General features: G+C 35.5%; 5 protein-coding genes, 1 long non-coding RNA gene and 2 other non-coding genes across 9 annotated transcripts; 4 read left to right on the plus strand and 4 right to left on the minus strand.

The window, feature by feature from the left end:
* The first annotated feature begins 6,430 nt into the window (after positions 1-6,430).
* LOC145116006 (DENN (AEX-3) domain-containing protein) lies at positions 6,431-12,887 on the plus strand. The gene is made up of 19 exons (XM_079052373.1): positions 6,431-6,603; positions 6,811-7,468; positions 7,598-7,801; positions 7,901-7,984; positions 8,397-8,456; positions 8,602-8,646; positions 9,079-9,278; positions 9,367-9,813; positions 9,898-9,991; positions 10,069-10,242; positions 10,328-10,417; positions 10,579-10,641; positions 10,753-10,827; positions 10,901-10,951; positions 11,028-11,108; positions 11,197-11,331; positions 11,415-11,522; positions 11,614-11,679; positions 12,689-12,887. The coding sequence occupies exons 2-19, from the start codon at positions 7,271-7,273 to the stop codon at positions 12,752-12,754; spliced, it is 2,241 nt and encodes a 746-aa protein (XP_078908499.1). The 5' UTR covers positions 6,431-6,603; positions 6,811-7,270; the 3' UTR covers positions 12,755-12,887.
* A 1,270-nt stretch (positions 12,888-14,157) lies between these two features.
* On the minus strand, positions 14,158-17,230 carry LOC145114358 (Transducin/WD40 repeat-like superfamily protein). The gene is made up of 8 exons (XM_079050349.1): positions 16,645-17,230; positions 16,220-16,432; positions 15,909-16,109; positions 15,700-15,807; positions 15,473-15,610; positions 15,151-15,402; positions 14,744-15,064; positions 14,158-14,644 (listed from the first exon to the last, which is right to left on the minus strand). Exons 1-8 carry the CDS (start codon positions 17,149-17,151, stop codon positions 14,477-14,479), a joined length of 1,908 nt encoding a protein of 635 aa, XP_078906475.1. The 5' UTR covers positions 17,152-17,230; the 3' UTR covers positions 14,158-14,476.
* Positions 17,231-28,792: 11,562 nt separating this feature from the next.
* LOC145115991 (uncharacterized) lies at positions 28,793-30,049 on the minus strand. The gene is made up of 3 exons (XR_013711814.1): positions 29,580-30,049; positions 29,280-29,317; positions 28,793-29,124 (listed from the first exon to the last, which is right to left on the minus strand). It is a non-coding gene; the product is annotated as an uncharacterized LOC145115991 (long non-coding RNA).
* Positions 30,050-38,075: 8,026 nt separating this feature from the next.
* On the plus strand, positions 38,076-41,335 carry AAS (Pyridoxal phosphate (PLP)-dependent transferases superfamily protein). The gene is made up of 13 exons (XM_079050354.1): positions 38,076-38,235; positions 38,343-38,469; positions 38,547-38,619; positions 38,702-38,932; positions 39,012-39,175; positions 39,261-39,401; positions 39,630-39,689; positions 39,759-39,923; positions 40,099-40,155; positions 40,265-40,329; positions 40,461-40,584; positions 40,827-40,964; positions 41,071-41,335. Coding segments are annotated over exons 1-13 (1,467 nt in total). The 5' UTR covers positions 38,076-38,233; the 3' UTR covers positions 41,191-41,335.
* A 113-nt stretch (positions 41,336-41,448) lies between these two features.
* Positions 41,449-41,521, minus strand: TRNAR-ACG (transfer RNA arginine (anticodon ACG)). The gene has a single exon. It is a non-coding gene; the product is annotated as a tRNA-Arg (tRNA).
* A 323-nt stretch (positions 41,522-41,844) lies between these two features.
* On the minus strand, positions 41,845-41,924 carry TRNAL-UAG (transfer RNA leucine (anticodon UAG)). Its single transcript has one exon. It is a non-coding gene; the product is annotated as a tRNA-Leu (tRNA).
* A 32-nt stretch (positions 41,925-41,956) lies between these two features.
* On the plus strand, positions 41,957-45,220 carry MED6 (RNA polymerase transcriptional regulation mediator-like protein). Of its 2 annotated transcripts, none has more exons than XM_079052199.1 (6): positions 41,957-42,070; positions 42,609-42,886; positions 42,962-43,136; positions 43,221-43,290; positions 43,378-43,487; positions 44,694-45,220. In XM_079052199.1, the coding sequence occupies exons 2-6, from the start codon at positions 42,639-42,641 to the stop codon at positions 44,856-44,858; spliced, it is 768 nt and encodes a 255-aa protein (XP_078908325.1). In that variant the 5' UTR covers positions 41,957-42,070; positions 42,609-42,638; the 3' UTR covers positions 44,859-45,220. The 2 variants fall into 2 exon arrangements, with proteins under 2 accessions (XP_078908325.1, XP_078908326.1); XM_079052200.1 differs by having other exon boundaries at positions 43,381-43,487.
* Positions 45,221-49,430: 4,210 nt separating this feature from the next.
* On the plus strand, positions 49,431-50,682 carry LOC145114254 (uncharacterized). Its single transcript, XM_079050256.1, has 2 exons — positions 49,431-49,833; positions 49,898-50,682. Exons 1-2 carry the CDS (start codon positions 49,431-49,433, stop codon positions 50,680-50,682), a joined length of 1,188 nt encoding a protein of 395 aa, XP_078906382.1.
* Positions 50,683-72,089: the final 21,407 nt, after the last annotated feature.

Below are 72,089 nucleotides of genomic sequence, written 5' to 3' on the forward strand. Positions count from 1 at the left end.
GTTCTATGATGAGTCGGGCTTCGCTTCCTATTCACTTCTGGGGGTATGCCTTAGAGACAGCCGCCCACATCCTCAATCTTGTCCCTACAAAGAAGGTTGCCAAAACACCTCACGAAATGTGGACAGGGAAAGTTCCCTCGTTAGAACACATTAAAGTCTGGGGTTGTGAAGCTTTCGTAAGACGAGAGACTCACGACAAGCTAGCAGCTAGAAGTGAGAAATGTGTTTTCATTGGTTACCCAAAGCAGTCTTTTGGATATTTGTTCTACAGGCCTAGTGAGAACGTGGTCTTTGTAGCACGAAGAGGAGTCTTTCTTGAAAGAGAGCTCATATTCAAAGAGGACAGTGGGAGCACTATTGACCTTGAAGAAATTCAAGAGTCAGCCAATGAAGGAACCTTAGATGACACTAGCACTCAACCAGAGGAAACAGTTCCTGTTGAACCAATCGATAACTCATTACCTCTTAGAAGATCCAATAGGGTGAGTGTGCCACCTGAGTTGTATGGTTTTCATATTACTTCAGATGGTGACACATTCATAAGTGACAGAACACTGGTAAACTTAGATGAACCAGTCACTTATAAGGAAGCAATGGCAGGCCCAGAGGCTTCCAAGTGGAAAGAGGCAATGGACAGCGAGATTAAGTCCATGTATGACAACCAAGTTTGGAATTTGGTTGATAGTGCACCAGGTCGTAAGACAGTTGGGTGCAAATGGATCTTCAAGAAGAAGACAGACATGGATGGAAATGTGCACACATTCAAGGCTCGACTGGTTGCAAAAGGTTTCACTCAAACCCCAGGGGTTGACTATGATGAGACCTTCTCACCAGTAGCTAAGATTAAATCTATTAGGATATTGCTCGCCATAGCTGCCTTTCATGATTATGAAATCTGGCAGATGGATGTCAAAACTGCTTTCCTTAATGGGAAGTTGGCTGAAGATGTTTACATGAGTCAGCCAGAGGGTTTTGTTGATGCAAAGTTCCCCAATAGAGTGTGCAAGCTTGAGAAATCCATTTATGGATTGAAACAAGCATCTCGCAGTTGGAATCTTTGCTTCCATGAGAAAGTCAAAGAGTTTGGTTTCTCTAGAAGTGAAGATGAGTTTTGTGTGTATATCAAGGCTAGTGGGAGTATAGTAACTTTTCTGGTGTTGTATGTCGATGACATATTACTCATTGGTAACGACGTTCCAACCTTGAAAGAGGTTAAGTCTTGGCTTGGAAAGTGTTTTGCCATGAAAGACCTTGGAGAAGCTGCCTATATTCTTGGGATTAGAATATTGAGAGATAGAAAGAAGAGACTAATTGGACTTAGTCAGAGCACATACTTGGATAAGGTACTAAAGAGGTTTAGTATGGAAAATTCCAAGAAGGGAGAGCTACCTATCCAGAGCAATACCAAATTGAGTAAGACTCAATGCCCGAGTACAGATGTTGAAATAGATGACATGAGTCGTGTACCTTATGCTTCCGCTGTCAGATCGATCATGTACGCTATGACATGTACTCGCCCTGATGTGGCATTTGCTTTGAGCATGGTCAGTCGCTATCAGGGAAACCCAGGTAGAGCTCATTGGATAGCAGTTAAGAATATACTCAAGTATTTGCGAAGGACAAAGGACTGGGTTCTTATGCTTGGTGGCAGTGATACCTTGAGAGTAGATGGTTACAGTGATGCCAGCTTTCAGACGGATAGAGATAACTTCCGTTCTCAATCAGGCTGGGTATTTTTACTGAATGGAGGAGCAGTTACTTGGAAAAGTTCCAAGCAAGATACGGTGGCTGATTCTACTTGTGAATCAGAGTACATAGCAGCGAGTGAAGCGTCGAAAGAAGCAGCTTGGTTGAGGAACTTCATCGGAGATCTCGGAGTTGTTCCAACCATCCAGGAGCCTATGGAACTGTTCTGCGATAATGAAGGAGCGGTTGCCTTGACAAAGGAACCGAGAGATCATGGTAAGACCAGACATATCGACAGAAAGTACCATTTCATCAGACATAGAGTAGAAGAAGGCCATCTTATAGTAAAGAGGGTGTCATCTGAAGATAACCCAGCAGATCCTCTCACAAAGGGTCTGAGTAGGGCTAAGCATATTCAGCATGCTCGGAGCATAAGACTGAAAGATGATATTAGTTTTAGTAGTTAGATTAGTTTTTGAAACTTGTAACAAAGTAAATGTAATTGACTTTCGGTGATTAAATAATAAAGTATTATTTATAAGTTTGGCTACTACCTTTTGTCAATTGTTTATTATTGTGTTTCATTTTTGCATGTTTTACTTCCTGAATAATGAGATTATTCAAACTCCACAGTCGCTCGTACTCTTGGAAGTAAGTAGTGAATTAAGACTGTCATGAATTGGATTGCAGATTGTCTAAGGATAGACATGGCAATAGAATTGCTGCAACGTTCATGAGTACTCAGAAATTGAGATTTGAGTATTGGATAAACCCTCGCTCAGAGTATTACTTCATGGAATTCATCACAAGTAATACTGAGACGATAATATCTTATAATCTTGAAACGAAGATATATGAGTTGTAATTTACAAGTCGGTTGTGCATTGGTGATACGAAAACGCATCAGTAACTTGGTGTTATAGAACGTATTGTCATGCATAATTTGATGAGTAAAAGATACAAGCATATGAGTCAACGTTTATTCGTTCCTTTTGCCCTAACAGGAAAAGCGATATCTGTGGGCCCCTCGATGATTTGGTGTTGACTTATGTGTTGGGCCCAGCCAGGACTAAATTGATGTGTTCGATTAGAAGTCCTTCATCATCACAAATCAGGAATCGGGAAACATAGATTCTGGACAAAGAGATTGATTACATTCCATGTCTTTTGTCTGGGGATATCAAGCAGAACGAAGGGTTATATGATCACTTATCTTAGGACACATAACTGACTGGGTCAGAGTTCGGCAGCAGCTTTTTGGAAGCTACAATTTGCTGGTCAAATTTAGAAGGCATACTAGCAATTATAGTTACAGACTTATCCAAGTGGGAGACTGTTGGATTAGGTGTCTAAGCCCATAACTATAATTGGTATGTACTTGAATTGATAGCAGCACAGTCCTTTTGGGTTGCCCTCAACCTAGCAACTAGACAAGGAAATTATGAAAGGAGAGATATTAATTTATAAGATTAATAAATTAATATATATATATATATATATATATATATATATATATAAATGATTTATTAATATGTTAATGGATTAATATATTAATTAGAAATCATTATGTTTAATTAATTGTTAGCCAGAAATTAATCAGAATTGATTTTGGGGTTAAAATAATTAATTATAAAGTGTAGGGACTAGTTTGCAATTAACTGATAGTTGAATGGAAGGATCCAGAACTCCCTTGGAAGGGGGTGGACGAAAACCCTAGAGAATTCATCCAAGGGGTCCAAGATAAGGCCTTGGGTCTTGCTTAGGCCCTAAGCAAAGGATAACTAGGGTTTTCCCTAAACCCTAGTTCCCTCAACTATTTAAGGAGCCTCCTGGCTCACATTTTGGATACTGATTTCTTTGGAAGAAACCCTAAGGCCGAAATTGCATACTCTCTCCATCCTCTCTCCTCCAAGTTTCCTTCTTGCTAGTTCTTGGGTGTGATTCCATTAGAGGCATTACATTTGTGGTGCTAAGCTTCCAAGAAGATCAAGAGGATTATCAATTGTTTGCTATAACAATTGAAAGGTATGTAAACCCTAAACCCTAGTTTGTTAATTTCGAAATTAGCCTCTCTCCTCTAGGGTTCTTATTTTGCAATTCAAAGTTGTATGTTCAATAGTTAAAACATAGATCCAAAGTAGGTTGCATGTGAACTTAGGAATTGTTTTCTGGTTTATTTGTTTTACCTAAAACCCATCAGAAGGATCATAAGCCGATTTTGTGCCTCTGCCTCTCTCTCTAATATTCCTCCATTGCTTGTGGTGTTTGTGATCTATTAGATGCATCACATTTGAGGTGCTAAGTTCTCAAAGGTTGAAGATCAAGCAAGCTACAATTGAAAGGTAATATTCTAACTTTGTATTAGATATAAATTTCGAATTTGGCATGCTATATTAGGGTTATAACTTTGGATGATTATTATTGCATGTATAATTAGAGAAAACCTAGATCCAAAGCTTTATGGTTGCATGTGCACCATAGGATTGTTGTAATGCTCAAAACCCATCACAAGACTAATTAAAAATGTTACAAAGTTTACATCACAATGAATCTTGGTTGAGAATTTGGACAACTTTTTCTATTATGACCAGGTTGGTGGCACAATCTACATTTTCGAGGTTCGCCAAGATGATGAATGTCCATCTCATTATGAAATTAATTTGAACGCTTCCGGCCTCAATGAAAAAAAGCTTTAAATCATTTGCTTTAATCTTCCAATCTGATTCAGACCAATAATCAACATGAGGAAGTGGGATAAAAGAAGACATATATTGTTGTCTATACGTCACAGTAGTGTACACAATATTTACAATACAAAGATGGTTATCCCATCTATAACTGCAAACTGCAATAGTATGCGAACAAGGAAATCTTTCCATTTGCCACTTACCACATATACATGTTTGTTGATAATAATGGACACCCTGAGCAATTCTACCTTTTCCATTTATTTGTAACTTTGTGAAAATTTTGTAGACACATTCATTGTAGTCAAACTTGGTTAATATATGGCTTTGTGCATGAGTTTCTTGTTTTTGAAATAGACGCCACATACATGATGGCAGAGGTGTATTACAATTCATTGCAACATCACTGTACTTTCTAAAAAGATGTACAGTTATATTGAAAGTAAGGTCAATACATGCCCTAATTGGTAACTGTCTTGTTCCTCGAAGTGCATTGTTCATACACTTAGAGATATTTGTTGTCAACATACCCCATCGACGATTTTCATCAAATAAAAAACACCATTGACGTCTTCTAATTTCCTTTAAAAAGTTCCAAGCTTTAAGATCGATTTATTTTTATTTCTTTCATATATGTAACATACTTTCTTTCTTGTGTGGTGCTGTCAATAGACCAACAAAGTTTTTTAAGACTCACATTCTTGTATTTTTGCATGAAATTACGTCTAATGTGTCGAAGACAGAACCGATGGTATGCAAATGGCTCTTTCTAATCCTATATATTTTCCATTGCATTAATTATTCATTTGTGTCTATCTGAAATAACACATAATTGTCTGTCTTGGACAACAAAATGTCTGAGTTGGTAAAAGAACCAACCCCAACTATGTGAAGTCTCTTCATCAAAGATAACATATGAAAAAGGTAATATACTCTTGTTAGCATCTTTTGTGACATCAACTTATATGCCATTTTTTCAACTCAAACATAAACATAACATAGATCTTTAAATTCTTCATACCCCATTTTACGCCTAATGATATTTGAATAACTAAAAGTTGAATGATCACCATTTACGATACCATTCTCACATTCAATATTACCACCCCAATATAAAACAATCATAAATGGATGATCTAGATTCATAATGCTAAATAATACGTACATGCTTATAGATGATTGAATGATAAGCAGAATTAAGAAGGAAAGAACATAAGTTTGAATTTGTGAGATAATTTCTTCAGGATGGAATGAGGTGAATAAAAGCGAGTATAAGAGTTGAAATTTATAATAACAAAAAGTGAATTGATTTGACAATTCACTCACTTACATTTTATTGAGTTTTCATAAATAGTGACAGCCTTTGCAGTGGAATCCTGAAAGTGACATAACTACGCTTATAATATTATATCAACAAAAATATCCCTTACAAATACATTCTAATATATTTAAGTTGTATTGTAATATCGTTTTTAATTGGTCTTGTAATTTCGTAACGTTGTAATATATTCAATATTGATATTTATTTGAAAATATTTGTAAGATCTATTTAATAAATAGTGTAAGTTGTTAAAAATAACACATAAGCTATAATCATATATTTTGGACTAAATTAACTTATGTATAATATATGACAAGGGTAAAAGTTAAATAGTCTAATAGTAAAAGATTTAAGTAAAAATAAATATAAAAGTTGAAGGGCTAATTCTATAATATCTAGGGGCCGAATGTGTAACATTTAGATAGAAAAATCAGAGGTAAAAAGATTTAAAAAAAAAAAACAAAAAAAAGGTCATCTCTCAAAATCAATCTATTTATACAACTTTTTTTTAAACCAACCAACTTCTACAAATACTTTTCAAAACAAACAAGCCTATTTTTACCAAAAAAAACTGAACTTGTGGCGTGTAGTACACTAAAACCTAGTTTTGTTACAAATAAAAGCATTTCTAAAAAGAAAATCGTTACATATATTTATATTTATATAAATATATTTATATGTGTATATATATGTACGTGTGTGTACATATATAGAATTTGATCTATTTTGTTCTTCACACATTCCTTGTTCAATTTTTGTCGCAACCATCCAATTTTATCAAGCGCATTTCTTGTTCATCGTCAATCCATTTGCATGTTAATCAATCCAAATTTCTCAACGTAACGAAAAAACCCTAGTAATTTCAAATAAGAAGTTCCACAAACACAGTTCATGTTCATGTCTATACAGGTACATAAGATTAATCCATTTGATTTTACATTTCCTTTCTCATAAAAAGTTGTCGCTTCATATGAATTCATTGCGTTTTCATACCTTATAGTTTCTTTTCCACCTTTTCCCTATATCTTTTAGTTTTAGGCGAATCGAGATATTGATTTGCTTTAAATGTATATTGCATATATTGTTTTTGACTCTTTTATTTGAATGCATATTCAGGATTGTGATTTGTGGAAGAAACCTCTCCCAACACGAGATAATACGTCTCTAATGATTCACGTTATTGGATGGGTTTAAGGTCGTGGTATTTGCATAAATCAAGGATCAAAAGAGGATTATACATCAACATCCTGATTTATATGTGAATTATCGTTAGAGAGTTTTTCATTAAGTTGGTTGAATTTGGTGATTGATATACAACATCTCCATGGATATGGAAAGTGTATGTCATTAATGATTGATATAATAGAAATAGTCTTAATTTATTGTTGAAAGATTGGAATCTGTTCCAAGGATTAAGTATATTATTAGCGTGGTAGATGTTTCTAGGCTAGTGAGATGGAAGGGAAGGAAAGGAGATGGTAATCTGCAAAAGTGTTTCCAACATCAACAAATAATATAATGTTTGTGAGGTAACAAATGCCAAATAGAGTAATCCGTGAAGCATAATATTCCAAGAATGACGACAGTAGGCAACCATAGACGCTGTAGAAGCGAAATAGTGACGTCATTAAATACTCAAAATCAAAGCAATGGCTTTCAACGATTGAAGAATCAAATGCAAAAAGCTTTAAACTGGGGTGGTGGCCAGGATTTCAACCAAGAGATTTTAGCTAATCAGAAACGCCAATGGAACCAGTTTCACTCAACATCCTCGGTAATATGTAAACCCCTAATTCATTTTAACATATTTTCCTTCTGATTGGTTCATTTATATTATATATATATACATGCATATCATACAACAACTTATGTGAAGATGATGATGATGATGATGATGATGTAGGATGCCACCACAAAGTACCAAGATCCATCCTCGCTTTTTGAACATTTTCTTATAGCGGGTATCCATCCAAATGCAAATCTGGAGCCTGTTGAGGATGCATTTGCTCATAGAAAGATATGGGAGGATAGAGCCGACAAAACAGACCTAATGGATCTCAAAGTTATGCAGTTTCGATCACCTCCAAGTGTCACAATGGAACCTCAGGTAATTAATCTTTTTGTAGCTAAAAATGTTTAATGCCATATTGTAATTTGTAAGTAAGTTTGCCTATAACTACTACTCATTTTTTATTTTTACCTCCAGATACTTTTCAAGTACCCTCCAGGGAAAAGGCTATCTATGCGCTTAGGAGATTTAGCATCCTTTTGCTTTCCTACTGGTGTGAAGGTGATGTATTGCCTTGCTATATTTCATAGGAGCAATGTATTCTTCCATCCAAATATTATAGTTATTTTGGCCTCATTAGTAGATATGATGGTTTTATTTTGGGCTAAATGCAAGAAATATCAACATACTTTCATTTCTTTCTATTACAACATTGTGCTTTCAGTTTCTTTTGCTATTATTTAAGGCATTGTACTTTGCAAAATCTACCCAATTATAGCATTCAAATTTTTGTTTGAATATGCATTACAATGCGATAATCGAGTAGATTTTTTTGTTTTTCAAAGTACAATGTTGTAATAGAAGGCGATGAAAGTAGGATGCTATACTAAAAAAAATCAAAGAAAGAACCATTTATCTATAGTCCGAACCATGCAAATAGCTATTTGTTTTTTAATTTGTGCTTTCTTCATAGGCGTGTGTGATGGAGAGGACACCATCACTGAATGAGCTAAATCAAGTCGTTTACGGGCAGGTATGATTGCATGGAAAATCTTTTTTCTTTTTTTTTTAATTATTTTCTACTATCGTCTTATTTGACTCGCATTGACCACATGCATTAGCTCGCCTTTAGGTCCTAAAAAATAAATTTAACTTCTTTATTGTTTTTTCATGAACAGGATCATTTGACCAGAGATGACTCTGCATTTATATTTTCACTCAAGGCAAGTTGTATCTAATTCTGATATCTGATTTGTATATTACTTTTATTCAATTACTTGTGTCTGAGTTTTTTCTTGATAACCTACACCTACTATTTCCATACGTGTTAAATAATTTTCTATCAGTTATCCTAAATTGTTTTCTATGCTTGTTAAATATTTTACTTATACAAAATGTTTCACTTCACTAGGTATCATTTGTTAAGTTGTTAACTGATTCAACCAGTAAGTTTGTTTTTGTGTATTTTTCTAATTACTCTAGTTACAAATTTAAATCTAAGAAACCCAATTTTTTCTTGGATGTCCCTTGCATACGAAAGAGAAATTAAAACCAAAATTGGTTACCTTTGTATGTAATTTGTCATATCTTAAAACGATTCCCAATTGCATCATTATTATTGATTGTTAACACTGGTAAGATTCGTAAATTTACAGGTGGCAGACAATGCAACTCTGTACGGTGTGTGCCTACACACACAAGAATTCGTTCAGAGACCACCAGGAATGCTCGGCGCTGCAACCCCCCTTTCAAAAACATCCGGAAGAGGCAGTCGTTTTTTGGTCACAGCACCTCGCTGTTATTGTCTCTTAACAAGAGTCCCCTTCTTTCAACTCCACTACGAGATGTTAAACAGGCTAGTCTATCACCACTCCTTCATTCGCTTCAATCAAAACACCACTCGATCACGCCATAATTAACTGAAACTACTTACTATGATGCAGTATTGTAGCACAGGAGCGCCAAAATCGAATCACACAGTTTGTAAGTGAAGTGGGCCCTGATCGTTCCCTTCCAGCACCCCCACCGAATGAAGACCAAGAGGATGAAACTGAAACTACTGGTCAAGAAGAAGATCCAACCCCTGATCGCTCATGGATGGATGCTGCAATACCAGTCGACACCACCATAACACTTTCTGCTATAACTACAGGCATTATAGATGATACGCTAAATTCGCCTTCATGGTTTCAAACCGGGTCTCCTAGTGTTGCAAGAAAGGAGATGACTTATGTTGATGATTCCAATAATGATGCCATGGAAAAACGATGGGAGTGTATAGGAAAAATGCATGGTGATCATGATAGTGTCAGAAAGGCAGATGTTGATGCGTGTGTTATTCCCATGAACCGGACACTTGAACGACATGGAAGCGTTGGGCCCTTGTTCAGGTAAAAAAAAAAAAAAAAAGTTGTTACTACTTTTGTGGAATTTGACTCTGGGGTAATATATATGTTTTGTTTTTTGGAATTTAGTTTGATGAAAGGCGTCTTATCAGAGGATGAAGGCGGGGTACATTTTTGTAGTGATAGAGATGCGACTAATAAAACGATCATGGAATGGGCTAAGGTGTGTTGATTTTGTTTGCTTATAAGTTAGTTCTATGGAGTAAATATAACTTAAACTTGTTTTGTTGTTTATGACAGGAAAACAAAAATGACTTGCTACAGACTGTTTGCAACTATCATGCTTTGAGAGTTCCATCATATGGAGGTAAAATATGTTTCAGGCCACTCGAGCATCTACCGGCTATTGAATATTATAGAACTGCTTTTGCTTTTGGAGATCAAACTGTCGATATGTCAGAGATTCCCGATAAGGTACATTGGCAAAAGACGCTAACACGAGTCACTTAAGATTCCTCGTCTGTGCAAATGCCCTTGCTAACATGTAATGTTTTATTAGGTCAAGTTCAAGCTTGCTGCAATCGAGGAAGCCGTGTCACTATCAAACTGGACAACCATAACACTTTGTAGAGCTCTTTCTCTTGAAAATGTAAGTCTTATTCTTGCACTTTGGGTTCTTAACTTGTTATTTCTTCCATTGGATATCCATGCTTACTGTAGTTATTATATAAGCATCTTATTATAATAACTGTTACTATGTATGGAAATTATGGTTATGTAATGAGAGTATGATAATAAAACCGATTTCAGGTTCTAATTTTGCTTTCAGCAGTACTGTTGGAGAAACAAGTGATTATCACATCCCCAAATCTGGTAATAAACTGGAAGTTGCTAAATTCATTTTAGTTTTAAATATGATTATGACATGTCATGTTTTGCTATTGGTTGACCTTCATAATTGTTAACTGTAAAATACATTCGTAGGGTGTCCTATCAGCCACAGTGTTATCTCTTATTCCTATGATTCTTCCATTTGAATGGCAGAGCCTCTTCCTTCCTGTGAGTCATACATATTCAATGATTCCCCCTCATTCGTATGTTTCAAAGTTAAAAGTTTTGTCTTTGTTTACAGGTTCTTCCAGGGAAGATGTTTGATTTCCTTGATGCCCCTGTTCCTTTTGTTGTAAGTTTCTAAAATACTAATGGTTTAAGAGATATTTAGTTGGTTATAAATTTTGTGGATGATGCTGCATGTGCAGGTGGGGATACTGCATAAACCAGGTGATAACAAGATGAAATCATCTAATAACCTTGTTCGTGTTGATTTGGAGACAAATCAGGTAGGTATAATAAGAGTTTTAAGTAAAGAAAAAAAAAATTAATTTTAATTTTTTGGTGATGTAATTAATTGATGATGGAGTTATACAGGTGGAAATGTCGTCCTTGCCAGCACTTCCTAGGCACAAAGAATTGATGACCAGACTAGCGCCACTTCATGGTAGACTATCATGTGACAAAACTGCTGCTAAAAAGTATCCGGTTTACAAGAGCAACAAATGGCAGGTGATTTTCTTAGCATCCAAAAAAAGTATGTAGTATTATTTTGTGAAGAGTAGAATAAGTTGGTTTACTGTGACCAATCACAGATTGAAGCGGCAACACATTTCTTAGCCGCTATGAGGCAGCACTTGGAGTCACTATGCTCAAACTTGAGCTCCCATATCGTCCCTAATGTACAATGCGATACCGACCCGGTAAGATCACTTAATTTTGTTATTATAACTATATCTATATCTATTACAGTTAATTAGTTGATGACAGGCCTATTATATGATTTGGTTGCAGGCTAACCTACTTATCAAGGAAAGCTATATTGATTCCTTCGCCTATAGGGACCAACGATTTGTCAGGGTAAGGCTACCTATTTCTCAATGTTATTGTTTTATACAATACACATCACATATATATATATATATATATATATATATATATATATATATATATATATATATATATATATATATGGAAAAGAGAATATACATTACAGCCCCACCTAACCTTAGGTACTAAACCTTTTGAAAATACATTGTTTTACTATATAAAGATTACGGTTAATGGATTCACGATTAATAATTCAAGATGTAAATTCAAGATCGACACAATATGATTTAGGGTTTAGGGTTTAGGGTTTAGATTTAGGGTTTAGGGTTTAGGGTTTAGGATTTAGATTTAGGGTTTATGGTTTAGGTTTAGGGTTTAGTAATGTTCACTTGGGTGAAGTAATAAACGATAATTGAGGAAAGAAAACAAAGATGGTAAAACGATAATGAAAGAAAGAAATGTTATGGAGGATGATATATTTACCAAGTGAAACCAAACCGGGTATATTTAGCATGTTAAAACGACATATTTTAGAGGTTTAGTACCTAAGCTTAGGTGGGGCTGTAATGTATATTCCCTATCCCCATATATATATATATATATATATATATATATATATATATATATATATATATATATATCCTTCCTAATAAATGAAAATAATTTTGCCACATGTCATTCTCTCATTAACTTGGACTATTGTAATCTTTTAGTATTTTTGAATAAATGTTTTTTTCATTTGTCATTTTCTCATTTTTTTATTTTTTCTTAATTAACACATCATATTTACACCTCAATTAATAATTGTCTTAACTGAAAATAACCAATAAATTACAATATTACAAATCATATAGTATTTAATATGTTTCCTTTTAAATTCAAATTTAAAATTTAAATAAATTTTTGTTTAAACCTTTATATTTAATTTTTTTGTTTTATCCAACCCGTATAATATACGGGTCTCACAACTAGTATATATATATATATATATATATATATATATATATATGAAAATAATCCAATACTTTTAATTTTGCAGGAATTTGTAGATACACAAATGTTCACGGTTCTATCAGACATTCGATTAGCCAGACACGTCGGTTAACATTCCATTCCATTCCAATCCAACCGACATTCCATTCCATTCCAATCCTCTGTTTCTCAAATATCTATTCTTGGGTTGGGTAGTGTTAGCCCATCATACTTTTCCCGATACTTTTTTTTATTACTTTTATAAACAATTTGTGTATATTGTCATAAAATTTTTATTGTTATTATAAGAGTTGATAATATATGATTCTTTTGTAATTAAATTGTTTCTTTTTACACCGTTTTCCCAATCGTTTATGTTGCTGCTACCTCTGCAATCCAGTACTTCCTACTCTTTTTTTGTTAATCTTCTTCTAGAGACGACCTAATTTTCATATCCGGTGATTGCTTGGTGTGTAGTGATTTATTGCTAGTTAAGAGGCTATAAAATGTTTTACGTTATTTAACAAAAGCGTTAATAAAATAAAATAAAATAGAGCATCATGCATTTGGCAACACACATATTATAATTATTTTGATGGTCTTTGTGTTCAAGAATGGTATGTATATCTTTTTTTGGGTGATTTATGTATATACTCATTTTTCTTTGATCTACAAAAAAAACAACGTACAAAGGTTTTTTCTTATATGTTATTTACCATGTAGACACTCAATTTTGGATTTTGTTTTCCCCCCAGGACTAGTTTTTAAAAGTAAACCATAACAAATGTATTCGTGGTATATAAAACCACACCAAAAAAACAAAACTATTAAGTGATTTTGTTTTCATTTTGGCTTTATGTGATACAATTTTAATTTGTAACTCTATTCATATCTGTTTGGCTTGATGTGATACAGTTTTAATTTGTAACTTGTACCAAAGCAGTCATTCGTTATCTGTCAATTCTAAATAAAATGATAAAATAGCCATTCGTTCAAATTCAGTCCGTTAAAGAAACACATTAATATCAGCAACACTTCATGTATACATATCATTATTCATTAAGTATCAATATGAGCAACACTTTATCCATTAAGTATGATTTATTGATATCAGCAACACTGATATCAACATCAGTAATACTTTATCTATTAAGAACCATTTATCTATTAAGAACCATTTATCTATTCTGAACTTAAGAAGGGGAAAAAAAGGCCTAAGGTAACCAACCTCCTTATTTGCAAATTCATATTTTAAAACCTCCGCCAAGACCAAGTTTCAACTTTCAAGCAAGCAAAATAGGTAACCAGAAAATAACAAATAATAGAATAGAATATAAAACAGAACCCTTCAAAACTAAACCATGAACCAAAAATGTGAAATAAAAAATAAATCGAAAAGGTCTGGTCCTTGCAACAACCAGTTTATGAAGAAAAAAAAAGACTAAAGAGTTGATCAAAAACAGGTTTCTAAAATATACCTTTAACAGAAAAAGAAAACCAATATAAGAATGGCAGGTTTCAATCCAATCCATGACATGACACGACACAAACATTCATTCATGTCCAATAACATATACATATACAATGCTTTTCCTATTAGAGTCTTAGATCAAACATTGAAACCCTCATTAAGCCCGTTTACATATAACATAACTCAAGTACATGTAATCTATAATCTAATCATATTCTGGCCTGGGTGTTCCTAAGCTACATTTAAGAAAAGTTTGCAGCAATTTCCATTTGTTCCAATTGAATGATAAACATGAAAAGTAAGACATGGAATAGTAGCATTTGAAAACCATGGTCTTCATCTTCTAGGCATGAATCTTATCAATCACACCCAAACTCAATATCTTTACTTATCTTCTTCCTCGGAATCAGACTCTGCAAAAACGGTATTGGGCTGGGTCTCAGCATAAGCTGGAGCGATGAATTTTGGATCTTTTTTAGCCACGTCAGCATACTTCAAGATAGCTTCTCGTGGATCTTCATCCATCCATGTTTCCTTAATCATCCCACCTTGCTGCAAAATACCAATACACCGTACTTTTATGAGTAAAGAATGTAAGTATGTTGCTACTAGAGAAATGCAAAAAATGTGTAAAAGAGTAGATTAGATTACCTTGAGAAGGTACTGTGTCAACAAGCTTCCCTTGGTTACACCAACCCTTCCACCAAAACCGGGCCCGTTCATTGGAGCTTCGGGCTTATGAGACTTGAGCGGGTCTTTCAACATTTTCTCGCGCTGACGTTTGCGGCTCGGCTGGTCTCTAAACAACGGAAGCGCGTGCGGGTTGTGAATCACCGGCTCCGCCTGGAAATCATCAACAGACTTCCTCCTCGGAGCACGTGCAACACACACAAGAGCACCTCTTGTGCTCAGTGTAGGATCATATAACACGTGGGTCCCACCTTGGTGCTTATCACCCGCAGTTGCAAATATCTACAAAAACATACACCACTAAATTTTACTACAAAAATATTTTCAAGAATCTAAGCCCGTTTCTTTAATGTGAAGTGAAAACAAACCTGATTTAGTTTTGGGTGCCAACCACACTGCACGACGCTACATGTTGGTGATATGCCGACTTTTGATACGAGTTCAAGTTTCTCTCTATCAAACAAACATAACAACCCGCCAGTTGTGCTGTCCCTTTCAACAGATGTACCTGTTAACAGCAGCTGCTCATCGGGGCTAAACGCGACATTTGTTTGTGAATAATGATTCGGAAGATCCTCAAATGACTTCAATACCGTTTTCATTTGCCTCAAATCCCACACCTCAAACAACCAAACCAAATCACCATCAGCAACTCCAAACTCAAAAATAATAATAATTACAAATATATACCTTTAATGTACAATCAAAACTTCTTGAAAGTAAAGTCCTTCCATCACTAGAAAATTTAAGACCGGTGATTTCATCCGAGTGAGCATTGGGAACATAAATGTCGGGTCGACTTCCCCATCCAGGCTTGATACCCCATATCTATATCATATAATATATCAATAAACTTGTTTAATATATATGAATATAATAATATTATTGTTTAAATGAAATTTTATATAAACTGGAACCTGTATAGACCCATCACCAATACCGCCTGCGATGGACTTCCCTTCACGGTCCCACGCACAAGTGTTGACTGGAACCCTTCCGTGTTTTACAAGTTTTGGTTTTATGACCTATTCACCATATGATATCACAGTTAGCTAAACATTTTAATTTGTTTTGTGATTTGAAGTTTGAAGAAAGCATAATGAATATTGAAAGTTGAAAGATGCACCTGTTTTTGGGATGTGAAGTCATTGACATCCCATATACGCAATGAACCATCCTCTGATGAGGTTAAAATGGTCTCTTTCGTCTTTGGATGCCATTCGCCACATGTCAATCCAGTTATGTGACCTTTTGTATTCTTTAGATCACGAATATACATATCACCTTTCACAAACTCTCCCAGTGTCAATCCATCACGATCAAATATCTAAAAGGAATTTGAATTGGAAATCAGGGAAATAATTACAAAGGAAAAAGAAATCCATCCTAGACCCTAGAAAAATATATTTTAGGGTTTAGGGTTTAAGATATACCTACCTTGGCTTGAGCAGATCCAGTGACACACAAGAATCGATCAGCACTAGGACTCCAGCTTAAGCTACGGACTTGGTGTCCTTCAGAAGGTTCAAGCTGTCGGAATGATTCCAAACGGGCGTTCATTCCTTGGAAATCGTACATACGAATTGAGTAGTCATAGCTTCCCGAAAGTACTCTGGATCCAGAATGGTCAATTGCAAGAGCAGAAACAACCTGCATACACCAAATATCAACATAGAAATACTACAGCATAAGAACAGATGTATTAGCAGTCGAGTCATGTTAGATATGGGGTGTTTGGTTGTGCTTTCTGAAAGTGAATATCTGAGGGTTTTCAGTATTTTGATAGCCTACTTCCACTTAATCAATTCCGCAACAAGATTCTGAAAACATGAAATTGCAGTAACCAAAATCAGAAACGATACCTTGGTGTGACCCTTCAGAACAATCTCATTACTGAGAGGTATACGGTGCTGAACTTCTTGCTCACCATCGGAAAAGTCCTCCTCGCTATCCGAACCCAACGGAGGCCGCGGTGGGCCAATGATTGGCTCGTCGTCGTCGTCGTCATCATCATCTTCAGCGGGCATCGGCCTAGGAGGCCCAATCATCGCGTCATCTTCTCCATCAACAGAATCATAAGACGGTGGAGGTCGAGGCGGGCCAATTGCCACATCATCATCAGATACAGTACTGGGTTTAGGTTTTTTCTGGAGGGAATTTAACCATGACTTTGAGGATGAAGATAATGAAGGAAAAGGGGTGTCTTTGTTCTTGTTGTTAGTGTGAAGAGAACTAGAAGATTGTGGGCCATCGATGCCGGTGGTGGGGCGGCGTGTGGCGTTGTGAATTGATTCGATTGGGGTTTGTGATTTGGATTTTTTGCCGAAAGAAAGGGGAAAATGAGCCCTAATTCCGTCATCATCCTCCATTGATTTGTGCGTGTAGAGGTGGTGACTTCGTTCTTTCTCAAAGAAATATTGATGCAACAATCCGGACGGGGGATTCTGTTTTGCAATTAGGTCGCTTCAAAATTATTAATTATTTTACATCGATATCGATAAAAAGATATAAAAAAACTGAAGATATAAAACTTTCAGATTTATTTATTACTTTTTTTTTGTTTGGTTTTACCATATAATTTTATCTTTTGTACATTTTTTCATCGTTTTTTAAGTTTTCTTAAAATCAAACTCAGTAAGAAAAAATCCTTGAACTTGTAAAAATAAAATTGAAAAATTTACTTATTAGGGTAATTATTTTTTTTTTATTTTATTCACATCTTGGTATTTTTTTTACACATCTAGATAACAAACTTGATGTAAATGTTCACATATAACCGGTTATAGCAAGTTACAGACAATAATTAGATAAGTCCAAAACACTAAAGAGAGGTCAATATGTCAATAACATCATTTTTGTGTCTCTTTCGGTTTCTTTCCCATCCTTTTGCATCTCAACTTCGATTTTAACTGTAATTTAACATTTCAATGCATATTAAGTATCATATATCTTAAAATATAACATGTTTACTCAAATATATTAAGTTAATGACCTAAAATATATAATTAAATAAGGTCATATCAATAGGCTAAACACTTGGAAGAACGAGTTGACTATTGATTTTTAAAATTAGCAGTTGGGCCTCGTTATCGATGATCAATCAACTATTCTTTAGGTTTAGTCTACTTCAAATACTTTAGGCATTTGTGTTTTTCTTAGTCGTTTTCTTTGTCTTAGTAATCAATTAGCCTATCAGAATGTGTCTCAGAATAGGCTTGTCTATTGTCTCGCATTCGATATTGCGGTTGGGTACACCAACTTAGAACACCCTTTTTGTCTGTTGAAAATTGACTTTCTTCTTCTTGACACTTCTTTCATGATAGTTAATCATAGGAGCATTTCAAGCTTTGAGTTCTATACTTAGCCATGTTAGTCACAAAAAGGTTCTCAACATAATATGCAACTCCACAATGGATCTTTCCAAGTTGTTCATGCTAAGTCATAATCACCTGATTATAGCCAATTCCCAACGGGTGGAATTCCACGTCTCTTTAGTCTTATCAATGTACTTAATTCGTTGAAGCTTAGAATCTCTCTTCTTTTTCATGTTAGTTCCAAAGGTGCCCAACATGCAATACAATTCCACAATGGATCTTTCCAAATAGCTTATATCAAATCAGTCGTACATGATAATATGCATTAGTTGGTTAGTTGGTTATGTCACCATAGTCAGCTCCCAACATGATGGAATTCCATATCGCTTCAATTTATACACTTAACATTTGCTAAGATGAATCTTTCCAAGTTGCTCATATCAAATCAGAATCACCTTATTATATGTACAGGTTAGCCAGTCGGTTATGTTTCCATAGTCAACTCCTAATCTTTATGGAATTTCGTGTTGCATCAATGTTATTGATGTACTAAGTGTATTTAATATTTGCTCTTTCTTACAGCTAAAGGAACAATATGTGGAGGAACCTCAAGAAGATCTTCACCAAAGGTACGATCTTTATTTTCATTTAAGAGAACTATTCTCAAACCATGAACACTATTGATCATTCATTCTAGAGGCTTTATAGTAGTTGACTTTTAGTGGATATGTAACACCCAACCAATCAGGTAAATTCCTTTCTTGTCTCAAAGTATCAATTATTGCAAAAATGGTCCTTACGTCCTGTATACTTGGGGCGTATGTTGGGCGTAAGCCTTTAAAAGGGACGTTGGTGTTTAAGAGTACGCATGGCGTACTCAATATGTACGCAAGGTGTACTCGACAGATATGCAAACCCTAATATTGAGGGTTTGAGTTCTATTTAAGCAACCTTAACTCCCATAAACTGTAACACCCGGTTCCTGGTACGTATTTTAAATAAGAATTATGCATTTTTACAAAGGGACTCGACGAGTTGGAGGCCCCAAAATCGTCGAGTATGAATTGGATATGTGGACGCGGGACTTGAAGTCTACTCGACGAGTCGAGGAACCTTGACTCGACGAGTAGGCCTGCCAGAGTGAAACCCGAATTTTCAGGGTTTGCACCCTATTTAAAGGCCTTAAAACCCCCATTGTGGCCTCCCTCATCGCCTCCTGAAAGAACCACTTTCTTGACTTTCATATTTCTGAAAGACCCAAACTTTCATACTTGAAAATATAGTTACTCCAAAACATGCTACATGCATATTTATAAAATTAATATTTTACATTGATAAAGTGATTACAAAAGATTGGATACAAACCGACTATGTTTTAAGATTTTACATAACTACCCAGAATATTGTAATTTTATACAAACATAAACTGAAGTACAAAAATACTATTACAAACTATTCTAAGTCTTCCAACTATACTGGGTGCTTATTGCCTGCATTAGGTTAAAACATTGGGAGGGGTAAGCGATAACGCTTAGTGAGTTCAATAATAGATACAATATAACGTTATGCCATATATATACCAATATGGCAGAAGCAAATAGGAGCAAGGAACAACAAATGCATAATGCGAAAAGCTTTCCATATCAATCAATGACTCGATTCAAAGATATACAATCAATGAGATATAACAATTTCCATACTTGATAAACATCAATAACGCTTCGGCCCAAATGGCACTGAAGACAAACAATTTCTGATTAACATTAAGGTAGATTTCAGGTTTTCACGCCCTGTCTAACCTTCTGCCAATGCCATAGAATAGAAGTCATTCTCTTACGGAGACATGCTCTACATGGCCAGAGGCTACGTACGCCCTGTCTAACCTTCTGCCAATGCCATAGAATAGAGTCATTCACTTACTGGGGGACATGCTCTACATGGCCAGAGGCTACATACCAGTACCACCGTGAATCTGAGTTCTTAAACTGATCACATGGTCAAAGGTATAGCTTTGCTATCATAAATAGCAGAAATAAAAATAACACGGAAAAATAACCCGGAATAATAACACCGAAAAGCACATAGCACATATAACACACAACATACAATTGTTCCTATATATTAAACTCACCTTGAAATAACTGGGGGTCAAAATAATAATTTGGGCAGCACTTCGGCTCTAAATATGACTTTCTTCGTTGAAAACCGGGAGTTTTCTTGAAAACCGGGCTCTGCGAAGGTAGAGCTTCGAAACCGAAAAGATAAAATTTTCGGGCTTCTCGGGAATCTCGGGGCGTGTTTCGGGCATTGGAATTAATCCCGGGGCTTCGGGGGATGTCAAAATAGTAAAAATATTGAAAAAGGGTGAAAAAGTGCCAAAATTCTAAAAATACCCGGGAGGGTTCGCATGGCTGCTATTTATAGGGGAGGAGGACCGAAGGCTCGGATCTGAGGCTGGGAAGCGAGAGGCTCGTATGCGAGGCTCAGACCAGCTGTCAGCAGGGCGAGGCTCGGTTCGGACAGATGTGCGCTTCGGATTGGGCCTCTTCCTCGGTCGAATCGGGAGCCAACACGCGGGTCGGATCATGTGGGACACATGCAAGATCACGTGGCTTCTTCGGACACCTATGCGACACGCGTCGCTTCTCGGACATGCCACGATCTTGTAAAATCCATAACTTTCTCATACGGGCTCTGTTTTTGACGTTCTTTATATGCACGCGTAGAGAAAATTATGCTCTACAACTTTTGTTTAGACTTCGTCGGAAAATTTTGACTTTATTTTTATATTATTATTTTTAACAGACCGGGACTGGTAAATCCGTTAAAAATTCATAACTTCTTCATCTGACGTCCGTTTTCGTCAGACTTTTTACCGTTGTACTACTAATGACGAGACCTTCGATTCTCGTTTAGGTTGTGTCGGCTAAAAATCACTCGATCTAAAATTCGAGTTTTTAGCTGTCTACTGCTAAGCTGAAACTTGTAAAAATCATAACTTCCTCATACGAAGTCAGATTTTGGCGTTCTTTTTATCGAACTTCTCGGTTTAACGAATACTACGACTTTCATTTAGATCACTAAGGCTAAAAAGTAGTTTATCAAAAACGCACTTTTTACGTCATTCGGCACCGTGCCGGTTTTATCGCGGATCTTCGATTGGTCATAACTTCTTCGTTATAACTCGGATTTCGACGAGGTTTTCGCCTACATGTTTCTAACGAGATTATCTACAACTTTCAATAATAAAATTTTACTTATTTCAAGTTTTATATTTTCGCTAAATTTCACTATTTAGCTTTTAAATGGAATCTAATAAGACTTCCAATAATTTATGAGTGATTCTAAACATAGTTTTACTTCATTTCTAGTAAAAACTATCTGTTAGAACCCAACACTCAATTTCACATAATATTTCATAATATTATTAACTTTTCAAATTACATAACACGATTTCAAAACGTGTATGTTACACCTCCCTTAGTCCAGAAAACCCTAATTCGAAACCCTAACCCATTTCGAGTGTTCTTGAGCCATTGTTGTGTGTTTGTGGTGGTTTTGAAGTGTGAGAAGGAAGTGGAAGCTTGGGAGTTCAAGAGAAAGCAAGTAGATCCAGAGGTTGTGTTCCATTTCAAACTCATTTGAGGTATAAAGCTCATACCTTGACCATTCATCTACTAGATTTCTTCTTGATGTAGTTTAGGGCTTTAAGGAGCCATTTTTGGAACCATTCATGGATGCAAGCATGTTTTGGGGTTTAGATTTCAGATCCAGAGTCTTTGAGGGACTCCATGGCATAAAGGTGCCAACTTTATGGCCATGGGAGTCCCATGCATCCTATGAACCACTTTTTAGGGCTTTTTGAGCTAAATAGCCCATGCATTAACGTAAAGTTTGTAACTTTACGTGTTATATCGACCCTAAGAGGTCAGATCTATGTTTTGGATGCATTAAGCTCGAATGAAATCGACCGTATAGATTTGGATCATGGGGGACTCGACGAGTCGTTCTTAGGACTCGGGGAGTTGGGTCGTGGTTCCCCCCAACCTTCTCTGTTACTTAGCAACTTGTTGAGTCTAGAAGATGACTCAGCCAGTTAGACATGTTTTGGACTTAAAGGTCAAGAACTCGACGAGTTCAAGGATGAACTCGGCGAGTCAATGAGCAAATGTCCCGACCTATATGAAGGAGAACTCGACGAGTCCAAGGAAGGACTCGACGAGTTCAATTGGAAAGTCTCGATTTTGTCATAAGGAGAAACTCGGTGAGTTAGAGGGTAACTCAACAAGTTAGATCATGAATTTGAGATTCTTTGAATTATGGAACTCGACAAATTGATGGACCAACTCGGCGAGTTGAGTCAACCAGGATGTTGACTTTGACCAGGGTGTAGATTTTGACTTTGACCTTGACCATTATCCAAGATTGACCCTTAAAGGGGTTATGAATATGAAAAAGTTATTGAAGGAGACTGTTATGTGTAGGAGTTTTAGGAGAGTTGATCCCAGCACCGAGGACAGTCTAGTTACCGCACGACATTGAGGTGAGTTACCTACCAGTAGAAGTGGGTCTCAGGCCACAATGTCGGCCCACTAGTAGGAGTTGTTTGTTAGATGATTGTATTTGTGATAATTATCTGGTATGTCATTATCCTGTTATGTTTGTATGCTAGGATGCTCTGCGATACATATTAGTAGTAGCAGGGGTGAAATAGTCCACGAGTACTGGTTGAAAGATACCGAAGGGGTCGTCAGAACCCATGCATGCCTAGCAGTGTGTTCATGTTATGTTATTATGTGGTAGTGGTAGGGGTGAAATAGTCACTGGTAGGGGTGTACAAAAAAACCGCAAAACCGAAAAACCGAGCCGATCCGGCCAATCCGAAACTCAAATAAACCGAAACCGAAACCAAAAAAACTGGGTATCTACGGTTCGGTTTCAATTTTGATATCCGCGGATACCCGAACCGAACCTCTCTCTCTCTCTCTCTATATATATATATATATATATATATATATATATATATATATATATATATATATATACTAGCAATCTAGCCGCGCAAAGCGGCGGCGGCGAGTAGTTTCTTGAGCATTCTATTATTTGGAGGGTTGCATATTCCGATGAACATGTAATGCATTTGCAAATACAATTTAAGATTAGATTATATATCTATGATATACATTGTTGTTTTGAGTTAAAGCTAAAAGGACGATGTTTGTAGTTAAAAATAAATTTGTTTAAAAATATATATATCGTTGTTTTAGTTAAGAGTAATAATATTATGTTGTTTAGGGATGAAATAAAAGTAAAATTTTGTTTTGGATTAAAAGTAAGTATTTTACTATTTTTGTTTAAAAATGAAAACTGAAAGTATATAGTTGCTTTAGATTTACAAGTAAAAGTACCAGTGTCTCGTAGTGTCATTTATAAGGATAGTTTTCTTTTGACCATTATTTACTTTATAACCGTTAAAGTTTGTTTGATGGGTTGGGGGAGAGGGAGTGTGTGTGTAAAGTTTGCAACAAAAGCTGTAGGCCATTTGGAGTGGTAGATCGGTTGCGGTTTTATGTTCGGACTGCTTATCGGTTATTGGATTGTCAACTTTTCGGTTCCGATTTTCGGTATTGGACTGAAAATTGTACAATACACAATGAATATTGCACCGTATGCAATGAGTGTTGTACATGTCAAACAAAATGAATGTAACATACGCTTCATTGACTTGTTCCATATGCAATAAAATAAAAATTCATAACCTTCTATCAAAAAATTGAGACTAACAATCATAGTTGGTTATATTATATTATTAAAAAAAATTCATAACCTTATATACATAAAAGTTAAAAGTATATTAATTTTAATAAAAGATTTTGAAAGTTCAAATAATACATAAAAAAATAATCAAAGTTTCATTTCAATCTTTCATTAATAACACCAATATGACTTACTATGACTTACCACTAACCTAGTCCTAAACTAACACCGAAAGACCTACAAAAAAAACACAAAAATACCCTTCAACTATTGTTGTTGAGACTGGTCGTGACCACTGTTGTTTTCATAATTTTGATGGAGGGAAGTTCATCAATGGTCCACCATTTGACACCCATCATATGTTGGATCTTCTCCTTCAGTGCATCTTTCAAAGCATGATCAATGTCAAGGGAAGACAACCTGTTACCGGAAAAAAAAACATTTAGTCCAAATATAGTAACCAAAACAAAATTAAGATACCATAATCACAAAGAAATTCCAAGTTTGGATTATGTTCTCAATGGAGCAGAAAAATGATGAAGTTACCGGAGAAAAGATTCAAACCTATATTTGAAGGATAAGACGGAATACACAAACGATAAGCTAACTTTCTCGATTGTTTAGATACAGTTTGATGGTTGTGTCAACTTCCATTTTTGCCTCTCCATATCAGTTCTTTGTAAGAATTCTTAGATTTTGATTCTTCTGGTGGTTTCCCATTTGATCCCTTTATCCTTTTGCTTCGGTAATACTTAGGATTTAGATTCGTATTTCTTCAAGACTGTTAACAGTTGTCGCTTTCGGTGTGCTTGTAGAACCGATCACAATCTTGCATTCTGTAAAAACACATTGAACGTGCTTCACAATTGATTGATTAAAGGGTAGAATGACAAAGATTAATAGGTAGTAATACTGAGGTGAGTTCGTATGCCAATCCCTCCAAAAATGTTCCAATTACACCCCAACCATCCACAATCTCCTGCAACAGATACCAGCAGGTTCAGGTTAAAAAAATCCAGAAATCATAAACAATTGGTCATAACTCACAAGAAGCTACTTTAATAGATTAATGTTTTCATTAAAAGAAATTAAACAGATAATTCCTAAAAACACGTCAAATGGAAAGAGCCTACAATTGGATTCCTTTCATGTGTCCCATCTCTTTCTATTTACACCAAATGGAACTCTGAAAGAGACCAAAATTACATGTTCATATTTCAACACATATAATCAAAATGAATAGAACCTAACATTTTCACTTCAATCTCATAGTATCAGGTGTTGGCAACAACACAATATCATATTACACGAAACAAATAGAAGAACTGGAAAGTATGTTTTTCAAATAACCTGATCATGGGTGTTTATTGTTTATGTTAGCATCTGAACCAAAGACAAGAATGAAGTCTCTTTGACACCATTAGGTATTATTGTTTCTGCGTTAGCATCTGGACAACTCCCCACTTTGAAGAAATCATTTTTCACTCCACTTTAAACTTTATTCATTTCAAAAGTAGTTTTTTTTTTTTTTGATTCATGATACCTTAAGGAAATACTAAATCATGGATGAAACCATATGCTTACTAAAACCAAAGCTTTCATGGATGAAACCGCATGCGTACTAAAACCAGAGCTTTATTGAACGAAGTTGGACGTTACTAAAACCAAAATTGACATTTGTCAAATTCCGATTATGCCCCTATCTCTCAAAAACATCACATGCACCCGGATTTGATATTTTATAAGATTTTTGTCAAAAAAATATCAAAGTTAGACTTACTTGTTTTGTCTCTGATTAAGGCTTCTCTAGGCCAAAAACACGTTGGTGTATAGATCTAGAAAATAGACATACACACCCAAATAAGTATAAGATTTAAAATTATACAATAAACACAAAGTTAACAAATCGTTATAAAGCTTGTAGAGCCAAACACCGACCAGAAACATTAAATTGAACTATAACTAAACAAAACCCATAAAAACCGACCTGAAAAGAGCATGGATAGGGAGAAGCGATTATACATAGAAATCTGAAACCCTTAAGGAGACTGCAAAGATTTAATGGAAAAGGAATTCAATATCATTTTGAAAACTGAATCGATATGCGACACTAAACCAATATTTAGGTTTTCAAATCATTTTGATAAATGAATCGATACAATTTGGTTCTATCCAATATATGAAGGAAGAAGGTTTTCCAGATTTACCATCCCACCGATAATTAAATAATATGACATCGTTAACTAAACAGAAGATCAAAGAATAAAGGACCAAACCAGAGTTAATTTTGTTAACATCAAAGAAACAAAAGGTTTTCCCCTCACCATCTCTTCAATCTACCAACTTGAAATCTTCCAGCAAGAGCCTAGTATGTAACCTCTAATTGTACCTCCCAATGTAACCAAATTACTAAACCTATGGGCAGAACGGTAAGTTTTCTTGCTCCAAAAATATGCAGATTTCAAGTAATAAGTAGATAAACAAAAAAATTACGATTTCAAACCTTATTACCAGATTCTAAACCTTCATTTGATGCTTACTTGATACCAATCTCCGCATATAAGAAAAAAAGCACAAAAAAAACAGAAAAAAAAAAAAACAAAGTTACAGATTTATCATTAAATGGATCGAATGAGAGAGAGAGAGAGAGAGGTTGAAAGAGGAAATAATTTTAGGTTTACCTCTTCCAATCTGAAGTAGCAGTGGCAATGAAGCAGCAGGTTCACACCACTACATAGTCGATTTTCTTTCAAAACCCACATCAGAAACCACTGGACCAAAGTAAATAACACAAACAAATACAATTAGAGTTAAACATAGACGCATAGATTCGAGACTATTTCTCACATAAATAGTTAAACACACACAGTTAGAAAAATATGGAAGAAAAGCAAAAGGAAACACACACCTGGTATACTTCGTATTTGACTTGCTAATATATAAACAAAAAACCAGATCTGTTATGAGCAAATTTAAGAAAAAAAAAATCCATACTTATGAATGCATACTTGAGATCCTAGGTTGATGCTTCAAAATGTGTCTTAAGCTCGAAAATATGTTCAATTATGTTTTAAAACCTACGAAAATTACACAAAAAAGAAAACAAATTAGAGAGAAAGAGAGGTGAAGATGAAGGTGTAGCAACATCTGTTAATAAAATCATATCAAAATTGGGTTGGAAAACCCTTGATCTGACTCTGAATTGAAACAAAAAATGTAAATTATGGAAAAAAAATAAGATTAAATGGAATAAGGAGAAAGAAAATTACCAAAGAAAAATACCAATCGATTAGGCTTAGATCGTGGAAGAAACAAGGTTTGAGTATGGTAGAAGGATACATATTCACGAGGGTTGGATTTTGAACTCGAGAGCTATAATGCAAAGTGATATATGTACAGAACACATCATGAGAAGGGAACCAAAGGTTCAATAGGAATGAAACGGAAGAGGGGATCACCACTGTAGGGAGTCGTCGTTGTTGAAAACAATTCAGCGTCTTCCGGTATCGGAGCAACAGAAGCATCGACAATTTTGAAGGGGATTTGACAGTCGATTTTGAATGGGGTTTGACATTTGACTATGCGTTTCTAGCAGAAAGAGAAAGAGGAATATGATATTGGTGGCATCGATATTGCTCTGCATCAAAGAAGCAACACCACCGAGAGTAGGAGACTGGGAGACTGGTTGTTGACAGCGGAAAAGTGGTAGGGAAGTTCGTTTGTTAGGATTGAGAGAGGGTGACATTAGGATTTGAGAGATTATGTAGTTTGATCGGTGGTTGAAGATATATGGTCTACCTTTTAAACTTTAAATCAGGCGAATAAACTGGAAATTCAAACGACGGTTCAATTTTGAAGAGGGCCAAGTCAAGATACGTGTCGGATCCATAACTATAAGGTATTAAATACTTGTATTTATTGCATTAATATTTGTACGGTTTAAATTATAATATTATAATATTGATTGTTGGTTGTACTTTCAGCTTAATGGTTTGAACGTCTTAAAAAAATAATATTGTTATATTCAATCTATTTATAAAAATAGTAAGATATATATATATATATATATATATATATATATATATATATATATATATATATATATATATATATATATATATATATATATATATATTGAAAAGAAAAACATGGACGTCTATCATATTGTTAAAATTGTTTCTTGTTAATCCTCAGCCATTTAATTTAGTCGTTGTTTCATGATATGGCCAAGGATTCACACAAAATTCAACATCGATCGCAAGTTACATTTAATTTACTCAATAGTTGAACAATTCTTTTTAAATATATAATTGGTTTATATTTAGTTTATAGTTTTTGTGAATGTTTACATTTAACGGTTATCCGTGAACCGAGCCGTGGTTACCCGTGTTTATACGGTTCGGTTCGGTTTTTTGAACAATTCAGTTCGGTTTCGATTAGTGCATGTGAGGTACCCGCCCCGTGCTTACGGTTCACAATTTTATTACTATCCGAACCGAACCGCCCCGTGAACACACCTAGTCCCTGGTTACCAGTTGAAAGATACCGAATGGGAGGTCAGCTTTCAGTTACCGGTTGAAAGATACCGAATGGGAGGTCACTACAAGAAAAATGATCTTTAGAGACAACAAATGTCGTCTCTAAAAGTATTAATGTTGTCGCTAAAAACCAACAGCGAGGATCGTTGTCGCTAATGGTTTCCTCACAATAGCTCCGTCGCTAAAAGTATCTTCTGCGACAACATCGGCATCGTCGCTGATAGTAATTACTATTAGCGACAAACATTTGTCTCTAAAAGAAAATAATACTTTTTTTATTAATTAGTTTTAGTGATTAAAAGCTGTCTCTAAAAGATTAATAATTTAAAATATATATATATTTACTTTCATAGACAATTAGTTTTTTCTATAATACATAAACTGTAATGAAATTCTATTAATTTATAAAAAATTCATTAATATTGATAAACATCAAATTAAGACAGAATCCATAGTTCCAAACTACATAACACACTAAATCAACATCTTCATCCAACTTTAACAATAAATCCGATAAAACAATAAGAACATCATGAAGTTTAATAGACAAACTAACTATACTTTATTCTATGTCTTCATTATCATAAACCCCATAACATCATCCACATATTGTTGTTCTTTTTTGATGTTTTCATTCGAATTGAGACACCAGCATTGGTATTTTTTTTCCTGTTTTGTGTATCGGGTCCTCTATCTAACGCTTCGTTTTGTGGCCCGTATAACCTCTTCTTAGCTGCAAAAAGCAAAAAAACTATCATGCTTTAACATGTAGATAGGATGGCTTTAGTCAACTAGAATGTCTTAGAGCTGATTTGTAAGCAACCAATGGAACAGTCAAAGAGTATGATAAAAGTAGGTGAAATTGTTTTAATCAAGGTATTTCCTTACCCACTTGAAGATGGTAAAACGCATGCCTGATTGATTGCCTGTAATGGTGATGTTTCACAAAGTTAATGGTTAATATAACAAACTACCAACTTAAGATCTAGGTTCTAAATAAGACATTAGCACATGAATTGAGATTGAAGCCCTGTCCTACATAAGATAAGAAACACACTTAAGATCTGGGTTATATACAACTTTCACATAATAAATATAATCAACATGATATTAATTAAATTATGACTTGTTTGTAATCTTAAAGAGTATAACAACTTTCAAAAGGGAATAACATATACAATTTTCTACCTTTTTTAGTCTATCACAACAAGCATTATACACAACTCAGATGCAAATTGTTCTCCAAATCCTCTCAAATGATGCCCAAATAGCATATCCCTGCAAAAATTGAAATAATATGGGTTCAATTTCATAAATATAGACCAAATATTCAATGAAACATATATCAAAATCAACTTTGCTAGCCAGGAAACAATATTTGCTAAGTAAGCCATTTAATTGAAGACATCGGAGGTGGTGGCCGGTGGGGCACCGAATGTGAGAGACGTCCATAAATATGCCTCCTATTTAGAAAAAAAGGAGTAGCGACTGTGAGAGTGTCGCCGACGAGAAACAGAGAGACACCGACAAGCAATAGAATGAAAGCAGGGAGGAGATCGGCGAGAAAGAAAGAGACAACCTTAAGATCGTGAGGAGTGAAGTAGACGGCTCTATTATTTGGAAGAATGAGGGGATGAAAAATGTAATCTAGGGTTTGTCGATAATTTATGTTGCTGAGGAAAAAAATTGATTTACTAAAATCTTGAAAAAAAAACGCGGTCAATTGAAAAATATTTCCCGCTTATCCGACACAGATAAATTTTCATCGCAAAAAAATAAATTTTAAAAATTAAAAAAAATTTATTTTTATTTTGTTTTTCAGTGACAACAAATGGTCGCTGAATGTTCAGGAAAAAAAGCGGTTCCCAAAACTTTCGCGCTTATCTATTTGCGAGGGCTTATCGTCGCAGAAAAAAAACAATTTTCAAAAATTTCAAAATAGTTATTAGCGATGACTTTTCGTCTCTAAAGGTATACTTTTTGAGACGACTGCTGTGGTCTCTAAAAGCTTCGTCTCTAAAAAACTGTTTTGTTGTAGTGGGTTAGCTCCCGGTTACCGGTTGAAAGATACCGAAGGGAAGCCCAGCTTCCAGTTATGCCAGTAGGATATCGGTTGAAAGATACCGAGGGATAGGCATTATGTGTTTATGGTATGTGGTATGATGGGGGAACTCACTAAGCTTTGTGCTTATGGTTTTCAGTTTTGGTTTCAGGTACTTCCTGTTCGATTGGAAAGGAGCCGGCTCGGTAGCAGCGCATCACACCATTATTTTCCGCACCATGATGTCCTTGGGATTGTACTCTGACATTATTATTCCATGACATGTTTTATGACATTTGACTTACTGGTTTATGGGTTTGATATGATATTGATGATGTTTTCAGTAAACTGTTTTACAAATTACTTAATTAAAAACCAATTTTTGGTCTTGAAATTTAGGATGTTACATAAACCCTTCCACCTTCAGCCTTCATCCTCCTAATCGACCCCTTGCAAAACCTAATTTACATTTTGAGAGTTTTTGAGCTATTTAAGTGTTTTGTGTCCATCCTTTAAGGAAGAAGATCATCAGAGTACATTTGGAAAGCTTCAAGCATTGTATATATGGGATTTGCACCTCTCAAGTAATCTCTAAAAGGTATAAAGTTCTAAATTTGATGAGTGTTTCACTAGATCTTGTTAGTTCTTAAGTTTTGTGCAATTTGGTCCCATAATCTTGGTCTAGATAAGTATGAGCTACTCTAGACCTTAAGAGTAGCCTTTTTCAGATATTTTGAAGTGCATGGAGTCATAAAAATGTGATCTTGATCATTTCCTTTCATCCATGCATGAGTATTGGGGTTAGAATCTTATGATATGTTAGGGTTTTCGGATTTGGACACTTTCTAGTCATGCAAAGTCATAAAGTTGGAAGCTTTATGATTTGAGAGGTTATTTGGGGTTATATATGAGACTTAAATGCAATGGCTTAAAGGAATAAGCACTTAATGAGGAGAGTGAGAGTTGATCGAGTACGTAGGGCGCACCCAGTGGTACGCAACGCGTACTAAGTTAGAGCCCCATAATATGGAGAGGAATTCACTATGCCATGCGTAGTGATGGAGTGCGCAAGGCGTACTCAGCCTGATGTGAGATCTTTGACTTTTTGACTTTTGACTCTTGACCTTTGACCATGGACTTGACCAAGTTTGACTTAAGGGCATTTTGGGTAATTTGAATAGTAGTTTGAGATTGGGTCCCTAATATTTGTATAGGTGATCTATAGAGGCAATATTTAGAGCAATGATCTGTTCAACTATTTTTCAGACTGTGAGGTGAGTTTTCCTCGCTATACTTGTGGGTTGAAGGCACCAACGTCGGCCCACTAGGTTATGTATCTTAGTATATAGGATATTGTTATGTTGTAGTGATCTGTTGGATTTGCATGATTATTGTTAGTCCATAGTCTTTTTAATTGTATTTGTATTTTAGTTTAGCCCATGTGTATTTTCTATAGGCCCATGTATATCTTGTACCCTAATTATTTCTCTATTTATATGGAATTCTTCAATCACCTAAACAAGTGGTGGTATTCTACAATTCCCACATGGTATCAGAAGGTTAATTCCCCTCACGTATCTTTTTCATTTTTTTTCCCCAACCCTAATACGTGTTCCTTCTTTGCCATTTTCTTTTTCCCCTTCTGCCACGTTTCTATTGGCACTTTCATTCACCATGGTTGAATCAGATTCTTGTCTTCCTTATGCCACACTCATTCATATGATCACCATTAAGCTCAGTTCTGCCAATTATCTCTTATGGCGCAATCAGGTGGAGACACTTCTCACCTCTCAATACTTATTTGGTTATCTTGATGGTTCTGTGCCAATGCCATCATCTTCTTCTACTGATGTTGCTATATAGAAAGCAAATAAGGATTGGCTTGCTCAGGAGCGTCGTCTGCACAGTCTCCTTCTTTCTTCTTTGACTGAGGAATCCATGGTTGAAACCCTAGGATGTAAAAGTGCCGCTGCTGTATGGATTGCCTTAGAAAAGGCTTATTCTCTTCGTTCCAAGACAAGGGAAATCCAACTCAATGATGAGTTGCAACATTTACGCAGAGGTAATGACTCCGTTACAGTTTGTAGCACCAAATTTCGTTCCTATTGTGATCAGTTAGCTGCTATTGGTGCCCCTGTTTCCGAAACCAACTAGTTGCATTGGTATTGTCGTGGCCTTGGTACGATGTTTTCCACTTTTTCCTTGTCACAGATGCGCCTCATCCCTCCATCCACTCTTCGTGATGTTATATCAGAGGCAGAGAGTTATTCTCTATTTCATAAATCCTTGGAGGATTCTTCCACAGCATCTGTTGCTTTTACGGCTCATGGTGGCCCTAACTCTCGTTCTAATCAACGTGGTGGCCGACAATCTGGTAACTCATCTTCTTCTGTTGGCTTTCGGTCCACTGCTGGACGTGGTTCTCAAAGTAACTCACACCAAGGTCGTCGGAATAATCGTCGCACCTATGTTCCCCGTTGTCAAATCTGCCGAATTGATGGTCACTATGTTATTGATTGTCCAGATCGTTATGCGCGGTCTGGCACTTATTCCTCTCAAGCTAATTTGGCATCAACATTTGGTGCTATGAACATTCAGCCCAACGAGGTTTCTGATTGGTATATGGACTCTGGAGCTTCCTCTCATATGACATCAACTACTTCTCAACTTGACTCGGTTACTCCCTATAATGGTAATCATCAAGTTTATGTTGGTAATGGTCATCGATTATCAATCTCACATATTGGGTCACGTGTTATTACTCGTGATTTTATCGTTACAGGATGTGTTAGTTGTCCCTCAAATTACTAAAAATCTTCTTTCAATTAGCAAACTAACCCGGGACTTGCCTGTCACTGTTTCGTTTGATGATATTTCGTTTGTTATTCAACACAAGAAAACAGGGATGATCGTGGAAAGAGGGCGACGTGAGTTTGGTCTCTATATTCTGGAACGAAGTGATTCGGCTTTTCTCAGTGATCTTAAGAGTCGGCGACTTCGTGCTTCTTTTCAACTTTGGCATGCTCGTTTGGGTCATGTTGCTTATGATATTGTCAAATTACTTAATAAACAAGGTCTTGTGTCTGTTACTTCTCATTTGCCTAAGTCAGTTGTTTGTCAGTCTTGTCAGTTGGCAAAAAGTAAACGGATGCCCTTTAGTAATAATGATAAACGTGCACTTAATGTGCTTGATTTAGTACATTGTGACTTATGGGGTGCTGCACCTATTTCTTCTAATAATGGTTTTCGTTATTATGTTATTTTTGTTGACGATTATTCGCGATTCACATGGCTTTATCCTATGCGCCAAAAGTCAGAATTTTTTGACATATTCATCAAGTTTCAAGCTTTTGTAGAAACTCAATTCTCGGTTAAACTTAAAGTATTTCAATCAGATGGAGGGGCTGAGTTTACCTCCAAAATACTACATGATCATTTCTTGACTTGTGGCATTCATCATCAAATGTCTTGTCCTTACACTGCTGCTCAGAATGGCAGAGCTGAGCGTAAGCATCGACACCTAACAGAAACTGGTTTAGCATTGGCTTTTCATGCTTTAGTTCCACTTACTTATTGGGTTGAGGCGTTTGAAGCTGCTGTTTTTTCTATAAATCGATTACTTTCTACACTTCTTGGAGGCAAGTCGCCATTTGAAATGTTGTTCAATAATACTCCAGATTACTCGGTTTTTCATCCTTTTGGTTGTCGTGTGTATCCGTGTTTACGGGCTACTGTGCCCAACAAGTTCTCACCACGCACAATACCTTGTGTTTTCTTGGGTTACAGTTCTAATCACAAATGTTTTCTTTGCTTGGATAAACATACGGGTCGCATTTATATCTCTCGCCATGCTCAATTTGATGAGAACCTTTTTCCATTTGCATCTGGCACAAATGGCTCTACCAATCCTACTTTATTAGATGTTTCCATCTTTCAAGATCCTTTAGATGATGATGACGTCAATCACACGCAACCCAACTCTTCTCATGCATCTGAACCTTCACAACCAACTGGACCATGTTGTATTTGTACATCTCCTGATGTTGGGCCGATTCAAGAATCTATTTCTGCACCTGTGTCTACTTCAACTGTTCCTACTGTTGATTCATCTGTTCCTGAATCCCAAGCCGAGGATGTTGATCCATCCCCAGTTCTCCCTCGTCATCAAATGCGGACCAGATCACAATCTGGTATATCTAAACCTAAACATTTTCCAGATTTTGAACCGCATGGTCTTCTTGCTGCTTTACTAGCTCAGTCAGAACCAAAAGGCATCAAATCAGCCTTAAAACACCCTGGATGGGTTGAAGTTATGGATGAAGAATTACATGCTTTAAAGTCAAATCATACTTGGACCCTTGTTCCCCGTCCTACTGGTGTAAACACTGTAGGCTCTAAATGGGTTTATCGTACAAAGTACTTATCTGATGGCACGGTTGATCGTCTTAAAGCACGCTTGGTTGCTCAAGGTTTTTTGCAGCTTCCTGGCTTTGATTTCACTCATACTTTTAGTCCTGTTGTTAAAGCTGCTACCGTCAGGACAATTATTGCTTTAGCCGTTCAACGAAATTGGCCTCTTCATCAACTTGACGTTAAAAATGCTTTCTTAAATGGGCACTTAGACCAACCGGTCTTTATGGAGCAGCCTCCTGGTTACATTGATCCGCAATTTCCTAATCACGTTTGTTGTCTACATAAAGCCTTATACGGCCTCAACCAGGCTCCACGTGCTTGGTTTACAAGGTTTAGTGCATATCTTGCTACTCTTGGTTTTCACTGTAGTCAAGTTGATACCTCACTTTTTGTTTATGCACGTGGTACCACTCTTCTCTACCTGTTAGTTTATGTTGATGACATTATTGTCACTGGAAATGATCACACTTTACTTCGTTCCTTCATTTAACGCACGGATAAGGAATTTTCAATTAAAGACTTGGGTCATTTGAGCTATTTTCTTGGATTAGAGGTTACTCACACCAAAGATGGTTTATTTCTTGGTCAAGCTAAGTATGCAAGAGACATACTTGATCGGGCTCAAATGCTCTCATCCAAACCTGTTGCGACTCCATGGGCAGTTGGCTCTCAGCTTCACAGTACACAAGGACGCCCGTTCCGTGATCCTACTCTCTATCGATCACTCGTCGGTGCTTTACAATACTTAACCATAACCCGACCCGACTTTCATTTGCAGTAAATTCTGTTAGTCAGTTTCTCCAAGCACCTACTGATGCTCATTTCTTAGCTGTCAAACGTATTCTACGATACGTTAGGGGTACGATCCATTACAGACTCAATTTTTCTCACTCCGCTGACTCTTCTATTGTTTAAGGTTACTCTGATGTTGATTGGGCACGGTGCCTAGAGACTCGACGCTCTACATACGGTTACACTATACTTCTAGGCAATAATCTTGTATCCTGGAGTGCAAAGAAACAACCTACCGTCTCCCGCTCTAGCTGTGAATCAAAATATCGAGCTCTTGCTAATACCGCTTCTGAGATGGCTTGGATGGTTCATCTTCTTCGAGACCTACGAGTTCAGCTTCCCATATCTCCTATGCTATTTTGTGACAACAAAAGTGCCATCTTCTTGTCTCAAAATCCAATTGCGCACAAACGAGCTAAACATATCGACATTGACTACCATTTTGTACGTGAGCAAGTTGCTTCTGGAAAGCTTAAAGTTCAATTTGTTCCTTCACACTTGCAACTTGCTGATGTTTTTACAAAAGGCTTGGCGAGACCATTATTTTTTTTTCGATCCAAGCTTCGAGTTGGTCAAAACCCAACGCTACGCTTGCGGGGGATGTTAGTCCATAGTCTTTTTAATTGTATTTGTATTTTAGTTTAGCCCATGTGTATTTTCTATAGGCCCATGTATATCTTGTACCCTAATTATTTCTCTATTTATATGGAATTCTTCAATCACCTAAACAAGTGGTGATATTCTACAATTCCCACGATTATTTGTTTGTGTTATATGATTTATCTGTTGCATATGTCGACATAGTGCGCTTTGGGTTGAGGCTTTACTGTTATGTGTGTAAGCCAATAGACAAGGGCATTCCGATCCGATGGCTGATTGGGTCGAGGTAATCCGGTCTGATAACTGTGGACCAGGGGTAATCTAGTTCGATTGTCACACCCCCGACCGAGACGGAGAAACATGTCGGGCTGTGCGACTTAGTTCATGGATCATAACTAAACTGAATACATAGCACAAGTACAACAATAAACAAAACAACATTTTTATTCCATCTTAATGTTTGAATACATGGTTCTTACAGATAATAATATAGTACATGAATTGCCATAAACAGGTAGGCAGACATAACAAAAACTAGTAAACTAGGTTGTCTAAAATCCATGACTGTCTACCGTCTGAATAGCTTGATTAGTGATTTCCTGAGAATACATGTAAATTTGAGGGTCAACACAATGTTGGTGAGAATTACATGTTTTCTGCTAACAACAATAATACTTTTAAAATCTAAAAAATATTTTTCTTTATAAGTAAAACCATACTTAAAACCGTGTTTGAAAAGAGTCTTTGAATAAGCTTTGAAAATCAAAATGTATCTCTGCATAAGTAAATCCATACTTAAAATAGTTTTGAAAGAAACCAATCACATGGTTTGTAGTAAGAGAGAGAGGGATTATAGTTAATGTTTATTGTGAGTCCTATAACCGAGTTATGTGACTAAACGTACGACGTACAATGCTTCATTGCACGTCGTAGTACGATAGTAGATACTTATCTCCCGCTTCGATTGATCGGTCGGGGTTGTAGCTAGCAACCGTAGGTGAGGATGTCAACCCCATATAGATCTATACATACATATCTCGCTCCGAAAATTAACGGTTATTGTAGTGTGGGTATGCTAAGTGTTTAGACTTAGCTAATGAATATAGTCTCACTAAAAGCCCTTAACTAAGGTATATGAATATCTCTCAGTTCTAACTTATAAGTGGATAAGTTACTAGGCATAATGAATTGTATAGAGTTTATAAAAGCATCGTTTATAAACAATGGTTGATCTCGATCTTCTTCTCCGATAACCCGTGGTTCCTCTTTCCCGCTCTCTCTCACCCTCACTTATAGATCTGCTCGATTTATATATAACCGACACTCGAGTTCTGTAAATGAGTTTTCAGATTTGAAGTTTGGATTTTCCGATTTGATGTGGTTCGATTTTAAGATTTGGGGTTTGATTTTGAGGTTTTTGGAAGAGAGAGTGAGATAGAAAGATATAAGAGGGGCTGGTGGTCGGAGGTGGCTGGTGGCCGGAGGTGGTTGATGAACGAGGTTGTAGGAACCAATTTAAGGGGAAATTTTATTTCCTAAAAGTTATAATTTAACAAAAAATGGTATATAAATTCTAAACAATTGAAAATTAAATGAAAAAGAAAATGAAAATGAAAAATACAAGATAATCATTTTATTTCTGAGAGGGACCTAACATGCACCGATTAAAAGACGGTACAAGTTAATTTTTGAAACGAAAAGTGTTTTTGACATTTATATTAGAGATTGGTGTACCTAAGTAAATAAATAAAAGAGTCCTTATGAAATAATAATGAAAAACAAAAAGGCGTTTATTCCAAAAGAAACGGTTAAGAGTTTACGACAATTCACATGACTACATATAGATAAGTGGTGTATATGTGGATGCCAAAACTTGGCTCGATGTGATTACACGTATATATTATTAGGTAATTTTTACAGAATTGCGCACTTATAAAGCCAAAACCTTCCAATTACTGATCTTTTGCTGTGCGAGTTTCACAAATTCATCAGCAAAATGTAAGCGTTGCAGTACATCTTTCATGCTTCTTGAATGCATACACGGTGTTTGATGATATGTCTGACTGATTGAACATGGTATTTCGTGTTTGGTTATCATATGACAGGGAGAATGGGTTGAATCTGAAGGCAATGGATGCAGAGCAACTAAGAGAACATGGCCACAAGATGGTTGATTTCATTGCTGATTACTACAAAACTATCGAGAGTTTCCCTGTTCTCAGCCAAGTTGAGGTACGCCGTTATTCGCACCTTTTCCGTTCATGGTAGTTCGCCCTTTGCAAGTATTTAGGAACCTGTTAATTTATCAGCCAGGATATCTGCGGAAGCTTCTTCCCGATTCTGCACCAGTACAGCCGGAATCCTTGCAAGCAGTTCTTGAAGGTGTCGCATCTTCATCAATTGTTTTGCATTATGTTACCTCGACTGAAAAACACTAATACGTTTTCAATTTCATTGGAATCAGATGTTCAAAGGAAGATATTGCCAGGTGTCACCCACTGGCAAAGTCCGGACTATTTTGCCTACTTCCCCTCTAATAGCAGTGTTGCAGGGTTTCTTGGAGAAATGCTGAGTGCAGGAATTAACATGGTGGGGTTTAGTTGGATAACTTCTCCAGCTGCTACAGAACTTGAAATGATCGTTCTTGATTGGCTTGCTAATATGCTCAAACTCCCTGATGATTTCCTTTCCACAGGTACCTAAATTTCTTTCACTTTCCAGTTGCAACTAAAATATATGGGCAGAATTATGAAGAAATAGGTTGCAAATTGTAGGGGCAGGTGGTGGTGTAATTCAGGGGACAGCAAGTGAAGCTCTTCTTGTTGTGCTTCTGTCTGCTCGTGATAAAGTTTTAAGAGAGGTTGGTAAGGATGCACTTGGAAGGCTTGTGGTTTATGCTTCTGATCAAACTCATTCTTCTTTACAGAAAGCATGCCAAGTACGAATGTCTGATTGTCTGTTTCATTTCATCATCCTTATTCATAATTATTAAATCTTTTTCTAATAAGTTGATATATTTCCAGATAGCAGGAATCTACCCGGAGAATTGTAAGCCCATAAGAACAGAAATCTGCAATGAGTATGCTCTTTCTCCTGAATCACTCACTGATTCAATCTCACATGACGTTGCCTCTGGTTTAATCCCTCTTTTCCTTTGTGCTACAGTAAGACTTGTATATATATATTTGCTTTAATTTGTTTTGTTGCTGCTAGTTTTCTGATATAGTTTTTCAGCGAAAAATGTCATGCTCTTGAGCCTATTTGCATTAAGCTTGTTATGTGTGTGATCCTATATCATTTTTGAATATCGGGATTCTATATGATTTTTTATAAGAGTAAAATAATCGGATGGAAAGTTCAAGCTTTCTAAATGCACTGGCTTATGTACACAGGTAGGGACTACATCATCTACAGCTGTGGATCCTTTGCTAGCACTCGGAAAGATTACCAAGGTAAAATATATATATTTGCTTCTACATTTTATAAAATATAAAGTTGTTTATGCGTTAATTGTTTGACAGAGGTATGGAATATGGTTTCATGTGGATGCTGCTTATGCTGGAAGTGCTTGTATTTGCCCAGAATATCGGCATCATTTGAATGGAATTGAAGAAGCCGACTCATTTAACATGAATTGCCATAAATGGTTCTTAACAAACTTTGATTGTTCAGCACTATGGATAAAGGTAAAGGTTTGGGACCTTAATTATTCACTATTCTTAGTAATTAGTTAGAGGTCAGAATATAAATAACACTACACCTGCAAGTATCAAATATCTAAAATACCCTGACTCTTTTTATAGATAAGTTGTATAGTCTGTTTAATTCAGCTCTTGATTATTACCTTTCTTGTCTAAACAGGACCGACATGCTCTCATTCAATCTTTATCAACAAATCCTGAGTTTTTAAAGAACAAAGTAAGAACATGTTTTAATTAGTGACATGGTAATAAATTGATAACCAGTTTTTGGAAGAAAAAAAAACATACTAATTATGCTTCTGATTTTTCTCAAAATAATCAATCAGGCTTCTCAAGGTGGTACAGTTGTCGATTACAAAGATTGGCAAATTCCTCTTGGACGCAGATTCAGGTATGATGTGAAGGGTAAAAGAGTAAATTAAACTCGGATCTAAGTCACTCTAAGAACGTGCAGTGCATCTTTGGTTCCGAGATTTCTTCAAAATCGTTTTTTTTTTTTGTGTGTTATTTGGAAATTGCAAGATCATTGAAATTGTGGATGGTGTTACGGCTTTATGGGGTTGAAAATCTTCAGTCTTATATACGAAACCATATCGACTTGGCTAAGCATTTTGAACATCTTGTTTCACAAGATCCACGCTTTGAGGTAAGAAAAGATTTCCGTTGGGTAAAATAAAGAAAAAAACACAACACACGGTACTTTTTGAATGTTAAAAAGAAACCATTTCTCCATAATACCCAGTTTTGGAAAATGTTAAAATACTTAAAAGCACAATGTACTTTCACCCCCACTGAAGTAATATATTTTTTATGATGATTATTATTAATTATTATAATAATAGTTGAGTGGCTAAATGAATTGATGAAATAACATTTCACATTTTTCAGATGGTTGCCACGAGGACATTTTCGTTAGTTTGCTTTCGTGTTGTACCTGCCAACAAAAATGAAGATTATGTGAACAAAGTCAACCGTCAACTTTTGGAAGCTGTCAACTCATCCGGAAAGATCTTCATCTCTCATACGGTATATCAATATGCCTGCCATGCTGTTTAAATTGTTTTATTTAACAATAGTTTTTTTTAACCATATTAATTGTTTATGATATTAAAAATTGATGTTTTTTTTGCAGGTTCTATCGGGAAAATATGTCTTACGATTCGTGGTAGGAGCTCCATTGACGGAAGAGAGGCATGTTATTGAAGCTTGGAAGCTTTTTCAAGAAACAGCCTCTACTCTTTTAACGAATTAATTCATTCCCAAACAAATAAATATTATTTCTTCAAAATATTTGATTTTCTGCAGCAATTGCTTATGAGGAAATATTTTCATCAACTTATTGATAAGTGTAATTTGTTCTGATATATAAATCATATGGAAGTTTATTTTTTCACACATATTTTTCTGATTCTATACATCAATTTCGTTTATTTTAAAAATATTCTGCAAACCAAAAATCGCAATTGATTCAATGTGTTGGTTTTGGTTAAAAAAAGTGTTGTTTAAATATCGACTCTGCTGGGGATCGAACCCAGAATCTCTGGTTCCGTAGACCAGCGCCTTATCCATTGGGCCACAGAGTCCTTGTTGTTTACCGTATTTTAATTTGATACCAATCAATGGAGGAATTGTCATAATACAATGCTTTATTATTTTTGGTTTACTTAAAAAAATGCTAACAGTTTTAATCGATTTGTTTTCTAAATTTGTATAAATCTAAACTGTAAGAGATTACATGTGTGTATGTTTTATAAGTTTTTTCAAGTTTAATGTATCAAGTGATGTTTTAGATAATCATTTTATATATTTATTTTACCTTCATACCATCTAACGACAAATAAGGTTTAAATTTATGGATATGAAATACTTTCGGTAGCTAAAATATCTTTAAGAACGAGCAAAAATTTGACAGCTGTGGGATTTGAACCCACGCCCTTTCGGACCAGAGCCTAAATCTGGCGCCTTAGACCACTCGGCCAAACTGTCTTCATGTTTAATTGCAGATTATAATGGATTATGATTATAGTTTAATTACCCGAGTTTTTCAAAATATGATTTCCTCGGTGTCTTTTGAAGCGTGAAACTGAAAGCGCTTACGGTTTTCGGTATCTCGTGAACATAGTTGAAGCCAGGTAACTCCCTGATTTCTCTAACCAATTCGAATATTGTCATGTATAATCTGTGTCTTTCCCGTGATGCTGTTTATAGCTTAGTCAACTGATTTGGATTTTGTTGATCGTGATTGATCCTGCCATTGAATATTAGGGTTTATCTTATTGAGAAGAAGATTGTTGAATCAGGGTAAATCCCTAATCGCCTCCCCAGGTCGAGGTGCATTGTATGTAACTGTCTCTGTTTTACCGAAGGAATTTGTAGTTCTTGTCAATTATTTCGAGTTTGTTTTGGTTTAACTGGCTTCGAAATTTTTGCTGGAATGCCCCGAAGGTGTTTGATGTTTTGTCCATATGTAGTTCTGTTTTTTCGGGGTAGGATTAATAGTGATATCATCTCTCACATGTTTGTTTACCTCGTTGAAATGATCTTAACTGAACATATTTGTCTGGAGCTCTTGCTCTAGGGTGTAATGGTTTTCAACTTCAATGTTACGACTGAGTTACGAAATTAATAATTATCATATATGTGTTCATATTCTTTATGTTCTTCTTGCAGTAGAGTCCATTAATAAAGGTTGGAGTTGGAATGGCGGCTACACCCATGTTGCCACCAAACTTAGGACCTGGAGATGGTAATGCTCCAGCAGCTCCGCTTCCACCAGGGACAGACATGACCGGAATATGCTTCAGGGATCAATTGTGGCTGAACACATACCCACTTGACCGCAATCTTGTCTTTGATTACTTTGCACTTTCTCCTTTCTATGATTACACATGCAACAATGAACAACTCAGGATGCGCTCAATTCATCCTTTAGACATCTCTCATCTTTCGTAAGTTTTTCTTTCAATTCAAGTGCTATCTCTAATCTGTATAGAATGAGATTATGATTGAGTCTTTACATACAGTAAAATGACAGGAATTGAGTTCATGGTGAGTGAAGTTATGGAGCCCCACCTATTTGTGATGCGTAAGCAGAAGAGAGATGGTCCTGAAAAAGTCACTCCAATGCTTACATACTATGTGCTCGATGGTTCAATATACCAAGCACCACAACTTTGCAATGTCTTTGCAGCCCGAGTTGTATGTTCTCAACTCCCTAATTATTATCTTTTTTGTAATATATAAATGTTTAATAATATGTCCGTGTCCCATTTTTACATACAGGGGAGAGCTTTGTATCATATATCAAAGGCTTTTACTACTGCAGCCTCAAAGTTGGAGAAGATTGGGCATGGTAAGCTAAGAATTTAAATAAGACATTTTCATCTCTAAGGCATTTTTTACCATATTTATTCTGATAGTTTTATAATTTATGATGTAGCAGACTCGGAGAATGAGAATGTGTCCCTTGAACCGAAGGCTGCTAAGGAGACTATTGACTTTAAGGAAGTCAAACGAGTAGATCACATTCTCGCCTCGTTGCAACGCAAGGTAAACCACACTCTTTTTATCTTTATTTTTCTGCATAACTATATCTTCTCTAATAGTGTCCACTTAGGCCATTTTTTTGTTTTCGTAAGGGGCTGTTTTTTTTTCCCCTATTAAGTCATGTATAGATAAAGTGCTTCTTTTTTAGACTGAATGATCTTGTATGAATATGAACATTTTACCCTTTTGTTTAGAAATGATGGTAAATACTAACGAACCATACAAAATTAAGAAAGTCACACTAAATCAAAGCATGAATGAAATAAGGATACACAACAATATCAAAACCAATTAACAAAAGATGCTAAACAAGTAGAAATCACAACTGAAAAACCTAAAATTGACACCAAATAGGACTGTGAGTTTATGTCAAGTTAATAACTCAAACAATATACCATCTTTCTTTAGTTTCTATATCTATTGTATCTCTCGTATTCATAAGTTGTAAAAAAAGTCTTAAAGAGGTCGTAGTAAAAGTTTTTAAAAAGTGTAAAAAAACTATTTGGGGGGGGGGGGGGGGGTGGATTTCTAAAAGAAAGTTTGTACCATATTTATAACAATATTTAAAGTTTGGACCAACATCGTAACAAAATTTAAAACCTAGGACAAAAGTGTAAATATGACCTTCTAAACCTGGTGTAGCAGGTGGAAAACCAAAAACCCAAAGTTGGTTTCCTCTTTATAAGTTCTAGCATTTTTTGGGTTTGTTGGCAACTTGAAGAAATTTCCAAAAGCAGTGTAAACCCATTATAGTACTCAGTACACTTTTTTTTAAAGTTTGATCTAAATTAACTAATAATATTTATTAATTGATTATTTTTTGATAAATTGCTTTTTTATTCATGATATTATCAATTTTAGTATAAAAAATCGATGCAGCTGTTGACTATTCAAAGATATTTTAGATGTATATATTGAAAAATAACATGATTTTATAAACTATAAAATTTATTAAAAAAAAAAAAAAAAAAAACAGGCAATGTGGGGAAATTAAATGTGTGGCTTAATGGATTAACTTACCACATTTCTTGGATGACATTGCTATGCCTATAAAATGATTGTCTGGTTGGGTAGATTTTGAGAGTAGGATGTTGTAATAACTAGTAAGTATATATTGAAAGTATGATGCCATGATATAATAATAAATAATAAACAAATGAAGAAAAGTACGTTATTTTTTGTATTTAATTAACATCACTTGGATTACAGCTTCCACCCGCCCCTCAACCGCCTCCATTCCCGGAGGGTTACACACCGCCATCAACTGCAGAAGGAGACCAAGGCCCCCCTGAAACCGACCAACCAGACCCCAAACTTCCTCTCGTGGACCCCATCCTTGACCAAGGTCCCTCCAAGCGACAAAAATACGCTTAATCAAATTATATATATATATATATATATATATATATATATATATATATATATATATATATATATATATATATATATATATAACTTTTTTTTTTTTTTTTTTGTAATTACTCCCAACAGATTATTTATTTATTTATTTATGGGTGTTTGAGTATTTGTTTAACTATGCATGCATGTGCACTTTTCTCGTTAGTTTTGGTTAGTTAAAAAGTTAAAATGAGGTTAGTTGAGCTTGAGTCAAAATAGATAGAGTTTAGGGTTTATCAATATATTTCTACATTTCGTGCATCGTTGTTATAATCTATAATTTATAATGTAAAAGATATGGTTTTTATTGTTTAATATAACCAACTTGTTATTTTTTACCAGTCCATGTAATGATTCTTACATTTACCATTTTATGTAATGTTTTATCTAAGATCATAACGACTAAAATATGTTGAGTAAATTAATAAGGAAACTGTACATTTTTGTAATTAGCTTTAATTTTTTAATATTGATCAAATTAAGTGCGGTTGGAATAACTTTCTTTTTGTGTATATTTTATTTGAATTTTTTTTGTCGGAAATCTTTAACAAACTTGGCATCTTTCACCATTTTATTTGAATTTTCTAGTCACAAATCTTTAACAAACTTGGCATCTTTCACTTCACTTTTGGGACTAAAGTAATGAAAGTAGGATTGCACCTTTTAGAAAATTGGCCTGAATAGGAACCTAACAATATAGACGTCAATTTTGTAACATCATCCTTTATCAAGTACCAAAAACTTTTTAAAAACTCAAAAGTAAACCTGTTTGGACCCGCATTTTTATCAGACTTGCAATGACAAACATGTCACTTAATGACACAACACGCTACACATTGGCTGATCAATGGACAACCGTTTTGGAAATTTAGCCACAACATATAGGGCCAAGGGCAACCAACTAAGGTGCTATTTGTTTTTTTTAAGAAAAACCTCTTTAGATAGTTTTTTTTAAGTGCGTCGCAGTACACACGCCCTCTCGCAGCAGTTTGTTTTTTAGAAGGTTTCAGACTACAAAACCTCTGCACATGTTCTGCACGACGCAACACTTGATTTGCCTCTTTAACTTTCATTTTTTCCAAGTGATTTTTTTAGAAATTTGGTATGGCTTATTTTTTTTTTTAACTTTGATTTACGGATTTGATACAATTTTTTTTTATTGTTTCTACAATTTTTTATAACTTGATTTTTTTTTTAAAAAAAAACTTTGATTTTTTTAACTTTTTTACCGTTTCTATTAATAATATTTTCAATTTCGGTTGCATCTTTTTTAGCATGTATAATTCTTTTACGAACTTTGTAGACATTGTTTGCAATATTTTCTTAATTTTTTTTTATTTTATTTGTTATGTTTATTAAAATTAGTTTTTTTCTAGAATAAAACTGATAGCTTCTTTTATATTTTTTTAGAAAATTTATATTTTTGTTTTAAAATGTACTTCCTTTTTTTTTAAACGACGGAGTTAGTGTTTGGCGGTTAGTATCACGAAAACAGTTAGTATTACGAAACCATCAATGCCTGGATTAGAACTCGAGACTCCCAATCTAAGAGGCAAAACCTCTACCAAGTGGACTAGTCCCACTTGGCTTTTTACATGTTCTTTTTAGTATTTTTTTTCAATGTTTTAAGACTAGAATTATTAAAATTTCGGTTGAGAACTATTTTCAGATTATAAAATTACTACAGCAGTTTGCAGATGTTAAAAAACAAGCATGTTTCTTATTACAGACTGCAGCCGTTTGGTCCACCTCTTTTGCTGCAGAGGGTTGCATAGATGGTCCGCAAACTTCATGAATTTTCACTTCGAAAAAACAAACAACACCTAAATCTCGAAGCAAAATGAGTAATGGTAGCCTAATAAGTTTATTGGGTTCTTTTTTGGTTTGACCTATGTTAGCCCTTTAGTTAGGTTTAACCTAATTAGTTTCAGATATCCCCTAATCTAATAAATAAGTACATTTTTGTCACGTGGCATTCTCTTAGCCTCCCCCAATTGATTTATCCCGCTCCTATCATCTAACTGAATTTCCAAAATTGCCCCTGCTTCTTGTGAGTTGTATTACATACCGTATTGAGGTAGTTTCCATAATCATTCTTCCATTTCGCCTAAAATAATTCTCCAGCTCTGATTTAGGCCTCGTTTGATACGCATCTTTCCAGGTCCAAACAAATCTTTCTGGCTGAATGGACCGGAAAGACTGTCACAAAAGAAGGGGTCTTATCCGGTAAGATATGTCTTTCCCATAAAGCACCAAAATCATATCTTTCTGGCTGAATGGGCTGAAATTATACACCAAACCCCGCCTCTTTCATTCTTTATTGGATTATTAATTTTTTTAAATAACTTTTTTTTAAAATTTATTTTTTATTGAATTATTACTTTTTTTTTTCATCATTCAGCACAGTCAATCAGATGTACAATCAAACAGCATGGTTTCCTTCCCAGTCAAAAAACTTTCTCAGACAACACTTTACCAGACATCACTTTCCCGGAAATAAACTATCAAACGGGGACCTTAGTCAAATCGAATCCCTACCAAATATACCCACAGAGCATTTCACCAAGATTTTGGTTTTCAAACGAAAGATTATAACAAATATGATTGCTAATCTATTCCAAAATTAACGCTCAACATTCCAAACTGAAAGCGATAAATCAGGAACTTCAACAAACGAATTTGTGTATATTGATTTTGTCTCATCTTCATTTGATTCAAGCTCTTCAATCAACATCTTCTTCTGGTTCTCTGTTTTCATTTCTACCTCTTGAGCTTCGTTGAATCGCAAACACATGTCTGGTATGTTGCTTCGTCTGGTTTCACATCTTCTAGCTCTTCTGCCATCGAGGTATTCCTCTATTCCACTCTTGTATATGTCAATTTTGTTTGGTTATAATCGTTGTGTATGCTTTTCAGAATCAAGTTGTAGGTTTGAAGTTCACAACTTCAATCTTTATGTAAGTGATTCTAAATTAGAATGCATATAAGGATCATCAGAACCCTATAGTGTTTGTAAGATGAAATTCGAGAGTTTGAATTGGAATTAGATCAAAATTAGTTCAAGTAGCAAGTAACAAGGAACAAGGAATTAGTGTGTTATGTGTGTGAGACTATATGTGTTATTGTGCTTGTATGTGTGTCATTGTGGCTGTTAGTGTGTTAGTGTTGTTGTTGTTGGTGGTGGTGGTGGTGTGTGTGTGTATGCTAAACTTTATCTTTTCACCCTATACATTGCACTCTAGGTGTTTGAAAAAATGGTCATGAGAACTTTTTTTTCTTATCGAACACTGTTATTTTAGGGGTTGGGTAAGAAAATGTAAAATTATGTTTTTCGATATTAGTTATTTTGGTATTCTTCATTTTTAGATGTAAAATTGCATGTATTATATAATAGTGGTTCTTTCTTTTTAATGATTGGTTTATAGTCACTAAATTTGATGTTCATTTTTGATTTAGCTCATGGAAATATTATATTTCTGTTTTGAAAGTATTACTTAATGCCAACTGCCAAGAGTTTCCAAGAGTGTTAGGTAGGTAAATACTCTATTACATTGACTTATTTGAAAAAAAAATCAAAGTTATGGTTATTATTTCACATTGGGAAGAAATAATGATATGTTTTTTTTGCTTTTGAACTTTGATGTAAGCATGGAACCTGGTGGTTTTGCAGCTTATAGGGGCATAGCATGTCAACTTTGATGTAAGCATGGAACCTGGTGGTTTTGCAGCTTATAGGGGCATAGTATGTCTGACACTACATCTTAAGGCTGGTTAAAATGATTGATGATATTTATGTTGGGTTGTGCTATAAGTACCCCCCTTAGCTGATTTTACCCCCCTAACATCAATCTAATCAAACTTTTACATTTGATTTGACATTATTTTTTTTTTCTTTTTTTTGTTTTTTTTGTTTTTTTGTTGTTTTTTCTTTTATTAATAATAATAATAATAATAATCAAACTTTTACTTCGATGTTTAATACGATTTTTTTTACGTTAATGAAAAGTACATGGTTAAAATAAGATAATTTTTAATTTTTTCTAATCGTATATTAAAAAAATCTGTACATACATTAATGGTAGTAAAACTTCCATTTTAGTTAGATTAAGTTAGTAAAAATAAGTTAATGTTAGAAAAAATCGAACATAATCTCGTGAAAAAATCTGTAATATTAACTTGTTTTATATATTAATATATATAATATATATAATAATAAGCGACAAATCATGCAGGTACTATTTTATTTTATATATTAATATATATAATAATAAGCTAACCATTTACTTTTTTTAATTAGGTGTTCTCGATTATCTCAATCGAGTCTGGTTGGATAAATACAAAGAAAATTTTGTATCTGCTTGGATTAACCAAGTTTTAAACTTTCACAACCACACCAACAATAGAGTTGAGAGCCAACACGCGAAGTTGAAAAAATTCTTGCAGACACAACATGCTACCTTAGATAAAAAATTTTATCGAATAGAAAAGGTAGTGGAATCGCAACACACTGCGATAAAAGATATTTTAGAAACAAACCGAACTAAGTTGATGCGTCGATACAACATACCCCATTTTAAAGGTTTGTGTGGAAATGTTTCACACCATGCATTGGAAAAAATTAGACAAGAGTTTGACCGACCTGACGCACATCAAATAACTGAGGACGATTGTGGTTGCCAATTGCGTCGTAGTTGTGGGTTACCTTGTGCCCACGAAATTGCAATTTACTCATATGCGGACCAACCAATACCATTATTGTCTATTGATAAATTTTGGCGTAAGCTTGATTTAATCAATTTCAAAGTTAATGATGATATTAATTTTCGTTTCAAAGAGGGTGTGGAATTATTAAAAGAAAGCTACGTTGAACAGTCAAATGAACGGAAACATAGTTATGTCAGTAAATTGTGGGACATATTTTCACCATCAACAACTACAGTTGTTGATCCAGGTACTATTTTTTTTAATGTATTAATTTGTATAATAAAATGCTAAAAAATTACTTGTTTATTCAGATGTTCATAAAAATACTTGTGGACGTCTACGATTGAGCAAACAAAAGTCCAAAAATGTAGGCCACAACACCCCACCTATACCAAACCCCACCCCTACCAACACTCGTAGACGTAGTTTTTCTACGAATAGAACAAATAATATGGATACTAGTGACCTTGACTTAAATCGGGAACCAGAGAGGCATAGCACGTACTCGTTTCGCGAACATTCAATGTCCAATTCATACTTTAACCAAGATCAACCATCTTATACTTCAATCCCACTTATGAATGAAATTCCACATCAATTTCATCCATACGTCAGGAACATTACAAATGTCGAAGGAGATGGAAATTGTGGATTTCGGTCTATAGCAGTTGCTCTTGGTCGTAGTGAACATGATTGGCTTCAAATTAGGTACGATGTATACAACGAGTTATTATCACACTATCAAGAGTATGCTATGATTTATGATGATGTTCATTTTTTAAACCGCATTAGTCACTCGTTGAATTACTCTGGATCGGGTTTTGCGATATCGGAGTATTGGTTGATTATGCCAGACACTGCTATACTCATTGCTAACAGATACAGTATTATCGTTATTTATCTAAGCAAACAAGGTTCTTCAACGTGGTTCCCACATCGATATGGCCCGCAAGACATACCAAACCCTGCATATGTCGTTATCGCCCACATTCACCCTAACCATTATGTAATGGTTGATTTACAAGGAGCATATCCAATGCCTGATGTTTTGTCCAGGCTTCTCCGTACATACAGATCAGAACATTCGGCTGCATGAGAAACATTGTATAGTGCTCGACTAAATGTTTTCAATCCGTATAATGCACCACGCAATACACAATTGTAATTCCGATTTTATATAGTCGTTCGAATTTATAATGTCCGATTTGTAAAATGTTGTTTGAAGTTTATAATAATAACAGTAATAATATAAATATTAAAATATAAAAAAATATTTAAAAACTGATTTATATAGCCGTTTGAATTTATAATGTCGTCCGAATTTTAAAATTTTATGCGAAATTTATAACAATTATAATAATAATAATAATAATAATAATATAAATTAAAAAAGAATTAACAAATAAAAATGTCGTCCGAATTTTAAAATTTTATACGAAATTTATAACAATAATAATAATAATAATAATAAAAATTAAAAAAGAATTAAAAACAACTAAAAAACAAAATAGGAAAAAAACAAAAAAAAAACAACAAAAAGACAAAAGATCAAATCAGGGGGGTGGGATTGGAAAAGGAGGGGGGTACTTATAGAAAATCTGGTATGTTGCTTCGTCTGGTTTCACATCTTCTAGCTCTTCTACCATCGAGGTATTCCTCTATTCCACTCTTGTATATGTCAATTTTGTTTGGTTATAATCGTTGTGTATGCTTTTCATAATCAAGTTGTAGGTTTGAAGTTCACAACTTCAATCTTTATGTAAGTGATTCTGAATTAGAATGCATATAAGGATCATCAGAACCCTATAGTGTTTGTAAGATGAAATTCGAGAGTTTGAATTGGAATTAGATCAAAATTAGTTCAAGTAGCAAGTAACAAGGAACAAGGAATTAGTGTGTTATGTGTGTGAGACTATATGTGTTATTGTGCTTGTATGTGTGTCATTGTGGCTGTTAGTGTGTTAGTGTTGTTGTTGTTGTTGGTGGTGGTGGTGTGTGTGTGTATGCTAAACTTTATCTTTTCACCCTATACATTGCACTCTAGGTGTTTGAAAAAATGGTCATGAGAACTTTTTTTTCTTATCGAACACTGTTATTTTAGGGGTTGGGTAAGAAAATGTAAAATTATGTTTTTCGATATTAGTTATTTTGGTATTCTTCATTTTTAGATGTAAAATTGCATGTATTATATAATAGTGGTTCTTTCTTTTTAATGATTGGTTTATAGTCACTAAATTTGATGTTCATTTTTGATTTAGCTCATGGAAATATTATATTTCTGTTTTGAAAGTATTACTTAATGCCAACTGCCAAGAGTTTCCAAGAGTGTTAGGTAGGTAAATACTCTATTATATTGACTTATTTGAAAAAAAAAATCAAAGTTATGGTTATTATTTCACATTGGGAAGAAATAATGATATGTTTTTTTTTTGCTTTTGAACTTTGATGTAAGCATGGAACCTGGTGGTTTTGCAGCTTATAGGGGCATAGCATGTCAACTTTGATGTAAGCATGGAACCCGGTGGTTTTGCAGCTTATAGGGGCATAGTATGTCTGACACTACATCTTAAGGCTGGTTAAAATGATTGATGATATTTATGTTTAGTTCAATAATTTTTTAGTTCTTACAGGGACATATACACCACATAGATCACTTCACGATGAAATTGATGGTGTAAGAACTATGTTAGTTTCTTTTAATTTGTTTATTGTTTATTTATAGTTGGTACTTGGTAATTTAGTTTCATTTTCTTTAATGCCAAATCTCCACCCAACTAAATTATTGATTAAATTTTTATATTCATTAGTTTAACTCCTATATTGTTCATACTTGCATTATATATATTAGAACTTTCTAACTATAAATTTTTATGTTCTTTAATTTTAGATTTTGTTGTATTGTCGGTGACTTTCATAGTTTTTAGTATTTAGTTAAAAAGACATGGGTTTGGTATAATAGAAACACCAGATGATTTTTTTGTAGACGCATGTAGATTTAGTATATTACATTGCAAGAAGTAATCCCATTCATTCGCTTTATACCATCCTACTATTATTATGTTAATAGTATTTTTTTATATATTTAGTTAAAACGATGTTTTTTATGAATTTGAGTAACATTTATATCAAGGAGAAGCTACACCTTAAAGAAAGGAGATTAAGTGAGGAGGATGCATGGTTAGCAATTTAAGTTGGTGATTGGACGATCATCTTTAAAGGGATTATTTCCAACCAAATAATCATAATCTGATTGATGGGTTGATTATAGTTACAGATGGTTAGGTAGTTTTACATTTCATTTTAATAGTTAGTTTTGGTCCCCTATTCCTAACCTGGTTCTTTATATCCAATTATAGCCGATTCATAACCTGTTGTTTCATATCCTATTCAACTGATCCTGATTACCCGAAAGTAACATTGAAGTTGACCTTTTTTAATTCATAGTTTGGACGTGGGGATCTTGGAAGATTGGGGATTTTGGGTATGGTAGAAAGGTGACAGTTGGTATGATACATTCATTAGGTTTGGTTAAGTTTTGGTGTTTGTACCCTTTTCTTGTGTATCGTGCTCTATGTATGCATAACTCCATAGTTTACCAAAGAAGATGTTACGTATGCCACTCCAGTTGAATTTGATTTAGTATTGATCATGGTCTGGATTTAAGAATTGCAATTTTCATCTTGCCTTCCATCCGGACGATTTTGCTCTTGATGATGGTGTCATGTTTTTTGGAAAATGTTGATGGATTCTGGTGATCAGGCAATAAAAAATTTAGTTTATCTTAATTTGAAGTTACATACTATTTGTGGTCCCTTGGTACATGTCAAATACATGGGTGGTTATGGTGCAAACTAGATATGGTCAAGTTACAGGTTATTTGGTTGGAGATTGGTTATACTTGAGAATTGGAATTATAATTTCGTTTCTCCATTGATTTTGACAAATTTGTCCATGATGATGGGTCATTATTTAATGATGATGCTGGTGGATATTGTTGATAGTAAAACATTATACAGTGAATTTTAAGTAAACATAAGAATGCCAAGTGATTGGTTATTACAATTTGAAATTATCAGTAGTATTTTTCTTTCTCCCGTACATTGTCTACAATGCCCGTTAAATATAAATGGACATTTTTTTTCTTTCTCATACATTTACCTTAACAAGTGCAATTTAGGCATAATATTAGTATGTTAGTATGATGCTATTAAAGGTCAAATCTAATGCTACTTTAACATTTGTTTACTGTTATTCGTTTTAATTACGATTTGCATTGTTCATTTCATTTATTAGTGTAAAAGTGCAAAAGGATTCAAAAATGTATAGAAAATGGTACATTACGTCCAATTGAAGGGCATATATGAAGTCAATGACAACTTTTAAGTCTTGCATCATTCCATCAAATTTGGACAACTGAATATGATCTTTTTTGGTTAACAAGTATTATCATATTGCAAGTCTTGCATATGTAATACAATGATACACATCCTTTTATCATTCTTTTAATAAGATTTTTAATTTTAATGTTTATTAAATTCATTTTGGTTATGTTTAGTATATGATAAATAATATCAAAACATGTATAATGTTTGTTGAATATCAAAATATATATATCTATAATAAATAATGTTTGTTGAATATATCTATAATTGTAATTAATATTTTATATTTAACTGGTGATAATTTAAGAAATTAAGCAATGATCCATTTCTAATCGATTTTTAAATATATTTTTTTGGTATATGATCTACGTTCTTTGTTCTCCAGTATAATCTACAACAATTACCGTATAATATCAATGGAATATATACTTAACTTTCAATCTGCTTTCAATTGTTTGCAGGAAATGAATATAGGTAATAAAATATACCTCAAAAAACATTGAACAAATTGATGATAATTCACATATTAAAGTATGGGTGCTAAAGGTGTGGAACTTGATAAAGAATAATGTGGGTTGATCAATTGAAATGATCCTAATGGATGAGGTTTGTTGTAGTATTTTTTTAAAATCCCACTAAATATTACATATGTTTCAAGCAATTAAATTAATTGTTATTTATTTGATTTAACATGGTACAAAATACCATTCACGCGTTTTCAATCAAAACTTTTCAAGATTTGGTGAACTTTGAAAGGAATGTCAAACTTATATCATTATAAAACCCAACATGGCGGCTTTGAATAATGGTTTTAGTGCTACGGGTCACAAATAGACCATGACTTTAAATTGGAAAAGTATTCTAAAAAAATGTGAGGAATTTTCAGGTCTGGTGAATGGTTTTGTGTTTGACTTAATCTTACTTGTTATATTTTATTAAGTTATTAAAAAAAATACAGTATTACAATTCATAAGTTTTCTAAACTAATGATATATTATTTTATTACATAATCAAGTTTTTAATTCCATTTAAAATTAACACACGTGGGTTCTACGGGTTTAACCTATTATATATATATATATATATATATATATATATATATATATATATATATATATATATATTTCCTTTTGTTTGTATTTGTACTCTTTTATTATTCAATAATGAAACTTTAACAGTATTTTGTTTGTTAGTTCACATGTTATCAAAGCTATATTCTATCCATCGTTTATGGTTGTTGGAGCGACTTATACGTGAGGCTATGGCATTCTGCAGATCAATTTTCTGATTTGTTTATGTATTTTTTTTAGTTTGTTTTGTTCGATTTTTTCGTTTTTAAGGGTTTCAATTGTTGCTGTTTCGACGTTTTCGTACCACTTTTTGTATTTTGCGCTGTGAAATACCTTTTTTGTCGATTCTCGCCGCGGTAACACACCGTCGACGCGAAAATAACCTTTTTTCGTCGATATGTCGCATTAATTATTATCATCGCATCACGATTTTTGTTCGGAACACAGTTTTTCGATAAAATTCTCTGATTGTTATTGCAATATGGCTCCAAAAAGATGACTCTCTTTAGTTCATTAATACCCAACTTGATGACAAGAATTATGCTTAGTGGAGTTATGTTATGAAGATTTTTTTGTGAGGAAATAACATGTGGGTAATTGTGGCAGGTACACGAAGCAAACCAACAAATGTGAAGGCTGAAAATTATGCAACCTTATTGGAATCATGGGAGACTGATAACTTTAAAATTATCACTTAGATTAACAATTCTGTAATTCTGTCTATTGGTAGACAGTTGGAAAAATATGACACAACAAATTTAGTTTGGGATCACTTGGTTAGACTGTACACACAGTCTAATTTTGCAAAACAGTATCGGTTAAAGTTTGATGTTCGAGCCCCCCCCCCCCCCTAGAAAAATCTGAGTATTCAAGAGTTTATGCTTTTATGTCTGATTTGTGGGATCAATTGGCTCTTACTGAACCAGATGATCTAAAGGCCTTCCAGCCTTACATTACCAAAAGGGATAAGCATAATGTGGTTTAGTTTTTGATGGCTTACGTGGATCTATATTGCAACACACACCTCTACCCACTGTTGATTCACTTGTTCATGAGTTAATTGCTGAAGAAACTCACATCAAGTTACATGTTGACAACGGATCTAAATCTGTCACTACTCTAGTTGTCTTTGTTGTTCCTCAACGACCTCAGAACTCTAATCAGAATAGACCTAAAGTTGCATTTGATGAGTGTGCTTTCTGCAAAAAGGAAAACCATTGGAAATCTCAGTGCCCTTTGTTGTTAAGCAAGGGAAATCAAAAACAACAATAAGCTAGACCATCTGGACAGTTTCAACATCCTCAGCAAAATCGATATTCTGGACAGTTTTCGCCACACCCCTCTTTAACACATTTTCGTCCACCACACTGTTCACTTCTGCAGCTACACCTTCGATAGAGGATGAAATAAGTGTTACACCACCATCAGCTTTGGATCCTGGGGTTGTTGAAAAATTTAGAGATATCATTTCCTCAAATCATATTGACATGTCAACATCCATGTCTTACTCATGTATGTTTTCATCTAGTACTTCAGGTATACCTTCATCATTGTGGATATTAGATTTTGGTGCATCTTGTAACGCCCGTAAATTCGGACTAGATATTTAAGAGATAATAATAAATAATTAAAATCCTAAAACCGGGTAATCATTCGTCATGCGCGTTACGTACTATATAATTATTTATTATGTACACATCATGAGGGAAAATATTAAGTAAATAATCTTTTTGATAGAAGATTATTTTGGATAAATAACATTTTTGATAGAAGATTATTTTGATAGACGTATAATTTGAATTCCTTTTATAATCGGCGTATAATTTGAATTTGAACCGTTAACCAATCAGATTTTGCCACGTGTTGCCTTGGTTATGGGGTCGGTTACCGTAAAAGTCGCCACATCAGAAAAAGTGATCATCACGATTTCCTAAAATTTCGTGAAACATTGAACCGTTACCTCCGCCGAATGTTTCGTTGATTCCAATGTGATAAGAACCATCATATGTTTCGAATTGTCACCATGATTTTTCGTCATCAAGAGAACACCAGGCCTTCGCTATGAGGTTAGGTTCATTCGCTTGTGGGATTGTAAATCGAAATCATATGCCAGACTTGCGAAATCTAGGTTTCGAATTGGTATTACCCAAAACCTCAAGGATTCTAGTGCAAATGTGTGCCAAAGAAATTGCGGGAATTAAAATAAAAAAAATATGCGAATAGTGACATCAAATAACATTTGATGCGTAAGCAGTTGGATCCCGGGCAAAGATCTCTTTATTCGACATCAAGAGAGATCACGAAGTACTTGCGTGGTTTCCTGTGAAATACAATCGAATACTCCTCAATGGGTATTGAAGGGCCTCTTTTTGCATAGGTTTCGAAGGTAGGCTTAATTTTTCTCAATACCACAACTTAACATAAGTGTGAGTTGATTGAACAAAATTACTTGTATGACCATTGTAATCAAGAACAAGTGTGAGGTTGGGTAATATTTCAAAGTGACTGGAATTCAAAAAGACATTCAGACGGAAATCATATTCCAAAAAAATAAGATCTGGATCCTGTTGGGCAAAAATGTCTTGGTTAAAGAGCATTTTGTCAAGATCACGCATAACGATAGGAAAATGATTTTGAATATCAAAAAGTGTTACTAAAAACAAATATTTCATTATAATCTTGAACAAGATGTTCACCGTCAATTCCTTAGAATCTGGGATTGTTGGGTTTCACCATCGTCATGGAAAAATGAATCAGGATCATAAACACAGATTGGTGCAATATCTACATTCTGGTTGGTTTCAACTAGAGATGTCGAGGATATGTAGTGATGTGTGTGATTGTGAAGAAAGATTTTGGTGAAAAAGATTAGGTAACGAAACTCATTGTACCTCTTTCGAAATATATGGACATTGCAGAAATATCTTTACTCTAAATGAGAAGAGAAAGGTAGCTCTTCGACTAATGTGAATATAGCCTGATTGGGAAGGAACACTCTTAATTAGAGATCCATTAAGGCTTCGAACACATAGAGTATTTGAGGCTTAAGGTCAACATACAACAACATGCTTCTAGGGACACCTAACTAGTGTAGTAGTTCGAAATCATACCTATCCAATGTTTTAAAAACCGGTTTGAACCGACCGGTCGAACCGGTTGGACCGGGAACCAGGAGAGGGAGCGGTTCAACTATTACCGGTTTTACATTGATTTCTGAACCGGATTGAACCGGCCGGTTTTTAGAAAAAAACGGTTGAACCGGTCAAATAAACCGGTTAAACCGAATTAAAACACATGAAAAAAGAATCATTTACATAATAAACTTTGGTAATTTTTTTTCAAATCTATTTAGTTTTCTCTAAATAAAAACATACGGTAAATGTTATAAATTCTTTTGATGTGTTTGTATTCATAAAAAACTATATTTCGTTTCGGTATTATACTTTATTTTCTTTTTGACGTATATGGATTGATGTAAAAACTAAAACTTATGGTTATATGTTATTTTAATGTATTTGGATTTATCTACAACTTATTTTTATCTGTATTTTTAATGTTTGAACTTGTAAATATCAAATTCATAATTTCTATATGTATAACATGAAAAATATAGAAACCGGTTCACCCGGCGGTTGAACCGGGAACCGGTCACCATACCGATTCAATTAAAAAACCGGTTTTTAAAACATTGTACCTATCCCTCTTTTGAATGTAATCGATTGAGCATTCACCACCACATTATGTTGATTCAATGAGTCACAGAAAGGTTAAACACAATATAAAAAAATAAAGAAAATATTTTTGGATTTTTGTTTTTTGAAAAGTAAAGACAAAAATAAGAATATCTTTTTGGAATTTTTGTTTTTGAAAATTAAAGACAAAAATAAGAAAAACTTTTTGCAATTTTTGTTGTATACTACTGAAATAAAAAACAAAGCAATAAAGTGTTACCAAAGACTTTCGATGTAAGATGTAGCAACTCCCATAGACAGTATACATCGAACAATTTTCTCCTCATAAAGTGAAGTGTGATCTAAATCATTCAGAGGAATGTCGAAAATGAAGGTATGAGAACGCTGAACGGTCAACAATAACTTCTGAAAACTTCAGCAGTACTTCGACATTTGTTTATTCACGAAGAACCAAGAACAGAGTTTGCGTCAATCATTCCTAAACCATTCAAAATCCTTACAAATGATTTCTCATCCAGAGGTTTTGTGAATATGTCAGCAAGTTGATCCGTCATTTTGACAAAATGAACCTCTATATTACCATCTTCGACTTGATCCTTGATAAAATGACAGTGAAGAGTTATGTGTTTTGTCTTTGAATTTTGGACCGGATTATGACAGATGGGAATGACACTTTGTGAGTCACAATATAAATGGATCTTCTTCATATTGATTGCATAATCACGAAGTTGGCTTTGAATCCATATGACTTGAGAAGTGAAAGATGCGGCAGCAACATACTCTGTTTCGGTTGTGGAAATCGAAACACATGTTTGTTTCTTCGATTGCCAGCTTACAAGCTTCCCATCCAGTAACTGGCATCCACCAGTTGTGCTTTTGCGATCCAGTTGACATCCACCAAGGTCTACATCTGAAAAGGCTTGAACAAAGAATCTTGTATGCGAAGAATACCAAAGTCCCAACGACACTGTTCCTGTAAGATAGCGAAGGATGTTCTTCACAACAGTAAGATGTGGATGATAGAGAGCTTTTAATATATCCCCAAAATGGGGTTCTCTTGGGTTCGATTGATACCTGACACAGTTACATACAACAAACATGATATCATGTCTACTCGCATTTAAGTATAAAAGAGAACCTATCATGCTTCGATATGTAGTGAGGTCCACAACTTGCTTTTCCAACGAAGGATTCAAGCGTGTTCCAGCAGCCATTGGTACTTTCAATTTTGTGATATTCGTCATACCAAATCTTTCAAGCAGGTTGCGCGTGTATTTTTCTTGATTGATGAAAATTCCTTCCCTGATCTTACAAATATTAAACCCAGAAAATTATTTATTTTGCCCATCATGCTCATTTCGAACTTACTTTTCATTAACTCTTCAAATTCCTTCGACAATAAAGGGTCATTTGAACCAAAAATTATATCATCGACATAAATTTGAACAAGCATCAGGTGATTCCCAACTTTCTTTCGAAATAATATGGGATCAACTGATCCTTGTTTAAATTTTGCAAGTTTCAAAAAATTGGTTAAGGTTGCATACCAGGCACGAGGTGCTTGTTTCAACCCATAAACTGCCTTATCGAGAACATAACAATAATCAAGATAATTATCGTTGACGAACCCTAGTGGTTGTTGACATAGACTGTTTCCTTTAACTCACCTTTCGAGAAGGCACATTTGATATCCATTTGATACACGTCAAAGTCTTTATGTGATGCATAAGCAAAAAAGATGCGAACAGTCTCGAGTCTTGCGACAGGGGCAAAGGTTTCCTCATAATCTATTCCTTCTTGTTGAGAATAACCTTTAACAACTAATCTTGCTTTATTGAAAATCACATTACCTTCTTTATCAGTCTTATTTTTAAAGATCCATTTTAACCCAATTAACGAAACACCGTCCGGTTTAGGAATTAACCTCCAAACTTTGTTACGTTCGAATTCTGCCAGTTCAGATTGCATAACAACCCAATATGAGTGTTCGAATGCAACCTTTACTGTTTTGGGTTCAAGTTTCCAAATAAAGACATTGAACATACAATATTCCTGGTGAACATTCATTATATCATTCTTAGCTCGAATTTGTGCACGCATCATAAATCCAGCATGAGGGTCACCAACAACCTGTTCTTTTGGATTGCTTCGTGTCCACTTATCCATCGGTGGATATGCAGGATCAAAATCCAAAGGTGCGTCTTCGAATATTTCATCCGATTCAGAACCTTCACCTACATTCGACACGTTATCAACAACATCATGAAAAGTGTTAGTTTGATCACTGTTAACTTTAGGTATTGATCCATTAAGCTCCCCCTCGACTAATGGATTTTAAATGAGATGCTCCCCCTCGACATCAGCATTGTTCTGTCCATGCTCCCCCTCGAACTGATGTGTATTTTGATCATGCTCTCCCTCAATAGTTGAATCATGAATATGATCATGTGACTGTGAAATCAAGTTCTCCCCCTCCACTTGATCACCCTGCGAAATAGGTAGACGTTCGACATGCACTTGTGAAGTTGAGGTAGATTGAGAATCATCTTCTTCTTTAGTAACCCTCGAATCATCAGAATGCTTTGATGCTTCAGGAATCTGATTATCATCAGCATAAACTTCAACATCTATAGCTTTGTATGGAATATCAAAAATCAAATCATAGTCAATATCAAAAGAATTCACAATTTCTGATTCATCATTCAATTCAGAAAGAACTGGATTTTGTGCGAAAGTCTGTTCGACATGTTTGACGTGATAGTCATCAAAAGTAAGATTGTACGTTTCCTCAATCTTTCTTGTTCGCTTATTCAACACCTGATATGCAACAGAGTTGTGCGAGCATCCCAAGAAGATTCCTTCATCAGCTTTCGACTGAAATTTCGTATTATCTTTGAGATTCATGATAAAGCACCTGCATCCAAAAACATGAAAGAATTTAACATTAGGCTTTCGATTGTTGATGATTTCATAAGGGTTGATGTTAAAATGACGATGAATGAATGAACGATTTTGTGTGAAACATGTTGTCGAAACTGCTTCTACTCAGAGATATTGAGTCAGATTCGCATATGTCAGCATTGTTCTTGCGGCTTCGCATAGAGATCTATTCCTTCGTTCGACAACAACATTTTGTTATGGTGTGTAAGGAGATAAAATTTATGCGAAATCCCTAATCCAGCCAAGAATGAATCAAGAGTTTGATTCTTGAATTCTGAGCCATTATCACTTTTGATTCTTCCAACTTTCTTCCTCAGACGTAATTCGATGTTATTGATGAAGGAGTAGACCATAACTTCATATATGACTTAAAAGACCCAAAAATGCCTAAATAACACCATAACATGGATCTGGCACAAAGTACCATCAAGATGAGAGCTTTATACCTCAAATAGCTTGCAAAGATGATGATGAATCTGGATCTACAAGCCCAAGCTACTCCCAAACAACCACCAAGAGTTCTTCTTCTTCTTCTTTCACTAAAACACCACCAAATCTCACTGGTAAGCTCAAAACTCACAAGAGGCGCTTAGGGTTTTGTTTTTAGGGTATACGATGATGGAGGGTGATGAATAGAATGTCCAAAGGTGGTTTAAGTTGTTTAAATAGGGTGCAAACTTTAAAAATTAGGGTTTGCCCCTGCACCACGTACGCCATGCATACTCCACGTACACCCCGTGTACGTGGGTGAAGCCTGTATCCAGAAAAGAGCTAGTACGCTAAGTGTACTCATAGGTAAGCCCCGCGTACTAGCTAGGGACCAAAATGAAAAGGATTTTGAATTAAGGGGCTAAAAGGAAACTCACCAAATTACGAATGTTACAGTAAAACATGTTGTACTAAAACTTTATGATTCATTAGTCTAAATGCTTTTGATTATATAAAGATACGAAGTCAAAACCTGTAAAGCTCACTGACACTAGTGTTGACGTGTTTTTAAACATATGTATCTTCAGGAACTTAGGAGCTGGAAGGCACACCCTGTATGTCAAGGAATAATGCCTTTCTATGTTTTAAATGGTCGGCTGATATGTTAGGTGTAACATCCGGATTTCCAGGTACCATATTTAAAATTGTTTATTTTGAGTTATGAGGAGGGACTCGACGAGTTGACGCCTAGACTCGTCGAGTAGGATCGCGATTTGGTGACTGGATTAATGAACGGACTCGACGAGTCGATGGGTGGACTCGACGAGTCTGCGCTGTGGGTGGAAACCCTAAATCCTCGGGCATGTGCCCTATTTAAGGGACCTTATGGCCCTCATTTGCGGCTACCAGTCCAAAGAGAGAAACCCTAGTGAGCTTGAGCGTGTGGTGTGAGGAGAAAGGCTATTTTAATCCTTGTTGGTGTGGTTTTTGCAAAGAAGAAGGGGATTCCAGCAAAAGAAGGTCAAGAGGGTTGCTATTCTGTGGTTTCAAGCAAGGAAACTCCATCTTTGAGGTATTAAATCGAACCCTTCTTCTGTTTTGGTGTAGAACCCTTGAATCTAGGGTTTTCTCTATTCTTTATTGGCTTGGATATGATGCTTATGATGTCCCTTTGAGTGTTAAACTCTAGATCTGGACCTTGACAGGTCCAGAGAGCCCCAACCTCCCTGTTTTATGCTATTCCATTAGAGATATGAGCCTAGGTTGCCATTTTAGTGGTTATTTCACCCAAGGAAGCATATTGAGCGTTGCATGAGTGTAAAGGTCGGACCTTTACGTGATTATTGAGTATGGTAAGGTCAGATCTATAGGTTAGAGAAACAGATCTGACCTCAGAAGGTTATTTGAGTGTTGCCATGGAAGGCACTCGCCGAGTCCATAAGGGGACTCGACGAGTCGAATCGGTTTGCCCCGCGATTCATGACCAGTGGTAACGCGTCGAGTGAAAGGTTAACTCGACGAGTCGAGTGAAGATCTATGAGGATTTGGAAGACGCCTGGACTCGCCGAGTCACACGAGTGCACTCGACGAGTCTGGTCAAAGTTTGATCGTTGACTTGAGTTGACTTCAGTTGACCTTAGGGTTTTGGTTAAGCTAGTTCTAGAGAAAGATCTGGGAGGGGTAGAATGGTCTTCTACCCATTCCTTAGAAATGAGGACAAGAGAAAGTATTGATTAGAGATGTTATTATGTTGATAGGAGAAGGCTATGTCAGGTTGTCGAGCACGAGAAGTTATCCGACATCGTAGGAGGTGAGTCTTCTAACTATACTTTACCTAGAGTGGTAATATGTGTGACCGGAAGGTCTTATGTGCTATGAGGAGTATGTGATGTATGCTGTTATTTAATATGTATGTGCTATGTTATGTTATGAGTAGTATGTTATGGACCGGAAGGTCATTATGGGTAGGACCGGAAGGTCTACCAGGATTGTGGGACGGAAGTCCCCTGAGACACATGGACCGGAAGGTCTTGTAGAGCTATAGCCTTGAGTGGCGTATGTGCGTATGTGGTATTTTGGGGAACTCACTAAGCATTTATGCTTACAGTGTTTGTGTGATGTGTTTCAGGTACCAGTGAGGATCGCGGGAAGGCGCCAGCACGATCTGTACACACTGATGGGATTTATGTATTAGAGATCTTGGAATTTGTTTTATTATGATGACATGTGATACAATGGATTCTTATGATATCTTATGAATGAAATTATGTTATAAAAATGAAAAATTGTTTTGAAAATTTACGTTGTTACATTAGGCCTTTTTGTTTCGTTTTGACTTACCTTCTTCAGAACTTGTTTATAGTAAAGGTCACCTTTTGGATTGTCAACAATGTAATTCTTAGCACTAGAATTATGAAAGGATGAAATGTTAATGTAAAACTTTGTATTATTCAATATGTGTTGTTAACTGTGATCCAACGTTGGCGTCGCAACCTAGACGTTTCTGCTTACGGTTGGGGTGTGACAACGTGGGGTCATTAAGAGCACTCAATTTATCCATTTTGGTAAAGTGGTGGTGGCGTTTGAGGTTTGACCAATCTTAATTGTAGAGTCGATTTATATTTGGGCTTCACATTGTCAAATATAAACCTATTGAATGCTTATCTAAAAAATCAATTCATGGAGTTTGGAATAATATTGCAGGGATCAGGACCGATTTGAGTAAAATTGGAATTCCCTTGGAAGTTGTGATAAAAAGAGAAAGTGAAGGTTGGAAATAACACCCTCTTTTGGTAGGATAAATGGATTGGAACCGGCCCATTAAAAACTATATTTCCCAGTCTATATCGCTTAGAGAGAAAAAATGATGCTAAAATTTAGAAAGGATTCGGATTGGTGGACCTTCCTGGGACTGGTTCACTCAACCATACACAGTTGACCAAAGGCTCGAGTTGCATAACCTTCATCCTTGATTGGATCTTTTCAACCCTAGTCGAGATCTGATTCTTGGACATGTGACATTTCTTCGAATGGAGTATATACAACTGATGTTCTTAGGAAAAAAATTGATAGCCCCCTCTCAGCTTATGAAGAAGCTTTAATTGATTGGAACCGAGACATCCCCATCAAAGTGTCATGCTTTGTATGGAAAATAAATCTGGGGTATATGCCTTCTGGAGTGGCTCTTTCTAAACATGGAATCCAGACTGAATGAATCTAGTGTGGGTTTTACATAATTAAAGAAGAGGATTCAGATCATATTTTATCCAAGTGTTGTTTTCCAAAAAATATTTTGGGAATGGGTCTTTCGATGGTTCAATATTCCAGTTTTTCAATTTGACAGGGTTGAGGATATAATTAATTATGCTGCAAACTGGGGTAACTGTCCAAAAAGTGGAAAACTTTGGTAAGTATTTGTTATGGTGTTGTCTGGTATGTTGTTCAAGAAGTTGATCATATCACCAACCAAGGTGGTTGATAATATCAAGGTCTTGGTATACATTTGGATTAAACATAGGAGATTGAATTGTACAATTAATTGGATTGATTGGTGTGTTTTCACTTTCCTTTGTACGTTTAATTGGATTGATTAGTGTGTATTTTTTTTCCATCGTCTAGTTTCTTGCTAAGTGTGGGTCTTTTATTTTCAATATATTTTCCAGTTACAAAAAAATATAGCACTCACGAGTTACATCTAGTTTATTAAGTTCTTATATAAATATATTAGGAATTTAGTAGGGCTATCAAAATTGTACCACGGAAAACCAACCTACATGCTACCAACCGAACCAAGAAAGCTGGTAGCCAATATTGTTAGTAGCCAACATGTTTGGTTGGTAGGACCGTACCAATTAAACAATCTTGGTACGGTAATGGTACAAAAGTTTGAATATCATGATAATACCGTACCAACTAATTCATATATATATATATATATATATATATATATATATATAGTAACATCCCAAAAATCAAGGCTAAAAAATTCATTTTTATTATAATCAAAGCATAGATGTAACTTGATCCAAACATTTAAAAACATTTCTAATTAACACAATTATCAGAGTTGAATCCCAAAATCACATATTGCGGAAAACACGGGTGTATGCGCTATGATCAAGTCGGGCCCTTCACTTCCGAACTGGAAGTACCTGAAACCAAAACCACAAACTGTAAGCACGAAGCTTAGTGAGTTCCCCAAATACCACATATAACGCAAACATATTGTCAGGTATATCAAGGTGCCCGACCTACCCTGTCGAGCATATCTGGGTGCTCGACCTACCCTTGTCAGGCATATCTGGGTGCCCGACCTACCCTTATCAGGCATATCTGGGTGCCCGGCCTACCCTTCGGTCTTATTCCAACCGATTACGGGGTCTATCTCACCCCTACCACTACCATATAAAATCAAGCATATCTCACATAATCATCAAACAATACATACCACCTTAATAATTATCACAAAGACAATCATTAAGCTATATCAATACTAGTGGGTCGGCCTTGGTGCCTTCGACCCATAGATTCTACGAATGGAGACTCACCTCGAATACAGAAGCTCACTGAAAGAAATCCTTAGCTACTGCCCTGACGACTTCCCAATCTATCAATAGCAAAATATCACCCAATTAGCAATTGAGTTCTAAACCATGATCTATAATCCAAACTTTGGGTAAATTGACCATTTTACCCCTGGTCCAACAAGACTCACAACCAAGGCGCAAGACCCAAAACCGCAAGATCTACAAAAGCTCACTAATGGCCCAATTTTCCAAATTTGGCCCAACCCCATATGGGCCTTACCCAAAAGCCCAACGATTCCTGGTCCAATATTAATTCTCCAATGGCCCAAAGGTCCAAGCCCATTGGGCCTACTAAAGTCCAAAACTATTGGGCCCACCAAGGCCCAATACAAAATCTTGCCCAACTAGACATGTCCAAAAGTCCCAAAGCTCTCAAATTCTTCTGACAAAAAAAACAACACAAAACCCAACCCAAAACCGAAGCCCAAACATGAAACAAGCCCAAAGGCCCACATAACCACGAACGCGGGGCGTACGCTCAGCCTATGCTGGGCGTACTCGAGGAACCTGGATCGCGACGAAAGAGGAGGTACGATGGGCGTACCTCTAGTTATGCGGGGCGTAACCGCAGATCCTCCAAACTCAATTTATGACTTAACCGATTAATCACTTTGAGTCTAAACTTCAGGGGACCTACAACTAAATCTCTTAATGCATAAAGTCGGTACCTTTATGCATTTTCATGACCCAAATGGACCCAAAAAACATTTTAATCCATTAAAACCCAATCAAGAACATGCATGGACCTTATCTAAGCATCAAGCAAGCATTTTTATAAACTTAAAACCTCAGATATGCTAAGAGTGACAACTCAAAGCTTCTGGAGTGGTCTCCAACCACTAGATCTTGCTCATGAGGTCAAAATGGAACCAAAACCCACATAATAATAGATCTCAACTTCTAATGATCAAGCTAAGAACTTTGTACCTTCAATGAGCTGAAAATGTAGCAAAGAGTCCAGATCCACAAGCCTTTCCTTGAACCACCACCTTGTACCAAGCCCCCACTTCTTGAAATACACTATAATCCACCAATAATATGATGGGTTTTATACAAACAATCCTATGTGTGATGCAACCCTATAATGGATCTTTGTTTTCACTATTAGTCATACAACATTATGAACAGAAAAAGAAACCTAGGATGCTCCTAGTAATTTCGAAAATCATAAAGAAGAATGAATTACATACCTCTTGTTGTTATATTGTGATAACAACTTGTTTCTTGGATCTTCTTATCTTTGAAAGCAAGTACCACAGGTGTAGTACCTCTAATGGCTCACAAACACCAAGAGCAATTGAAGAAGCAAGAGAGAGAGAGGGGAGAGGTAAAATTCGGCTCTAGTAACTCTAGGGATCAAGTGGCCGAATTTCTTATGCCAAGGGTCCTTTATATAGGTGTAGGAATTAGGGTTTCAGTCATTATCCTTATCTGGTTGCTTAGCCACCAAGCAACCCAAAGGATAATTCTAGAACCCTTATCCTGGACGAATTCTAAGGCCTTATCCCCTTTAATTCGTCCACCCCATCATATAGGGCTTCCTTGCCCAACTTTGTAACTATCACATATTTACAGTTCAGTCCCTCTAGTTCAATTAACTTCTTTTGATCACAAAATTAATTATTGACCAATGTTAATTAAACAAATATGATTTCTCTTTTAATATATTATTCTTATAATATATTAATAAACCATAATAACCTCTTTCTCTATTATTTCTCCAGTCAAGTTGCTTTGGTGAAGGCAACCCAAAAGGTCCATGCATAACCGGGTCAAGTATTTACCAAATATGGTTACAGGCTTAGACACTAATCCAACAGTCTCCCACTTGGATAAGTCTAGTAACCATAAAAGCAAGTACAACCCGATTAGCAATCGTAGCTCTCAAAGACGTTGTCGAACTCTGATCTTATCAGTAACCTGTCCTTTAGATAAGGGATCGTATAATCCTCTGTTCTAGATATCGTGTGGACAATCACATGGAACATAGTCATACTCATTGCCCAACAATTTGTTTCTCGATCTCAGATTCGTTTGGCATAGAACTTAATTGAAAACATCAATTCAGTCCTGACCGGGCCCGGCACATAAGTCCATATGATATTATAACATCAAGTTACTGATGCGTTTATGCATTATCGATGCACAACCAATTAGCAAACAATAAACCATATATCTAGGTTTTAAGACCATATGATATTATCATCTTACGATCACTCGTGACAAATTCCATGAAGTGATTCCAGCAAGCGTGGGTTTATTCCAATGCTCAAAACTTGTTCCTAAGCACTCATGAACGTTGTAGCAAACTTTTGCTATGTCTAATACTCTTTAAACAATCTACACACCAATTCATGACAGTCTTCATTTATACCTACTTCCAACATATGAACGACTGTGGACCGTTCGAATAATCTTGTTATTCAGGAAGTCAAAACATGAAAAAAATGAAACAATAGGTAAACAATTAACATAAGACACTAACATTACTAATAAATAATACTCTTTTATTTAATCATCGAATTATAATTACAATTTATCTATTACACGTTTCTAAACTATCTAATCTAAACTAATATCGTCCTTCAGCCCGATGCTCCTAGCGTGCTGCAAGTGCTTAACCCTACTCAGTCTTTTCGTAAGGGGATCTGCTGGGTTATCCTCCGACGATACCCTCTTTACTACGAGGAGTCCTTCTTCCACCCGATGTCGAATAAAATGATATTTTCTGTCGATATGTCGAGATCTGCCATGATCCCTTGGTTCCTTGGTCAAGGAAACCGCTCCTTCATTATCACAGAAAATTTCCATAGGCTCTTGTATGGCCGGCACAACTCCAAGGTCTCCGATGAAGTTCTTCAACCATATCGCCTCCTTTGACGCTTCGCTCGCCGCTATATACTCTGATTCGCACGTTGAATCAGCTACGGTCTCCTATTTGGAACTTTTCCAAATCACTGCTCCTCAATTAAGGGTGAAGACCCAGCCCGACTGCGAACGGTAGTTGTCCCTGTCGGTCTGAAAACTTGCGTCACTATACCCTCACACCCTTAAGTCATCACTCCCACCGAGGACTAGAAACCATTCCTTGGTCCTCCGAAGGTACTTAAGAATATTCTTGACTGCGGTCCAATGCGCTTTGCCAGGGTTCCCTTGATATCTGCTGACCATGCTCAAAGCGAACGCCACATCAGGGCGAGTACAAGTCATAGCGTACATGATTGAGCCAACTGCGGAAGCGTATGGTACTCGGCTCATTTCTGCTATCTCGACTTCGGTACTCGGGCTTTGAGTCTTACTCAATTTGGCATTACTATGGATTGGTAACTCTCCCTTCTTTGAATTCTCCATACTAAAACGTTTTAGTACCTTGTCCAAATAAGTATTCTGACTAAGTCCTATTAGTCTCTTACTCCTGTTTCTCACTATCCTTATTCCCAAAATATAGGCAGCCTCTCCGAGGTCCTTCATAGTTAAGCACTTCCCAAGTGAGGACTTAACTTCCTACAGCGTCGGGATGTCGTTTCCTATGAGCAGTATGTCATCGACATACAATACGAGGAAGCTTACTATACTCCCACTGACTTTGACATATTTACATGATTCATCCTCGCCTCGCAGAAAACCAAACTCCTTGACCTTCTCATCAAAACAAAGATTCCATCTGTGAGACGCTTGCTTGAGTCCATAAATGGACTTCTCAAGCTTACACACTCTATTGCGATGCTTCGCATTGACAAAACCCTCTGGCTGAGCCATGTAAACATCCTCAGCCAACTTCCCATTAAGGAAAGCAGTTTTGACATCCATTTGCCATATTTCATAATCATGAAATGCAGCAATGGCCAGCATCACCCTAATAGACTTTATCTTTGCAACTGGTGAGAAGGTCTCATCATAGTCAACTCCAGGAGTTTGAGTAAATCCCTTCGCAACCAATCGCGCCTTATAAGTGTGCACATTCCCATCCATGCCGGTCTTCTTCTTGAAGATCCATTTGTACCCGACCGTCTTACGACCTGGTACATGATCAACCAAGTTACAAACTTGGTTGTCATACATGGACTGAATCTCGCTATCCATAGCCTATTTCTACGTCGCAGACTCCGGGCCTACCATGGCTTCCTTATAGCTGTTAGGTTCGTCCAGATTCACTAGTGTACTATCACTAATGAACGTATCCCCTTCTGTAGTAATATGAAAACCATAAAACTGGGGTGGAACACTAACCCTTTCGGAACGTCTAAGAGGTAAGGACTCGTCAATCGGTTCAAACGTAGTTTCCTCGGGTTGAGCACCAGTGTTAGAGGTTCCTTCATCGCTCGACTCTTGAAGCTCTTCAAGATCGATTTTCTTCCCACTGTCTCCTTGGCTTATGAGTTCTCACTCTTGGAAAACCCTTCTCCTCGTAACGAAGACAACATTGTCACTCGGTCTATAGAAGAGATTGTTGGGTTTTGAGCATTCTAACACTCCTATGGTGTACATGCAACCCTATAAACCTTGGATCTATGTTTTCTCTATTATACATGCAAATATTAACTATTCCAAGGTTTCATCCTAACTAGCATATTATGAAGCACCTATACTACAAAGTTCTAGTTAGATGACATACCTTTTGATGTAGCTTGATGTCTTCAAGCTTTAAGAGCTTAGCCCCAATAGTGTGGAAGCCTCAAATGGAATCACAAATCACCAAAACACCTTGGAAGAACTTGAGAGAATATGTATGCACACTAAAATCGGCCCACTCTTATTTTCACACACTTGTTCCAATTTTGTGAGCCAAGGACCCCTTTATATATTATGGAGGATTAGGGTTACATCCATGTAAACCCTAATACCCATGACCTTTCATTTACATAGGATCCATAGGTTAAAAGCTCCATGGACCATCCATGAAAGCTTAGCCCAACCTAAATGAACTTGGCCCATTCCATATATATAAGAGTCCATATTTAATTAGTTCTTTTTGATCACTTAATTAATTCTAAATTAATTCTTGATCAATACTAATTAAATAATATGATTCCATATTAATATATTAGAACTTATAATATATTAATATAAATCATAAATATACTATTCTCAAAAGACTATCCATATAAATTGTGTCGGTGAAGTGCAACCCAAATGGACCATGCCGGGTCGGGTCAAGTACATACCAAATATAGTTATGGACTTAGACATTAATCCAACAGTCTCCCACTTGGATAAGTCTAAAACTATTATTGAGTATGAATTCAAAACCTAACTGGCAATCGTAGCTCTTAAAGCCGCTGTCGAACTCTGACCTTGTCAATGACTTGTCCATTAGATAAGGGATCATATATTCCTCCATTCTAGATATCATATGGACTGAGACATGGATTATAATCATTCTCTCTGTCCATTTGTTGTTTCC

Source organism: Lactuca virosa, chromosome 5 (genome assembly GCF_052849685.1).
Source record: "Lactuca virosa cultivar CGN04683 chromosome 5, Lactuca_virosa_CGN04683_v6, whole genome shotgun sequence".
Classification (NCBI taxonomy): domain Eukaryota; kingdom Viridiplantae; phylum Streptophyta; class Magnoliopsida; order Asterales; family Asteraceae; genus Lactuca; species Lactuca virosa.

Bases quoted from the DNA above. Each gene is read 5' to 3' on its own strand.
- LOC145116006 (XM_079052373.1), top strand. From the start codon at position 7,271: ATGACGACAGTAGGCAACCATAGACGCTGTAGAAGCGAAATAGTGACG. The intron at 8,457-8,601 runs GTATGATTGCAT...TTTCATGAACAG, and splicing joins ATCAAGTCGTTTACGGGCAG to GATCATTTGACCAGAGATGA. The intron at 11,109-11,196 runs GTAGGTATAATA...GGAGTTATACAG, and splicing joins TTGATTTGGAGACAAATCAG to GTGGAAATGTCGTCCTTGCC.
- LOC145114358 (XM_079050349.1), bottom strand. From the start codon at position 17,151: ATGGAGGATGATGACGGAATTAGGGCTCATTTTCCCCTTTCTTTCGGC. The intron at 16,433-16,644 runs GTATCGTTTCTG...TGGTGTATGCAG, and splicing joins TTCTGAAGGGTCACACCAAG to GTTGTTTCTGCTCTTGCAAT. The intron at 15,808-15,908 runs GTGCATCTTTCA...TATGGTGAATAG, and splicing joins ACTTCACATCCCAAAAACAG to GTCATAAAACCAAAACTTGT.
- AAS (XM_079050354.1), top strand. The intron at 38,620-38,701 runs GTGTCGCATCTT...CATTGGAATCAG, and splicing joins CTTGCAAGCAGTTCTTGAAG to ATGTTCAAAGGAAGATATTG. The intron at 40,585-40,826 runs GTAAGAAAAGAT...CACATTTTTCAG, and splicing joins CACAAGATCCACGCTTTGAG to ATGGTTGCCACGAGGACATT.
- MED6 (XM_079052199.1), top strand. From the start codon at position 42,639: ATGGCGGCTACACCCATGTTGCCACCAAACTTAGGACCTGGAGATGGT. The intron at 43,137-43,220 runs GTATGTTCTCAA...TTTTACATACAG, and splicing joins ATGTCTTTGCAGCCCGAGTT to GGGAGAGCTTTGTATCATAT. The intron at 43,488-44,693 runs GTAAACCACACT...CTTGGATTACAG, and splicing joins TCGCCTCGTTGCAACGCAAG to CTTCCACCCGCCCCTCAACC.
- LOC145114254 (XM_079050256.1), top strand. From the start codon at position 49,431: ATGCGTCGATACAACATACCCCATTTTAAAGGTTTGTGTGGAAATGTT. The intron at 49,834-49,897 runs GTACTATTTTTT...TTGTTTATTCAG, and splicing joins AACTACAGTTGTTGATCCAG to ATGTTCATAAAAATACTTGT.